General features: G+C 41.6%; 2 long non-coding RNA genes across 2 annotated transcripts; both read left to right on the top strand.

Annotated features, from left to right (window-relative positions):
- Positions 1 to 24,318: 24,318 nt before the first annotated feature.
- On the top strand, positions 24,319 to 31,920 carry LOC311262367. The gene is made up of 2 exons (XR_014623238.1): positions 24,319 to 24,507; positions 31,745 to 31,920. It is a non-coding gene; the product is annotated as an uncharacterized lncRNA (long non-coding RNA).
- A 30,294-nt stretch (positions 31,921 to 62,214) lies between these two features.
- On the top strand, positions 62,215 to 63,711 carry LOC311262744. The gene is made up of 3 exons (XR_014623298.1): positions 62,215 to 62,292; positions 62,419 to 62,695; positions 63,636 to 63,711. It is a non-coding gene; the product is annotated as an uncharacterized lncRNA (long non-coding RNA).
- The last annotated feature ends 8,378 nt before the right edge of the window (positions 63,712 to 72,089 follow it).

Here is a 72,089-nt window from a genome sequence, read left to right on the forward strand (position 1 = left end):
CTGTGAATCACTGAGGGTAACATAAAAAAGATTTAGCAGGCCCACCACTAATCTTGATGTTTTAGCCTTGCCATATCTAACGTTACCATAGCCAGCTGCTGCTAGCTAACCAACAATGAGTTACAACATCAAAATACACTTTCAAAACAATGTCTGAATGCTAACAAAGCTAGCTTGACAGCTATCAGTGCTAGCAATGGCTATGTTGGTTGTTTACGTTCAATATGATAATATTAGGTGTTTACTTACAGGTGAATGAGACATGAGGTAGCTACTTGTAGTTAGATGTTGTGATGAAAACGATGCACCAATACACTCTCCTCCCCACTGCTCATGAGGACTCGGGCTTCGTCTGCAGTTGTCGGATAGTCCGCGTTCATGGTTTGGGGGGAGTGGCTTTGGAGAGATGCCTGAGTGCAGGGGGCGGGGTTTACTGGCTGGATACTTTCGAAATCTAGCCTGGGCTTGATGGTTTTTCCATCTTACCAACCCCAGCTTCAATTACATCTAAACTGAAGTACTCTTTTATAAGGACATTTTCAATTATATTTTAAATGAAGCACAAAGAAGTGTGTGCTTTTGTATACTGAAATTATATTTTGAATACAATTTAGTATACTAGTTTTTTTTACGTATGGACCACAGTTCTCACAAGACCAGCCGTGCTCCAACTATGAACTGCGCCTGGGCTTGAAAGCGAACAATATAAGCAGTGATTAGGGCCAAAAAGCTGCGATCAAGTCGGACAGTTTCCCAGAAGCTTTCAGTCTGTACAGTAAATCACAGAAACACTCGCATCCTGTTAGATCTGATTCCAATTAATTTAAATTTTATCAGACACATTTATCAGTTTGTACACAGCCTTCACTTGTTTAATTATGACAGGGTGGCCTATTGATACTCTACACAGGAGAGCTTTTATTTCTGTTCATGGTTCAACCTTCATTTTACATAAATTCTCACTTAAATCAGCTTCATATGATCTGAGCAGACCTGTCCCTCTCAGACTACATAATAAATGGAATACAATAATAGTCAAACACAAAAGAAAGAGATACGAGACAATAGTTTTCATTATTATAACTTTCACTTTAGTTACTGCTTTTGTGGGACAAAAAAGTTTTTAGTGAATATCAGAAACACACAAACAGACACACACTTTTGACAGCTTTTTTGGCTATCCATGGTTATTCTTGTCTGCTCTCCTGTACAGACAAACTGCTGTTGGACCATCCGTGGGCATGTATGGTATGCTTGTGCGTGTCTGTGTGTATTGGTGTATGTGTTATCTCCTTGCTGTTTGTTATGCTGCTTAATTAACTGGGATGGGAGGGTTGACGGACATCTGCTCTCAGCCTGTCGTTAAGGGTAGCCTGACCCCAAGTAAGTGTGTGTATGTGCATGCACATGTGTCCGATGTGTCTGCATGCATGTGTGTGTGTGTGTGTGTAACAAGCAGGTATGGACATTAGCCAAGACTGTGCCAGATGAATGTCGGATCTCATGACCAGATGGTGCCAGCTAGCGTCCCCTCTGCAGACTACGCTCCCTCAGATGTGACCCCAGTGCCCTGCATCAAACTGTCAGAGAGAACAGCTAGCAAGTCTGGTAAAGGGACACCAGAGGGACTTTAAGAAACAAGCACAACAAAATGATGTGGATAAAGCTCAGTGAAGAGGCCCTTGTTCTTAAAGTGCGCAAGTAGTTTGACTGTGTTCATTTAACGTGAACAGGATGGGGCTTGTTGATGAGAAAATTGGTGTTAAAGATGCTAACAGTATAATATATCTTCTGCTTGTAGGTTACTGATACAGCAAATAAATAAAAAACCTTTGAATTTGATTAGCTTTTAAGCCCCAATTGTGCACAACTGAATCTGCGTTAGTTTGGTTGAGAGCTCTCCTTAAGTCAACCTGAAACAACTGTCTTTTGACTAAGATTATGCCCACACTGTGTCAGTTTCCCAAAACTCCCTGCAGAGTGTGCAAATATTAAAGTGCTGGCTTGCTGTTTGAGTGTGTAGAGGCAAACAATGACCTAAGCCAGCTTCTGATAGTCTGGTGCTGTGTGCCACAGTGCCAGCAAAGTAAGGAGACGTTTAGTTGCCTCTGACTTACTCTGTGGTTGTTCATTTAAATGCCAAATGAGCCACATACACAGCAGAGATGTTGTTATCTTTATCAGATGTCACAATTAGATAATAAGGATTTTATTACTAGTGCAGCAGCTTGACAGCTTGGTTAGTATATAGTAGCCCTTTTTCACACAGTCGCCGCAAATTCTCTGCCATTGTTTGTTCACACAGAACCAAGCAGCTCCGGTATGAAGCCGCACCAGTGTGTCAATTCATACAGCACGCCGGCACTGCAGATCCAAAAGAGGTGTGACGGTACACGTCATGATGATGACGACGTGTGTGTTATTTTCAATGCTTTTCCCCCGGTGTCCTCCTGTTAATCTGAACATGTACCCGCTGACTGTTTATAATCATATGGATGCTGTTATAATGTGTTGTGATTGAGATCCTGACCCACCAAACATCCTGGAAAGTGACAAAGTTACGTTTTTCGCTCTAAATTACATAATAACATAATCGGTCTCGGTCGGGAGGGGCTCACTGTCACAGTGAAGAAACTAACTACAACAACACAATAGTGGAAAGGGACAAACACTTGGTGAGTTAAAGTGTTTTGCCGGGGACAGATGCTGTTTTTCGGGCAGAAATGTGACCAAGAGTCAGTAGGACAGACAGGATGACAGAGGTTTTTCCATGTATAACTGCAGCATTTTCTTCCTCATATAAGTTGCCAAAGACACTACCAGTTACTATGTTACTGTTGTTTGGTCCTGTAACATTGCTTTGTGGGACGTTTCTCTTTATTTTGTTGAGTGAAGGACCTGTTTACTGTGAACACCATCAGATCGACACGCGCCGCCGGCTTATTCATTCACACAGGTACGGTTGGCCTCTGCTGTGCCTCTGATACTACCTCTGATACTACCTCCGGAGGCGCATCAGAGCCACAGCAAAATTTCACCCTTCGCCGCATCTGAAACTTTCACACAGAGGAGGATTTCCATACTTTTTAAGTTGTCTGACACCAGAATCAAATATGTAAATGTAAACATCTATTGTAAGTTAAAATAATTCAAAACACAGCATACGTGACCACAGATAGCACTTGGAGAGTGAATGGAGGTGTTGAATATGTTGACACAGTAAAATAAACAGCTTTCCATAAATTGAAATTGAAATTGAAGAAGACAACTCTTTTTCTGTCATCACAAATTTTAAACATTACACAGTGAATACACAGTACAGCTGTTGTCATTAACTTGCACAGATTTTGTCCAGAAGTCACGCCGGACATGACATAATGATTTGGTCATTATTATTGTTGGCATTTTCAAATGTCCAATCATCCCCTAATGATGACAAAGCTGATGTTGCATAATTGTTTGTTTACATTCTGTGCTCTGCAATCACGGCTCACAAAGCAAAGCATTTAAATGTGTGGGCTCACTTTACTCAATTTAATGAAAATGCAATATATGTATGTGCATATGTAAGGGTACATGCATTTGATCCCAGTAATCTCATAAACACATACAAATACAACATAAATCTAAAAACATTGGAGTGTGTTTGACTGCTTTTGCAAAGTGGCTGCTCCATCTGACATTACGTCCTCAGTGCAACCTCTCAGGGCTAAAGTAAAAATGAGGCTGTTGCAACCTTGTAAAGACAAGGTAACACTCATTATCATTTTAAACATAAATTTGTAGTCATTAACTCAGGACACAGTTGGGATGGATTTTAGGCATTTTTTTTATTTATGCTAAAGTAATCCTGTAGACAACATCATTCAGCAGCACAGCTGCAGTGGATAGCAGAAGTCAGACATTCAAATGCAACCAATTTTCCACCACTAGGTGAGGTAAAATTACAGGAATAACCAACAGAATTTCACAAGGAGTCCAGTTGGTTTAGCTAAGCATGCTAAGTTTACGTCTTTCCTGACAACCAGAGATAACTTACCTTGCAGGGAGATGACCACAGCTCTTATAACTTCTTATTTTTGTTAAAAAAAAAGAAAAGAAAACAACAACAACAACAACAAAAAAGAGTAGCAACTTATTCTTTTTGCACCAATTCTGATATTCTGATGAATAGAACTGTATCAAGAGTATCAAGAGAAGTATCTGTGTTGATAAGCACTTTTAGTATTGGTATCAATAAAATCTTAATATATCCCTCCCTGTCTAATTGTTCTGTAAATTTTCAATTCCTTAAGTAACTTTGACTACAGTATAGTCTATTTCTTCCCTGCTTGAACCGAGAATCAGCTAGAAAAACAAGGCACAGTAAGAGTGTTGCTTTTATTCATAAAATATTAATGACTGCATAAAGAGCTGATGTGTTCTATAGCTCCATTCACACTGCCTTTTCAAGACGTGAATCTTGCGCCTGTATTCCACTTCACTGTCTGTGTGAAAGTTACAGAGGCGGAATGGAGGGAAAGCCGCAACAGAGATGAGACGACCTCTGTGTGAAAAGGTAAGCCGACGGCAGGGGTGTGTCGGACTGATGGTGTTCAGTCTGACAACAAATAAAAAAGAAATGTCCCACATTTCAACCCACAAAGCAAAGTTAAAGTGGTAGCTTAAATGAGGGGAAAAAATATGGAATTTATACATGGAAAAGTTGCTGTCATCCTGTCAGTCCTGCTGACTCTTCCTCACATTTCCACCTGAAAAACAGTGTCTGTACCCGGCAGCGAGAGCCAGGTAGCTCCTGCAGTTAAATGACATGATTATGTGACAAGATTGAGAGCAAAAAACTTATCTTTGTCACATTCCATGATGCATCGTGGGCCAGTCAGTCAGTTTTTGTGTGTGGGTTCTCAATCACAACATATCATAACATCATCCATATGATTATGAACAGTCAGTGGGGAACCGGGGGAAACACGTAAAAAAAAAAAAACATGCCGGCATGCCATATGAAACGACACACTGCAGCGGCTTTATGAGGGCACTGCATGGTTCATTTTGAACAAAGGTGAAACTTCGTTGTGGCGATATTGCAGAATCTCTGTGTGAAAAAGGCTTATGTTTCAACAACACTAAAGCCACAACCTGCTTGGAAGAAGGGAAGCAGTTAACCCATCAGACAGACAGTGTTATGCCTAAAACATGTTCAATCCTAGGATGTTTCTTCATACTATATCACATACTGTAGCAGGTTGTACTGTCTGGCTTCCAACTGTAAGGTTATCTAAAAATCCAAGCATTAGAAAATGGATAAAGACTAGTCAGGATCAGTACTCTCTGTATTTTGTTACCCTCTTCTCTCCTCTTTTCTCTTCACCATGCTCTGTTCCACTCTTCCCTACTTCATCTGTCTGCCTTAGTCGTCCTATCTCTCTGCAGTTGGCAGCGTGTCTGGACTTTGTTCTGGTGCTGTTTTTACTGCCTTGCTGTGAGAGTTCCCCCCCACACGCCCACAACCTCCACATCCCTGCCCCTTTGCTCCTTGATGCCCAAAGTGCCCTTTTGTCGGTGCTATTTATTTTATTTTTTTTTGCGTGTGTGTGTGTTTGTGTGAAGGCCTGTCAGTAGCCCTTAAAGAATAACATTTAACAAATAATAATAATAATTTATGCAGCCTAAATGAAATGACCTGGCTCCCCTTGGTAACACCATCCACCAAGACGTGCCCTGACGTGCCCCCGCCGCACGTTACAGCAACAATATTGCATTTATTGCAAATGGGAGTAGTGACGGTCTGGCCATAGGGGGATGTGGACAAATGCCACAACGACCAAGGTGACTGCGACCGCTGCGTGAAGATGCAGTCCTGCTGATACGATTAAGATAAAAGTCGGTTGGGGCCAGCTGTTTTACCGCCGGCAACTCTTAAAGACGGTAGACACTATGCATTATGGCTGATGTATAGCTCACCTGGTAGAGCAGCCCCCTCAGTAAGCAGAACCGTCCTATACTATGGGTTCGAATCTCAGCATAGGTAGTACCTTTAGTTAATGTGTTTTCTTTTCTTATCATCATTACTATCACTACTATATACGTATATACATTTATATATATATATATATACTATATACGTATATATATATACACATATATATACTAGGGCCGGGAAATTAATCTAATTAATTAGAGGCTTTGTAATTAATTAATCGAAATTAATCGCATTTTTAATCGCATATAAATATTTGACCTGAGAACAGTGAGAAGCAATTTTTTTCATATAGGTTTTAGTATACCATTGAATAATGACTGAATAAAAAAAAAAGAAAGAAAAAAAAAAGTTCCTTTGTAATATTTACATTTTTGGGGATACTGAATTTTAGGTCTTCATTGAATGTTAGCCATAATTATTACTATTAAAATAAACTGAATAAATAAAGACATGGGATGTTTCATTCGGTGTGTAATGGACATATATACAGTATATAATGTATTAGTTTCACTTTTTGAATTGAATTAGTGACATAGGCCTTAATAAACTCTCCCATGACATTCTCATGCACCTGTACATCAGAAACAATAGGAGTGATAGGTACAGTAGGATATGCAATAATTAACTACTGCATACATCTTGACAGCTCTACTTTACACTGTTGATTTGTATAATCCCAACAGACATGTCCAGTGATTTTCAGCTTTCTGTGTTTACATGTGTCTGTTTTGATGATACAAGTCAGCGGTCCTGAAATGTGTGTTTCTCTAATATAAAACACATTCTACATCGCGGAGGCAACGTCTCTCCACTTAGGGCTTCCTTCACCTTTGAAACGGGGCAGAGCTCCGTGGGAAACACCTGCCTGACACAGCAACGTAGGGAACCGTGCACGTCCGCGGCGCACAGCTCCACTGACATGCAGGGGGGAAAAAACGGCGTCGCCGTCGCACGCGGCTACGCGCCGCTTTGGGTTGTGAGCGCGCATGTCGCGCGTCTACATTGGAAGCTAATAGGTAGTCAGTCAGTATAATCAGAGGCAACCATGAATGAGTTCGCCTCAGTTTCATGTGATTGTCACTGTCAGCCTGTTAATTTTACTGACCCGAGCTGAGACGCACCCCAAGTGTCGGCGGCTTTTTAACTCGTTAAATAATTGTGCTCCAGTATAATCGGTACGCCTGAAACTCATCCAGTGAGAAACGTTCCGCGGTGCAAATATAAGTGCGATTAAAATGCGTTAATTTTTGTGTAATTAATTAATCTTAATTAACACGTTAAAGTCCCGGCCCTAATATATACTATATGTATATACTATGTATATATATATATGTGTGTATATATATATATATATATATATATATATATATATATATATATATATAGTTTTTATGCCTTTTTTTTTTCTTGAGCACCTGCCCCTCCAAAGGTCTCTGCACGGGCCTGTTCCTGTGTCTCTCTAACCGTTCTCCTCCTCCTACACAGTGTCTTGTGGGTTGGGTTGTGCGGAGCTGTCACTCCCTGGCTGGGCCTGCCAAGCTACACGTCCTGGTCAGAGGGGAGGCCGAGGCAAATGATCGGGGCGTCATTGTGGGTCGGGTCGACCTCCCACTACTGAGAAGCGGACCCCCTCAACAGATTGAGCCTCCAGCTGGCCCACCATAGCCCCATGCTGAGGGCACAAATGCCACAAAACACAAATTCCCACTTGCACACAAGCAAGCACACATACACTATCATGTGCATATATGGAGACACATGCTTGCCTGCACAAAGAAACAAACATACAGACACACCAACACTGATCTGCAGTGTACTCACTCATTCACTGAAGTTTAAAGAAAGCTTAAATTGTTACAAAAATCTCAATTATTAAATGTTAATTTACACAAACTAAAGAAAATTTCTTATTTATAAGAGAATTTTGGGGATGAATATCTAAAACATTGCATCAGTGGGATTTCTGACAGTTAACGAGACCCTCTGTCCATAGGCGCTTGATTCAAGCAAGAAACAATTTGCCCAGAAAAACCCTTGTAGCAGGGGAAAAAAGGGAAAAAATCACAGAGGAGGGATCCCTCTACCAGGACAGGCAGACATGCAATAAAAGTCTTGTGTACAGAACAGACCAATAAAATAGTATACAGATTGCAATGACAAAATATTTTATACAAGATCAAGATTAGATTTGATATAAAATATATGTGAAGAGTGTGGATCAAGGAGGATAACTGAGCAGGCCAAGGCATTGCCAAGTTGTGCCCAAGCTGCACACTCTCCTGTCCACTGTGGTGGAAGAGGACAGGCCACACAAGATAATTAACAAAAACAAATATCAGAACGTATACACTCAGCTTCATAATAAATGATGCCTTGAAACAAAGACATACATAACACAATATGATAATGTCATACAACTGTGAACGAATGGTTTTCTCGATCTAGAAGAATAAAAGAAGAAAAAATTACATGTGAAGAAGCGTGATTACAAAGAACAGACAGACCTAAGTTTGATCCAGGGGTTGAAAGTTAGCGCAAATATCGGTAAAATTTTACTTCTTCTTAGGCTGCAGGATTAAATATGAATTTACAATATAGAAAATAACAAACAATCTGAGGTCTTGGTTAGTTGTGGTAATAGAGTGATGAAATCATCAGCAGTGGGAGTTATTTCCTGTTTTTGCTGTGTTGCTGTCATATTGTGTCATTAACATTGTCATACCTTGTTAGGCAGTCACTGTATCTATCCTCCCTCTCATTAACAGTTAATTCAGTTTGCCTATGTTGAGTTCACTACCTCTCTCTCTGTCAGCCCGGTGAAATTCTCCTCCTGTCTTCATTAGCTACACTTGCAAAGGGAGGTTTCCTGCCTGCCAACGTCCTCTGGGCCCCCAGACACTGGTGCAGAGGCCTCCAGGGTCCAGAGGAGCCAGGCTGCGCACCGTTGGTCTGCAGTCTGTTCTCCAGTTGTGGCAGCGAACGCACCCTTATGATGACAATTAGTGGCTGTTAGAGAGCACAGATGAGCAGGGGAGGCACGAGAGAGCGAGAGGGAGAGGGAGAGAGAAAGGTGGGGGTGTGCGATGGGGGCAGGTGGTGAAAAAAGCAGGACACAATTAACAAACATGGGAAAATACCTGCTAATGAGGATGGGCAAACCTCTGGGGGCCCTAGTGAGATGGAGGGGTGAAGGACAAGAGGAGGGATTATGACTTTAACTCTACATCGGGGGGCTGACTCTGTGACTTTGTGGAGGATTGAAAGACTAAAGACGGACAGATATTCTCCTTCTATTTTACAGGTCCGTTCCCAGACCGGGTCCAAATTATAATCTGCATGATTGGGTTGGGTTTTATGTTTGTATCAAAATGTGTACATCTCAAGTGGATCAGAGCAGATTTTAATCAGCTGTAACATCAGCACAGGAGAAAAATTAGGGTTTAGTGTACTGAATAAACTGTAAAGTGACTGAAAAAAGTAGACCTTCCTTAAAGAAGAACAGGTCATTCTATCAAGGGTGGACATCTTATCTTGTTATTTGTTTACATTCAAAAGACACTGAAGCCATATATCTACGGTAATCATGACTGGAGCAAAGGAGTTAGTCAGGTGACTGTCATAATGCAACTCAACAAAACATTCAACTTTAGCACAGAAGACAGCTGTTTGTTTCCTGTTTCCAACCAGAGACTACACATTGTTCCGAAATCCTTTCAATGCGAAAATGTCCCATTGGATGAGAAGCCCATTTGTCCGACACCCCATAGAGTAGTGTAGCGATGATGTGTCTTTGTGAGCTAATCCAGAAGTTAGCATCGCCCTAGTTCCCTTGACAAAAGGCCTCTGGGATTTTTTATTGGATTTTTAAATTGGCACCAAAAATAAGCTCTGTGGCAAACAAAAGTTTATGATACTCAAACACTGTAAAATCTAACATGTTGTTTCAACTTAAAAATATGAGTGAAAGGGCTGCCTTAAAATTTTAAGTTAGGTGAAAAAGTACAATTTGTTCTTCAACATCACCTAATGTTATCTTGATTAAATATCCCTTGTTGAACTGCTTTGGTTAGTTGTTTGAACCTGCAAATCTATTCCAGCTAAATTAAATTAGTCAGATGTGTAAACCTTGATGTTAAGTTTGGTTAATTTAGGGTTTAGGGTAGTTATTTGAACGTGAAAATCGATAGTGTCTATAGAGTTAATGGTGATGATCAGGATGATGATGGTGATAATGAGGATGATGATGATAATGTGATGATGATATGATGATGTAATTAGTTTAGGATGATGATGTAATGCTGATAATGAAAATGCTGATGACGATATGATGATGCGACGATGATGATATGACGATGGGATGATGATGAGGATGATATAATGGTGGAATGTTTATGTGATGCTGATAATGATTTGTTGACCACATGATGACGCAATGAGTTGATGATGATGATGATGATGATGGTGATGTTGATGTTGATAATGATGATATGGTGCAAAATCTATCTATCAAAGACCAAAGAGCTGGTGGTGGATCTGAGGAGAACCAGGACACCAGTGACCCCATTTTCCATCTTGGGGCATAACGTAGACATCGTTGAACACTACAAATATCTGGGGGTGTTCATCGACAATAAACTGGACTGGATTAATAACACTGAAGTCCTCTACAAGAAGGGACAGAGCCGCCTCTATTTTCTGAGGAGGCTCCGCTCCTTTAACATCTGCTGGACTATGCTGAGGATGTTTAATGAGTCTGTGGTGGCCAGTGCTATTCTGTTTGCTGTTGTGTGCTGGGGCAGCAGACTGAGAGTAGCAGACGCCAACAGACTCAACAAGCTGATCAGGAAGGCCAGTGACGTTGTGGGGGTGGAGCTGGACACTTTGACAGCAGTGTCTGACAGGAGGATGCTGTCGAAGTTGTGGGCGATACTGCAGTATGACTTTCACCCTCGCCACAACGCTCTGGTCAAACAGAGGAGCACCTTCAGCGAGAGACTAATTGCTCCCAAATGCATCACTGAGCGCCACAGGAAGTCATTCCTACCTGTGGCCATTAAACTTTACAACTCCTCCCTCTGATGATCGGACACAAATGCCTATATATATTTATATATTTATATATGTATATATATGTTTATCTATGTATATTTCCCATATAACATTTTTATTGCACTGTATATATGTACATACTTGGAGTGGTCATTGTACACTGGAGATTGTCTACTTTATTATTTTATTTTGTTGTCTACTTTTTATTTATATCTTTATCTTTATCTCTTGTTTCCATTCATGCTACATTTCTATCTCTACTTTGCACGGAGCATCTGGAACAAAAACAATTTCCCCCCGGGGATTAATAAAGTATTCTGATTCTGATTCTGATTCTGATCTGACCCATCAGCCTTATCTGCCCACAGACATGGAGAGGCTCAGCTAGAGCACACTGCTTCTGCTATGCCATGTTCTTCCCTATGGGCAGCTGATAGGAACATTGTTTAACCGGTTGAGCATCCCCCACATTTATGTCATGCTCAATCAGATTGGTGTGTGAAGGTGTATCTGTAAAGAGAGACAAATGAGAATGGAGCAACTTCACTAGATCCGCCAGATGAGTGTCTGGCAGATAACCCAACTGACTGCCTAGTTTGCTCAGGTACTCAGAATTGTTGAGTCTCCCAGTATTAATAGGCTCAGATGGAACATCAAAATCCACTGAAGGCCTGACTCCCACTGTGGCTATTGACCTTACAGACTCCACTGTGAGACTGTCTGTGGAAAGCGAGTCACCTTTTACTTCCATATTAGAGTGAACAATAAGTTTACATGATGCCACTGCACTTTCTTCCTTCTCTCTGGTGTGTATACTAAATAGTTGCTCTCTGACATACGGCTTTTTACGGTGTAAGGCCCATTTAACTTTGCTTGGAATGGTGAACCTATCATAGGCAAAAAAGCCAAAACTTGATCCCCTGGCTCATATAGACTGATTTTGGCTTTGCAATCAAAAAACTCCTTAATTTTTTCCTGGTACATCTAAGGTTTTTGTGAGCAGTGGCACAGGCAATATGCAGTCGTCTGCAAAAACCATTTACATAGTTCAAAACATTATCAAGCAGCTCACGGTCTTCAACTCGTCGACCAACATGGCTAGTGGACCCTAACCTTTAGCTGTTTTGCCAGTTGGGAAAACGTGTGAGACATAGAATTACTCCCCTGGTCAGTCTGTACCACCTTTGGGACACCAAAGGTAGTCAAAAAGGTCAATGCTTTCATTACCAGCATGGTTTTAATGGAGCGCAAGGGAAAAGCAGGGAAAAGCAGGATAGCAAGTACTTTAACACAATACTGTCAACAAGTACTTACTCCCAGCCTTACTTTTTGAAAGTGGACCCACACAATCAAGCAGCAGATATTCAAATGACTTTTCAACCACTGGAATCAGATACAATGGAGCTGGCTTAATCTGTTGGTTGGACTTTCCAGTTAACTGACAGGTGTTGCAAGTTTTACAATACATTGCAACATCCCTTTTCAGACGAGGCAAGAAGAAATGGCAGAGCACTCTGTCATAAGTCTTCTTCATCCCAAGATGACCTGCAACTCCATCATGTGATGTGCTCAACACAAGTTCTCTAAATTTTGAGGGCACCACAACCTGAACAACACTGTCTACCTGCACACCCATCACTACATCAGCCCACTTTCTTAACAGCAATCCATCATTAAGAAAGTAGAGCCACTAGGAACACACTTGAGCTCCCTTTCTGGACAGACCAACTCAAACAAGGGTTTCACCATGGGATCTGTAGCTTGCTCTCACTGTTGCCATCTCCTCAGTAAGGAAAGTCGCTATTGGCTGTCCTAAAAGTCGCTAAAAGTTGCTAAATGATGTCATCACCTAATTTGCATTTGCATTTGCACGTAAGCAAACTTGGAAAACAACAACTACACATTGATGGTTACTATGAGGCTACTAATAAAATTCACGATAAACGTAAAAGGGAATGAGCAGCATGTAGTAGTCCTTAGTAGTCCTTAACTGGCCGTCGTAAAAATCACTTCGTGGCGAGTTTAAGGCCGCTATAAAAGTTGTAGGTAGACGAAAGTGAGCTATTTATATTTTCTTATGATAACATTAAACATTTACACAGCTAACAGTGACGAAAATGATTAAAATACTGTAATTAGCGCGGGCATTCACAAACGTTTGTTTGACGTTGCCAAGGAGATCTATGTCAAATCTCACGAGAGTGTGTTGTTGAGACAGAGACAAAGTTCATTTTCTTCTGAATTGTCCGTCTGAAAATTGCCATTTTCGTGTCAAACTGTTCAGAAGAGATGTGTCTTGTGACAAATAAGTCCAATATTTACTATGGGGCGAAGTGACTAACTTCGCTAGCATCCGCTGTAGCACCCTAGCCACGTAAATGTAATGCATTACGCCACCACGACCAATCACGATGTGCCACGTCATCACAAATTGCCGCCAAATCGCCGCCCCGGACAAATTTGGCAGCCTGGACACATTTGGTACCTACAGCGGCCTTAAACTCGCCACGAAGTGATTTTTACGACGGCCAGTTAAGGACTACTAAGGACTACTACATGCTGCTCATTCACTTTTACGTTTATCGTGAATTTTATAAGTAGTAGCCTATGTGTAGTTGTTTTCCAAGTTTGCTTACCTTAGGCCTCCATCAGCCGGCGGTCGTCCAGCACCTGGTGTGACTGCCTGCCCCTGGGCATCTCCAACATTAACACGGTGCTCAATGTTGTGCAAAATGTTCATAATATCCCCATCCACCTCTATATCATGAAGAGCACTTATCCTCCCAAGAATCTCCGCATAGTCAGCAACATTAGCTAAAATATTATCTGCTGATACTATATTTTGTTCTATGCTGTCACTCAAGGAGAGCATAGCACCCCAGAGCTCATCTATGTCCTCCACCGTGAGCACCGGCTCCCGGTCTCCAAATCTGACAGTTGTTTTATTCTGAAAGGGTACAGATAACCCCGCCCCCTCGTTTGAATATTGCAGCATGAAATAAAAGAGCAGTGAAATAAATGTGACGTTATGAAATAAATTCCCCAGAAATAAATAAATGTGATGTTATAAAATAAATTCCCCGGAAATAAATAAATGTGACGCTATGAAATAAAAGTCCCCATAAATAAATAAATGTGATGTTAGGAAATAAAAGTATCAGGAAATAAATAAATGAGACGTTAGGAAATAAAAAATGTGTTTTAAAAATAAAAATATAAATTAATCTATGAATTTATATTTAATTTATGTCTATTTATCAACCTATTTATTTAATTTGGGACTCATTTCATGGCATTATTTATTTATTTATTAATTTATTAATTTATTTCATTATGACTAAAACGGCTTTCCATAGTCTACACCTTGAACTGGCAGCCGGGGACAGACACCCCTTTCAACCTCTCCACATACCAGATCAGAGAAGAGATGAAAATGATGCAAGAGAACCCACAGAGGAACCAACCGAATGCCAAGTACAGGCGATTTTCCACCAGTAGCAGTACCGGTCGAAAAAAGGCAAAACGCTCTCCACGATGAGGCTTCCTGTAGCCCCATTGTATAGCAAAATCTTAACCAGTATATTGTCCTTTCCATCCAAAGACACAAAACCATCGGAGACAAAATGTGCATAAATCTCATTAATACCTTTAGATGGGGCAGTCTTCAAGGGAACATCAGACTCAGATATATCATTACTTAGTGCAGAGGACACTAGGCCAGCCGACTGGAATCAGCTGATTTTTGGCTTTAGAGATTGGACATTCCCCTTTCCAGTGTTCCTCGTTTTTACATGAATGACAAATCCTAGTGGGATCCAACCTTCCATTTGTCCCTGGAACATGCCTCACTGCAAGATGAGCGCGTTCCTGGGCGACCCCTAGAGACCTCCTAGGCCTAAACCTGATATTCTCCATCTGCTGACTATCTCTGTGGACTTGACCAAACACTGAGCCACTAGCATGTGTTTGAACATATTCATCCGCAAGAACTGTAGTCGCAGACGCTGTCTTCACCTTTCTCTCATTGATGTAAGTAGCCAGGTGGGCAGGCAATGAACCCTTAAACTGTTCCAACACAGTTAAGTCACACAAGTCCTCATAATTGTCGCCCTCCAAAGCAGGGCACCAGTGAGTGAAATTAGCCAAAATATCTTGCACAAATTCTAGCTGCATGTACTGTTCAAATGATAAGGTCCCACCAAAATGCTCTGAACCTCTTTGAGCCACTGGAGTCTGAACTACCTCCAAAAGCTTGGCAGAAATAGCTAGCCCCTCCACAATGCCCCTTAGCTCAGCCTTCTTTGGCACCTTTTCCATTTTTGACCATCCCAAATGTGTTGCCAAATCAACGAAATCTGCCTTTATAAACCGAGTCAAAGTACTACGACACAGTAGCTTTAGAAATTGGAGACCAAATACATTAAGCACATCCAAAGGAACTAATAAGGCAGTCTGAGTCACCCAATACTCAACCACAGGGAGATTGAGTGATTATGGAGCGCCCCCTCCTAACTGCCGAGCCCAAACTGACTAACTGCACCTTAGTCTTCATGTGAGTGCTGGCAGTGGGTATTTATGCACCCACCGTCTGTATTGGGGGAGACAAACTGCCCCAGCCAATACTTCGGGGTGCTCCCAAGCCAAATGCTACTAGCTGCACGGACAACACACAAAAATAACAGCCCTAACAACAACAAAAAAAAAAGCAACTGCTCCTTGTGAGATGACTGTTGCTACAATGGGGCTACCGTTCTCCTTGGATACACAGCTTATATGCAACTAAACACCATAGAGAACTACACTCTCCATCCTTAACTGCTCAAGTTAACACCGGAATAACTGTCACTGTGGGCCTCCCAACACAATTACACCACTCAATCTCACACAAAAGATTGAGATCTTTCTGGTTCAAAATTGGATGAGCCCCCACTTGTTATGCCAGTCAGGAGCACAACAAAGAAGGGAGGTCCACACAGTAACCATTTGAGTAAATGTGGCGGCGCGAGGAGTGTGCTTTGGGCAGCACTTGATTAAGAATGAATTTCACGCCAAACAACGCCACCCTGGGGGTTTCACCCAGGGACCCCCTTTTTTTAAAGGAATATTTCTCAACCAAGGAAGGCGCTCAGGTCCGTTTTACAGGTGAGGCAGAAACAGCATTTCTGGTTACAAAAATATTATTTATTAGTTACATTTAAGAATTTTTAAAACTCCAACATTAAGGGGTCACTCACTGGGGCAAAAAGGGGAGCCAATCAGGGCTGGGACTTACTGGGGCAGATGGGTCCAAATCAAAGGGGATCCCAGGAACACCACATGTGATGTAAATGAAAGTGAAACAAAATCAACCCAAAAACAAGTGCTAACACAAGAGGGACACCGCCACCGGGACACCAATCCGCCACCCTAGACTCAGCACCTGAATGGAGGAGTCAGAGGACAGCAGGTGAGAAACAAAAGAAAAAAATTAGATGTACCTAATCAGAAACACACATAAGAAATCAAGGAATTATATACAGTATACAAAATCTCTAATAATTAAACACAATAGCAAATCAAAATAAATTAAACAAAATCTACATAATCACCAATGAAATTTACCTGCAACCCGCATGGACCAAAATAACTGTAAAGCCAACATAACAGTCAAAATTACAGGTTGCAGTGAAAACGATAGTTGCAAAATAAAAATAAAAAGAATGCCATAAAGAGCAACTAATCACGAATAAAAGAAAATAAGAAACTTTCCCACTGTTCACACACACACACACAAACACACACACACACACACACACACAGGTTAAGATGTGACAGGTCCGACAATAAACAGCAATACGGCATCGATGAGCAACAATTCGGCCACAGCAACGCCGAAACAAGACCTGGACGAAGGAGCAGAAGCTAGTGCTTAGCCAGCTGTAGTGAGCAGCTGGGAGCCAGGCAGACAGCGTTGGAGCACCGCAATAGCGTGTGCAAATAAAAGTCTGAAGGCAAAGCAGTGTGAAGCAAAGCAATAGCAATGAGACAAATCAGCAGTACCCTACAATAAAAGAACAGATACGAGCAACTTACAAATGGCTGGAGGAGGAAGCTAAGGCCACTGTGCTACATAGCGGTCAGGCAATCCCGGTCGGCACGGCGTGGCGCGTAGTCAACGGCTACATGAGGGCGACCTGTAAACAAAATGCACAGGTTGCCGCACATGCAACACCCAAGCGAGCCTCTGAGATAAAATTAATAGAATGAACAACTGGATGGACAGCGTGAGACCAGACTGCAGTCGCCGGCGCCAGCCTACCTGCCACCAAACGAAAGAGGAAGTGGAGGGTGCGAGGAAGTGACGTGACCCAGGCTCCGTCAAGCAAGAAGACAAACAGGTGCCTTCTGCCCGCCTTTATAAGGCGCTCTCACACAGCGATTGGCTGGGAAGAGCCACACAGCTGAAATCCACATTAAACAACTTCATACTGCTACATAAACAAATAATTTATTAAATCTAACTCAACAGACACAAACTATGAGGTGTAAAGTCAGTAGTGAATGGCGGGTGTTGGGTGCAATGAAACTGTGGGTGCTATCCTAGACTATGTAACATGAACCAAGTGTCACATTCTGTCACTTTCTGTGGCAGATACTTGTGTTTTGGTGTTTTTGTTTTTCTGTTGTGCTCGCAGAGGTGCATTGAGAAGCTGGGTCGAGCCAGCCATTCACCGGAGCAGCTGAAACTCACACACACCTGCAGCAGGTTGGAAAATCAGCGCCTGCTGATAAGCCCTGGCTCGGTTTTACCTGCTGCCAGATGATTTTGTTTCTTGACGTGGTACATGGCTCCGTCTAGATCAATGAGTGTTAAATCAACTAGTGTGTTTATATGTCTCATGTGGAAATTTAACTTGTCTCTTTGTGTTTTCAGTATTTACCGGCACCGCTGCTACCAGTGATCCTGCTCCAGCCGCCCAGCTCTCTGCACCTCTGCGGCCAACTGCACTACCCTGTGCCTTTTGGAGGACTCAGCCTTGCCACGCCTTACCAGCGCCACCGTGATCTCCCTCGCCTTTACCTACACAGTTCCCCGACGGAGATTCAGCCTTGGACCCTTCGTATCATCACCTGCAACTGCCCTTATTTCTTCAATAAAGTACCCTGAACTCTACTCCCTGCCTCTGAGACGGAGGCACCAGTAACACAAAGGCTAACTAAACATAAATCACAACCCAAACAAAACCAAAATGGAGTGCCCAAAAAGGCACCAGCCTTCCAGGAGGGAGAGAGAGGGGCATCTTGGAATCACCCAGCTTTTCAAGGCTCTAAACAGGTGACACCAATGCCTCCAGCAGTGGCTCAGTCAGTAGAGACTTGGCTTGGGGACCGGAGGGTGGACTGGTAGCTGAAGAGGTGCCAGTTCACTTCCTGGGTTACTGCCGAGGTGCCCTTGAGCAAGGCACCGAAACCTCCATGTGCTCCCCGGGCGCCTGACACGGCAGCCCACTGCTCCTAGTCTGCAGTGTGTGCACTTAAGAATCAGAAAAGGGGAGCACAGGCAGGGAGAGGGAAATGGGACAACACAGATACTGGCCTAAGGCCTAGGGCCGTCACACTGCAGGGGAAGGGAGGATGAAGAGGGAGGATGCGTTGTGGTGATTCTCCAGTCAGCCGTTGCTGGTGTGTGGTCCTGCATCTCTTGCTGGCAGTCTTTAGTTTCCTCATTCCTGACTTTGTAGAGTCAGGAATCAGAGGTGCAGCAGGCCTCTCCCATTCATAGGGAGCAAGTAGCTGTTACTGTAGATGTTTTACTGCTTCAGGGTCAGAGAGGATCACAGGAATTGTATCAGGTTCCTATGGTTCCAGAATAATGACATCAGCAAGGAAGTCACAGAGTTCCGCATGAAGGTGCACGTTTTTGGAAACAGCCCTTCCTCAGCCATGGCCATTTATGGTCTTAGATGGGCAGCTGAACTGGGTGAAGAGGAACATGGCCCAGACGCAAAGCAGTTTGTCCCTCAAAACTTCTATGTAGATGATGGACTTACCTCTGTGTCTAGTGAAAGTGAAGTCATTGACCTGCTGAAACGTGCAAGAAACACGTTGACAGAGTCAAACATGAAGCTTCACAAAATAGCCTCCAATCGAAACCAGGTAATGGATGCATTCCCACCTGAGGAAAGCAAAGGACCTCAAAAACTTGAATTTGAGTGTTGACCCTCTACTGTTCCAGCAAAGCCTGGAGCAGGGGCTAAGTTGAAACTTACAGACTTAAAGTTTCACATTTCAAGTGGTACAGGATGTCAAGCCCTTCACAAGGAGAGGAATCCTGTTTGTTGTGAATAGCCTGATGACCCTCTTGGATTTCTTGCCCTCATTACAATGCAGGGGAGAGCACTGTGCAGGGAACTTGCCTTGGAGCAGCAAGAATGGAACGAAACTCTACCGGCAGAGAAAGAAGCACAGTGGAGGATGTGGACCAACTCACTCACCGATCTTGAACATCTACAACTCAGATCCTTTGTACCAGTGTCAATGTCCTGCACTCAGAAAAGGGAGATATGCATCTTTTCAGGTGTATCTACGATGACCAAAGCAGCTGTATAGCATACTCCAAGGTTGTAGAAACTAATGGCCAGTACCACAAGGGCTTCATCATGGGCAAAGACAAGCTGGTCATCCTCAGCTCACACAGTCCCACGCTTGGAGCTATGCTGTTTTAGCAGTTGAACTGGCTGAACTGGTTATAAATGAGTGTGACATCGAACTGCATAGTGTCAAGGTCTACACTGTTGGGAATGGATGGTAGGGCAGGTGTGGTTATCAGGAATTAATAATTATTGAAAATAATTATTAAAATTAATAAAATAAAAATTAATAAAATTAATCTTCAAATCGTTAAAAACGGGGCACCACCCTGAAATCAGGGACCAATAACCAGACCAAAATTAGTCTCAAAGAAGGGTTCACTTTAAATGTAAATATTTGTAAAATATTTACAATTAAAGGAACAGTGAAGGAAATCCGAGCACTGACCATCACAACCAATAAATGCTACAAAACATATGCACAAAATAATCACAGAAAACTGCTATGTACAATATAATAGACTTTATTATTGTTAGCAAATTGATTAAATCAATAATACTTTCAATAAACACAAATCAATTACTCAACCAAAGCAGCTAAACTAGGAAACTAAACTAAGACAAACTCAATCACAAATAACAAACAAGTGTGTGTGTGTGTGTGTGTGTGTTTGTGTGTCAGCGACGAAGAAAGAGGAGCCAAGATGGCGGTTGTAGTCAAAGAAACAAAATGGCGGAGAGCCAAAATGGCGGTCACGCTCCCTTGGAGGGTGACGTCACGGAGTGTTCCGTTGAAAGGACTACAAAAATGGCCGAACAGGAAATGGGAACTCACGTTCGTTCGACTACAAAAATGGCCGACACGTGACTTGGAGAAGTCACGCGTGGATACGAATTCAAAAGGGACTAGATTAGACTAGATTTTGCTGAATCATATGTCTGAAATTCCAAAAATGGTGCACGTGAATACGTCACCTAAAGCTAGTCAATTGAACGAACGCGCGAGATTTGAACAACGGCAATGGTTACACCACCGTTGGACTCGTGTGCACTTTGATTGCACAGGAGATGAATTTGTAGGGAAAGTGACCTACGGTTCCACAAAAGGTGGACGTGCTACCACAAGGCTTCTGTCTCTTAAGTCATAAAAGGGAGATATCACAAGACACACATATCTTATGTTATAGCGAGGTCATCAACCATAAGTCTCCAACAGGTCGCTCATAAGATTACGTGTGTGCATGCGTAACCCCTAATGTGTGTACATGTGGGTTAGTTAAAGAGAGGGAGAGAGAGAGACAAAGACAAAGGGCCAACGCCCTTAGCTGCGGCTAAGCTAACACTCCCGCTCCACGGCGTGGAGGGGCTCAAATCAGCTCGTAATGAGCGAAAAGTGAAAGCAAACAGCATGTTTTACCACGTAAAACAAACAGCAATAAAAAAGAGGGACACAGCGGTCCACAAACTCACAAACAATAATGTAGCTCACAAGCATACAATACACGCTAACTTATAGTATCTGCCCAGACACTAATTAAGCCTCACTTGGAGTCGTGTCTTCCTTAATCCAGCTCGCTTCCTCGGCGTGGATTAACGGCGGGCAGCCAACGGCAGTTTCTGCGTTGGCTGTTGAGATAGCGTGGTCGACGGGCAATAAGAAAACGGGCAAGAGCGGCCGTTTTCTGAGGAAAAATTAAAGTATCCTCCTTCTGCAGGCAGGTAAAGAGAGGCTGGTTACACAGCATCTTTTCAGGATCCCCAGCGTGTTCGGTGAACACGGCGCAGTTTTGGCTCATCCGGCGAGATGAAAGACTGCGGCCTAGAAGGGAAAAATTAGTCCAGACATCTGTAGGCCCCCTCCTGAGTAGTAGTTGCATATGGAAGCCGATGCTTCCCGCAACTCGTAACTCTGGGACTGCTTAGTCTGTAAAACGACGTAAAAAAACCCTGCGTAAAAACTCCTGCGTAAAAACTGAGTTGAAAAGGGTCTGCCGCTGTATTTATCTCCTCCGGTGTCGGCGGATGTGACGCGTTCAGGTGCGCACGCAGACAATGGGAGATGGGAGTTTCCAACCTGGGGGCTGTGACGAGCAGGCGCCACCTACTGGACCTAAGAGTCGTTGCACTTTCCTTTGTTTATCAGGCTTTTATAGTGCAAGGAAGCCGCATCAAAGCATTGAGCTGCACGCGGGCCGATCCGACATCAGAACCATGTGGCTGGTCCCAACAACACTGATAGTAGAATTGTCCTGGGGTACATTGGTAATACCTGTCAGCAATTCTATGTGTATGTTGCAAGAAGAAGGTGACGTCATCTTGCTTAAGGACAGCCAAGTAAAGCGTAATCAGTGGCCTGTTAGTGGCTTATAGTCAAAGCAATACCTAGTGGTGATAACAAACATACCAGAGAACAGGAGGGACTGCCAAAACATACCTCAGGCCTGTTACAGAGGTGATTGTACACTGTCTAAGAATGGACAGAAGGACTAATTAAAATAAATCTAAATCAATAATTAAATCATTTAAATGGGGCACCATCCTAGAATCAAGGATGAATAACCAGACCAAAAATAGTGTCAGTGAAGGAAATGAATCCGTGCATCACAACCAGCAATTACAACAATACATATACACAAAATAATCACAAAAAACTGCTCTGTACAACATAATAGAATTTATTAATGATAGCAAATTGATCAAATCAATAATACTTCAATAAAATAAGAATCCATAATTCAACTACAGCAGCTAAACTATGAAACTAAAACAGACAAACTCAAGCAACAAATAACAAACAAGCATGCGGTGTGTGCGTGTGTGTGTGTGTGTGCGTGTGTGTGTGTGTGTGTGTGTGTGTGTGTGTGTGTGTGTGTCAGAGAGACAAGGACAGAGAGCCAAGATGCCGGTCGTGGAGAAAGAGAGCCAAGATGGCGGAGAGCCAAGATGGCCAACGTGATCTTTTGAAAGATGACATCACCGAGTGTTCAAGCGTGTGCAAGGCTTGAACAAACTGTAGCGGCCATTTGTCGGAAAATCAAATTAACTAAAAATCAAAATCAAAGAGGGCCACTTCGGCACCATGGGGGTTGATCGTACGCAGGCAAAGAAGTCATGTCCATTCAAAGTTCGTATATTCTTCCGTTGATTTATTTACTCCAAAAAACAAGCAAGCAATACAAAGAAACAAATAAATCCTATTTCTTTCATGCCTCTCTCGCGCTGGTAAAAAACCATTTGCCCACCCAGGTGCATTCTGGTCCTCCACCTGCGTTCCTACCTATATAACCTCCAGTGCCCAGTGTTACCCAATTTACAAAGAAAACAAAACTAAATAAGCAAAACAAAAGGATAATATTTACCTTAAATTATTAATAATAGAAAATAGTGTCATGAATTGAATCAAAATAAAACTATACTAATCAAACATTATCAATAACAAATAAACAATTAAATAGCTCCAACACAAACCATGACAGAACACCGTTTTCTCACATGAATACACACAAGACACTGTTCCAAAAAGGTGACGATGCTACCTCAGGACAACCGTATCTAATGTTATGGCGGTAATACCTCGGGACACACGTATCTAATGTTAGAGCGACAACAAGTCGCTCATAAGATTACGTGTATGTGTCACTCCGAAAATATCTGTGTACCTGTACGTGTGGGTTAGTAGGAAGAGAGAGAGACAAAGAGAGCTAGCACTCAGAGCATGGCAAAGAGGGAGAAACAGCTGTGGAGACACAATACTCGCCTTCCTATCACTCAGTGGCCAGTGAACAAACTCAGGCTTGAATCACCTTTGGTTGTTCCTTGACAGGAACGGGCTTATTGTACGCTCACGAAGCTCGAATCAGTTCGTGATGAGCGAAAAGAAAAACAGTGTTTTACAGTGTAAAACTCACAGCAAAATAAGGAATCGGCGATCCACAAATTCACAAACAAGGTAGCTACAAAGCATGAAATACAAGCTAATTTCTAGTATCTGCCCAGACACTAATTAAGCCTCAATTGTAGTGCAGATATTTTTTTTATCCAACCTCCTTGGTGTGGATTAAAGGCGTTGTCCTGCGGTGGCTGTTCAAACAGCCGAGTCGACATGGGCAAAGAAAACAGGTCAAAGCAAGCGTTTTCTGAGGGGAAACCTCCTTCTGCAGGGATGACAGACTGGGCTACGCAGCTTTTCTCTGAATCCTGAACATGTTTGGTAAACACAGGGCAGTTTTGGCTCATCCAGCGAGATGAAAGACTGTGGCCTAGGTGAGTAAAATCCAAATGTTTGTTTGCTCCCTTTAAGTTACAGCTGCGAAGAGGAAAGCTGACGCTTCCAGCAACATGTTATGATGGGACCACTTTGAAACGGGTGTGCAGCTCTATTTATCTTCTCCATGTAACCGGTCGCTGCAGAACTGTGGATGTGTTCAGGTGCGCTCTCAGACAATGGGAGATGGGACATCAGTGGACACTGGACATTAGGGTCGGTGCACTTTCCTTTGCTTACCAGGCTTTGTTGGTGCAACATCTAAGAAGTGTTCCTTTCTGCTTTTAAGTAGTCCTCTATCAAAACTTTCAAGTATGCTACTTGTTATGTCCAAGACCTGTTGTGCCATGTTTTACAGTGTACCTGGAGTTTCTCCTTTCCTCGTTACCTGGCACCTGCTGCTGGGCTTAAAAGCCCTGTGTGCCTCCACCCAGTCTCTCCCTGCAGCCAGGACCAGCAGCATTGTCTCCAGACACCATTTTGTTTTTCCTTTGTTATTTTTGGTTACAATAAACTCATAACATATTGGGGGCTCGTCTGGGATCAAAACAATGTTTTTCCCTTTCTCCCCTAGACTGTGTAACCCTGTAGTTTTGGTGGTGTTTGGCAGTGTGGCTGTGAGCAGCTGTGGTCTTCTCATGGTGAGTATGGTGAGTATAGTATCCGAGTGTTTCTGATTTCAGGTTGTGAGTGATCTCCCTGGTTAGTTAGGGAGTGTGCCAGCTGGGCAGAGCAATCTGTCCTGCCATCGGTGTACTATTTGTTATTTTGCCTTTTTTATTTTCGAGGCAATCCTGGGTGGAGACATGTTTCTCTGGTGGGGGCGAGCATTTCAGGGCCTTGGTCATATGGCTGAGGTTTACTGAGGTTTTGCTTTAAAGAAGCCTCGAGCCAGGCACGTCTCAGAAGTTAGTTAGGTTTCGTTTGGAGTTAGGCAGGTACCAGGGGGCTTGCTTGGATGATCATTTGCACTCGGAGATTTGCTCACTGTGCTCAGTGATTGATTTATAAAGTTAGGTGAGGTAGTTATTGCTTTATGGGGGACAATTGTGGTAACGTGTCTAGGATCCTAACTTTGTATTTTGGTGCAGCTTTTTCGATTTGTCAAGTGGTGGTGTGTAACTTGACTTTATAGGCTAGTTCTCCCTGAGTTTGTTTTGCTTTAGTTCTCGATTACCAGCAGGTTCCATTTTGGTAATGGTTTTTGTATGGGTAATATTTTGTGCTACCTTAGTAGCTTGATGGGGGGTTTTTCTAGGCCTATTTCTGTGATCATGGTTTCTAGAACCATTTAGTAGAGACTACATTTGTGACTAGCTGCTTGTGGTATTGGACACTTTGTGTCGTGTGCACTGTGCATGCTGGTTTAATTTGAAACCTTGTGTAAAGGCAATTGGTCTATAGTTTTGATTGTTGTTTGATTGTTGTTTTTTTCCCACTTTTGATTTAGGAAAGTTATCTAGTATGGCGGCACTCAATGACTTTATTAGTGCACCATCAGAGGAGTTGCTTTGCCATCTTACTAAAGAACAGCTTCTTAGTCTTGCTAGTCATTATGACATTGAGATTACCAGTAGTGATAAGCGCCTTAAAGAGAGTATAAGAGATGCACTTAAAGCTGGAGTTTGTAGAATATGTGAAAAACCCCATGAGACTGGGATGGAAACAACTGCGCTCCCCCCTCCCCTCCCTGTTTCAACTCCGTAGCTCCACACTTTCACTTTCCATTCTCGTGGACGCGCGCTAGCGCTAGGAATATTCACGTCAATTACCCCAGCATGCACGGACTATCGGAGACAGCCACTTTATTCAGACACATCCATATCTACACGACACACGTCCTCTGTATGTCGTGAACATATAACGCTACTGACAATACATTTGACGTTGACTTTGGCTCTGACTTGCTTGTAGCTGTCGTGAGCCTTTGGCTGCGGTTAGCATAAAGCTAATCAACTTACAACATTACTCATCAATTGTGACCACAAACCGCCTGCTTTATTAGATTCACGGTAATTTCAACTACACAGCCAATTACTACCACACATTTAGATTATTAGCTATGTAAAACTTGTATTGGAGGCTCACCTGTCCAGGAGAAGAACAGCAAGCTCAGTATCCAACTTCAGCCCGATGCTGTCGCTCAGCTATCTCCACCTCAGATATGCTTGTCCAGTGTTTACACGCGATTTATTCCGTCTATTGTCACTCTCCCTCTTAGACTCTTGTTTCTCTACATCTGTCTTCATTTTTTTGGCTTGCTTAGCCGTGTATGCCTTTGTTGATAATGCCGTGATAGTGGCTTTTCCTGCCTGGACGTCCGCCATTGCATCTTACCACCGATGGAAGGCGAACGCGCATCGACTTTGGTCGAGCAACCAATAGGAACGCCCAAAACAGCTTGCTCTGTAAAATGAACTGTGATTAGCTGAACACTGCCGTCACGGCACTGATTTTTTAAAGCCTGAATACAGAGCCAAGAGGAGACACAGATGTGCAGTGTTCTGTCATAACACTATGAATTACAATATGCTGAAAGGTTATTATTGATTTTTGACCAAATGACGCCTAAAATAACTTACACACTCCAGCTTTAAGACTATTCTAACAGAAAAAAAGTCCTTAAGCCATCATCTTCACCAGCATATCAACAACTTGTACCTCCTCAAATATCAGAGGCTGAAATTGAGTTGAGGTTAAAAGAATTGGCTTTTCAAGAATTGCAACTAGAAGATAACCAAAAAGAGCATCTCCTCAAAGAAAAGCAAATGCATTTAGAACATGAGCGTTTCCTTAAAGAACTTGAACTTAAACATGCTGCTCTGAGCTCATCTAGTGCTGTGTCGTCTCAGTTTGACGTAGTGAGAAACATTAGATTAGTACCTCCATTTGCTGAGAAAAATGTTGAAAAGTATTTCCCTCATTTTGAATGTGTGGCTATCATTTCAAAGTGGCCAACACATGCCTAGACATTGCTTTTGCAAAGCGTTCTGGCGGGGAAAGCACAGGAAGCTTACTCTGCTTTAAGCATTGAGGATAGCAAGGACTATGAAAAGGTTAAAGGTGCCATATTAAGAACCTATGACCATAACCTCATTCCTGAGGCATACCGCCAGCGCTAACTGATTTTGTTACATGCAAAGATCAGGTTTATTTATTTATTTATTTATTTCGGCATGTTATTAGACAGTCATCATCACACATCATCTTAGTTAAAATCAGGTAGTACACATGGCCGAAAGGGAAAGCGGGAGAAGCAGATGCTTATCTAGTCCCGCCCCCGTTGCAGGTTACAGCTTTGTTGAAGAAAACCAACATAAGGAAGGCTGCTGGCCCAGATGCTGTCTGTGGGCGCACACTGAGGTACTGTGCCAACCAGCTCAGTGAAGTTTTCTCTACTCTCTTTCAGATGTGTGTCAATCACTGTCAGTTTCCTTCAATTTGGAAAAGCTCAACAATAATTCCAATCCCCACAATAAAAAATCCTGAGCAACTAACTGAGTTTAGGCCTGTCGCTCTTACATTACTTATTATGAAAATCTTTGAGAAAATCTTGAAAGATGAGATTGTCTCTTTAGTGCATGATAAATTAGACCCCTTGCAGTTTGCATATCAAACTGGAAAAGGGGTGGAGGATGCTAAACTCCTCATCCTTGACAAAATCTACAAGCACTTGGAGAAGCCAAAATCACGTGAGACTTTTATTTGCTGACTTCTCTTCAGCTTTTAACAAGATGCAACCACATATTTTAATTCAACGACTTTTCTCTTATTTTAATTTACCTGATCGGTTCTTATTGTTGCTTTTAAACTTTTTAACTGATAGGAAGCAGCAGGTTTTAGTTAACGGAGCTTTGTCAGATGTTGTGGTTTCAAATACAGGCTCCCCACAGGGTTGCGTTTTATCTCCCCTTCTTTTTATTTTGTATACAGACAGTTGCAGGTCTCACAAAGAGGGCAGCTACCTGGTAAAATTCTCAGACGACACAGCACTTCTGACTCTCCTCCAAGGGTCAGAGTCGGACCACGGTAGTGCCCTGCCAGACTTTGTTAGCTGGTGTGACGAAAATGTCCTTGATCTTAACGTGAACAAAACCAAAGAGCTTGTCATTGATTTCAGAAAAAATGGTGGAAAACCTAAGGCAAGTACAATTCATGGGAACGAGGTCGAAATTGTTGAAACTTACAAGTACTTAGGCACTGTTTTTGATTCACAGTTGAAGTTTGACAAAAACAGTCCATTGTCAAACGAGGCCTGCAGAGAATCCACTTACTAAGAAAGATGAACTCTTTTAAAGTCTGTAACAAAATCTTGTGTATGTTTTATCAGTCTTTTATCAAGAGCATTCTAACTTTTTCCTTCATCTGCTGGTTTGGTGGCCTGGCTGTAAGGGACAAAAACAGCCTTTGCAGCATCGTAAAGGTCTGTTCTAAAGTAATTGGCATCCTGCAGAGGGACTTGGGGTCCTTGTGGGAGAGGCAGGTGGTTCAGAAAGCTAAAGTAATAATTTCCCAGTATGGCCACATCCTGTCCTCTGAGTTCATGGCGATGCCTTCGGGCCGCCATTTTATAGCACCTATCAGGAGGACAAATAGGTATGCCAATTCCTTTATCCCATCTGCAGTTAAGCTCCCTAACATGGACAGTGGCAGCCACTCTTTGTAACATTGTTACTTTGTGTCCCTGTAACTTAATTATTTATTTATTAATTTCTTATTTATTATTACTTTATTCTTATTCTTGGTCTGATACTGATCTGCATATTGTACTCCTGTTTGTCGTCTGCTGCTCGTTGTTATGCCATGGTTGTTGTTTGTGTTTTGTCTTTTTTTTTACGCCAGAACTGCTTGAACTGAATTGCCCCCCGGGGACTAATAAAGTTGTCTGGACTGAACTGAAATGAACAGAACTGAACAGAAGCCTCAGTAACCTGGATGAACAGACTTATGTTGACTTTGCGAAAGAAAAGGAGACCAGTTTTAATAGTTGGTGCAAGGAAGATCTTAAACAATTAGATCTGCTTGAGGAATTTAAAAATTGTCAGCCTAAGGCCGTGTGTATTTATCTCAATGAGCAAAAAGTGACTACTCTTGATAAAGCCGCTGTTTTAGCAGATGAGTTTGTGTTGACACACAAGGTAAATTTTGATCGTGACCAAGATGAGCAAAAAGGAAGGGCTGTGTTTAATAGATCTCGGTTTTCAAAGCCTCTTCCCACTGTCTCTACAGCTTTTAATAAAAGGTCGGCTACTGCAAGTACTCCCTTAGAAAAGACTTGTTTCTATTGCAAGAACAGTGGTCACTTTATTGCTGATTACCCTGTCTTGAGTAAGAAACAAGTGTCTTGTAAGCTTGTTGCCTTACTAAAACCTGTGAAAATCTCTATCACTCAAAACATGGACCAACCAGTTCAGAAGTGTGAGCTGGCTGGCTCTTCGTCTTTCCTTATGGATGGTTTTGTTTCTCTTGCTCATTTTACAACCAAGCAACCTATTAAGATTTGGAGAGATACTGGAGCTTTTCAGTCTTTGATTCTACAGGACTTTTTTACAGCTCGATTTAGTGGCCCATATGTGGTTGAGGGTCAGGTTGGTGAGTGTGATTGAAAACCAGATTGTTATCCCCTTCCCCGTTTAGATGATTGTATTGACAGAGTAGGGTCTGCAGTTTTTGTCACCAAGTTAGACTTCCTTAAGGGCTACTGGCAGGTCCCTCTTACTCAGAGGGCTCGTGAAATCTCTGCCTCTGTGACTCCAGATACCATTATGGTTGGCTCTCGACCATTTTAATGTTATGTCTCTTCCAGTCAGGTCCTGGTGGTCAGACCATAACCCGCTTGTTTTCTTCAGCAGGATAAGAAACTCAAACCAACGCTTGATTCGATGGAGCTTGTGCCTGCAAGGATTTAACCTAGTCATCAAGCATATCCGGGGAAAGAACAATGTTCTCACCAATGCCCTCTCAGGGTCTTAAGTGTCCGTATCTTGTACAGCTATTCATTAACTTTGTCTGATGTTGCCTTAGAGCAACCATTTTAAGAGGGGGGGGGGGGGGGGGGGGTTATATCCAAATCAAATTTTATTTGTATAGCCCAAATTCACAAATCAGTTTGCCTCAGAGGGCTTTACAATCTGTACAGAGACGACACCCTCTGTCCTTCGACCCTCGATTCAAGTGAGGAAAAACTTGCCCCAAAAAAAGGCCCGTTTAACAGGGGAAAAAAATGCAGGTTCGTTTGAAGGAGTTAGAGCTGGAGATGCGTCGCTTGGCGACAAAGGAAAAGGAGCTTGACTTTGAATTGCAAGCACGCAAGCTTGATATTGACAGACAGGTTCGTTTGAAGGAGCTGGAATTGAGGGAATCCTCCTCCTCGTCACCTGTGGGGTCTCAGTCAGATGATTTTGACATTAATAGGTGTATTCGTTTGGTTCCTCCCTTTCACGAGAGGGATGTCGATAAATTTTTCACTTTGTTTGAGCGTGTCGCAGAAACGTTAAAGTGGCCTAAGACTACTTGGCCGCTGCTTTTGCAGAGTGTGTTTCGTGGCAAGGCTCAAGACGCCTATACATCTTTGTCTCCCGAGTTCAGTTTGGATTATGACAAGGTCAAAACAGCTGTGCTGAGGGCTTATGAGTTGGTGCCCGAGGCATATCGTCAGAAGTTTCGCCGGTCCAGGAAAATTGACTGCCTCAATTATGTTGAATTTGGTCGCGACAAAGAAATTCTGTTTGATCGTTGGTGTCAGTCTAAAGATGTCACTGATTTTGATGGTCTGCGTAATCTAATGTTATTAGAAGAATTTAAGAACTGCTTACCAGACAGGATCGCCACTTATGTTAATGAGCAGAAGGCGTCAACAGTCTCTGACGCAGCTGTCTTGGCTGATGAGTACATCCTCACACACAGGGAAGCCTTTGACAGGCCTCGCCTGTCCTCTGAGCGTGGTGCACCTGTAGCCAAGTCTTCTTCTTTTCCTGTAAGACCAATCTTACGGTTACGCGGGGAGCGACGGCCCACTGCGCGGCTGGTCCACCGCCGACCCATTCTTTTGTTCATTTTTGCCGGGGCCTTCAGTCCTTTTGGTTTGTTTATTTCTTCTGTTGGCCGACTCAATAAAACTCATTTTTGATTGAAACTTAAATCCTGTGTGGTGTCCATTCTATGTTGCGCCTCCAAACCCCTGGCTTGAGCCTTAATTTAATCATTCCAGGTGGGGGGCGTAACATATTTGGGGGCTCGTCCGAACGTGGTTTGCCCGCTTTGAATGGTGTTTGTAGGCTTTAGTGTGGTGTGATGGAGCGCTGAAGGCTTTTGTCTGGTTTTTGCCTCAGCGTGTGACTACGATTTGTTGTCTTTAACGCAGTTACTTGTGTCGGTGGACTATGTCATGGTTGTTCCCCCCCGGTGTTAATTGAAGCGTGTTTTGACGAGGGGGAAGTGCCTTGATACTTTGTAGCCTATTGTTTGCCGTTATCACAGCCTACTTTTTGGTGTGTTTTTGTGCACACGTTTGTGGATGCCTTTGGTTTTAGTGCTGCTGCTGCTCGGTTGGTTTGTGTGTCCTGTGTCATATTTTCGGGCAGTGTTTTTGTCGGCCTGTTCTTCCTCCTGGCTTGGCAGGGGATTCTCTTCTTTTAGTGATCTGTTGGTCACAGAGGAGGGATCCCTCTCCCAGGACGGACAGACGTGCAATAGATGTCGCATGTACAGAGCAGATCAACGACATCACAATGTATTCAATTATAAGCGATGGTTGACAGGAGTGAAAGCACATAAAGATGTATTACAGCAATAATAATGAAATGCACATGGAAATGTGATTACTAGTGATAACAGTAGTAGTGATTAATCCAAGACCTGTTGTGCCATGTTTTACAGTGTACCTGGAGTTTCTCCTTTCTTCATTACCTGGCACCTGCTGCTGGACTTAAAAGCCCTGTGAGGCTCCACCCACAGTCTCTCTCTGCAGCCAGGACCAGCAGCATTGTCTCCAGACACCATTTTGTTTTTCCTGTTATTTTTGGTTACAATAAAGTTAGTTTTCTTGCATCTAACCTTTGTTTGAGTAATACATGTTGTTTCCCTTGAGCCGGGGTCATAACATATGTAGCAGGACGCAGTCATTGTTCCCATGACATCACTTGGGAGGCGGCCCCGGCCAATTGCGGCGGGTGAATGCCGCATAAAGGGGGGCGTGGAGTACCTGTCTTCCTCTTCCTTGCCGGAGGCCAGGCCACGTCATTTCCAGACGTCCGTCACTTCCGCCCCTCTGGTAGCAGAGGCTCGCTTGGGTGTTGCTGCTGGCCGCACGCTGCTCATGCTGCTCACCGCTTCTACCGCTCCGTACGTCGCTCACTGCTCGCTGCCGGTAAGTGAGCTTTATTCTCATGTGTCTTCCTCTTTGGCGTTGCACATGTGGCGACCTGTGTACAACGCCGACTCTCCTCTCCACGCCGTGTTGGCCAGGACTGCCTGACCGGTATGTTGTACAGTGACAGTAGCTCTCTCCTCCAGCCACTTGTAGCTTCTTACGTTTGTGGTTGTTTATTATTGTAGGGTAAAGATGTCCATGTAGCAGCTCAGCGCCGGCTAACCACTGCCAAACCACTGCTGCTTTGCCTTGCTGGAGCTACCGTGTCTCTCCGGAGCTCCTGGTGTTCAGACACCGCTTGCTGCTGATTGACTGCTTGCCTTACTGCCTTGCTTGAGCTCCCACTGCCGCCACGGCCGACTCGGCCCGTGCTCGCCCTGCCTGGCTTTGACTGTTTGGCTGGCTGGGTGTCTCTGGTGCTGCCCCTTGCTGCCTGGGCGTACCTGTGGCTTGGCAACGCTGTCGCTTTTGTTATTCAGCCACGTCTTAAAGTGTGTGTGTGTGTGTGTGTGTGTGTGTGTGTGTGTGTATGAGAGAGAACAGTGTGGGAATTTGCTTTATTGTTGTTCCTTTGTTATCTTGTGTGTTTGTTGGTTGTTGTATGTTCATTATTATTATTTTTCTTTTCTTTTGCAACCCATAGATTTGATTAGTTTGTGGCTTTGAGTTTATTCATGATCATTTCTTTTGGGGTATCGTGGGTTGTATTTAATTTGTGATTTTGTATATTTTTGAGTAAGCCATTTGATTTGCTATTATTTTGTTTTCTTTATCCCTAAAACTGTTTCTCTGGTCTCCCCCCTTTCAGGTGCTGAGCCTACAGTGGTGGATTGGTGTCCGGTGGTGGTGCCCTTCCCTTTTTGTGTTGTGTCTACACTGGTTTGAGTTTTCACTTTATTCCTATTTTTGCTGCACGTGTGGTGTTCCAGGTATCCCCTTTTTGTTGACCCATCCGCACTAGTAGCCCTGATTGGTTCCTTTTAATTTCCCCCAGTGAATGATTTCATTTAACCCTTTTAAAGCAAATAGATTGTGAACAATAAAATAGTAATATTTTTGGTACCTTTGAACTGCTGTCTCTGCCTCACTTTGTTACGGACATGAGTGCTTTCTCCTGATGAGTTAGTTCACTTAAATTTCCCTGGGTGAAACTCCCAGGGTGGCGTTGTCTGGCAACAATCATTTAATTTATACCATCCTAAAACATCACATTAACCAAAACCACCTCCTCGTGCCGCCACACATACTTGACCAGTCGTTATCTTTGGAGCACAAATCAACTCAACTATTTGTCTGAAATGCAGCACCAGTTGCCAGACATCATTATCCATTGGCTTGTGTATCTTGTCCCCCATCAAGACTGGCAGAAGTCTCAGTAGACACCAGTTCTGCACAGCATGTCCACTTAGTTCCTCACTTCCAGGATTCACATCACTTGGTTTGTTGTTACCATCGCTGCCAAGGTAACGAAAGTGATTCATATGGCTGTTGAACTAACTGAACTCTTTTTGCTATATGATAAGTTGGCTGATAGACAGGGCCAGATCAGAAGATACAGCACCTTCAAACAGATCATGACCTAAACAAGGAGGTAGGGCATACATGGAAAAAGGAAAGGTCATTGAATATTGCCTGGAGATGACTTCAAGCCTGCTGTAACCAACTGCTGCACATGGCCATGGTAGGATTCAGCTGTCCTAATCGACGCTTTCACCAAGGTAGAGGAGGTGAATGTTTCATGGTCAATATCACAGAATCTACTTAAGTGAGTACTTTTGCTAAAGTTCTCAATGAAACCACCAATACTGTGTGATCCCAAGTTGTCTCCAGCGATGGCACACAGGGTGCCTCTATACACCTGTCATTCAGACATGGCCAAACCACAATCTTCTAGCTCTTTCAGATCTTTGTCAGGGACAAAGTATTTATAATTCTGCTCCCGACATAATAGTCAGTTACATTTGATCCACGCTTCACCTACTGTGTGGTTCCATATCTACCAGTGAAAAGCTGGCTGGGTGCTGACACAGACGGTAAAGCGACTGTGTTGCTCCGCCATTTTCTCATTTATTCAACACACGTTCTTAACAACAACACTTCACTTCCTGCTTTCTCTACGAAAGATGCATGAGACATCAACGGCAACACAGATGGCTCAAAATTCAAAGCATACTCAAACTTATTCCTCGAACAACACATCAGTGCAAATAACAAAACAATAATAAATGGCGCTTACAGTAATGATGATGGCAATGATGTTGTTGTTGTTGATGATGATGATGATGATGATGATGATGATCACAATGATGATGATGTGATGCTTACGATGATATGTCGACGCGGTGAGTGATGATGAAGATGTTATGATGATGATGATGTGATGCTGATTATGATATGACAATATCATATACCTGCCACAACAGGTGTTTCCAGGACTACATTTTGCATGGATGACACACACACACACACACACACACACACACACACACACACACACACACACACACACACACACACACACACACACAATTTACAAAAGTTGTAAAATGTGTGACATCTGCAAATAGCTTTCGGCTGTACATAGCTACATAGGAACAAAACAAAATAAGGATTTGTGGTGGTCAAAATCAAGTAAATTGGGGAGATCACATGGGCTCTCGATGGAGATGGCAGCTTGAGGAAGTTGCTCCATAAACTCGGCACTAGATAATAGATTATCGATAGTAACTCTAACCTCTTTGGCCGCAGAACAGTGGTTAACAACAAAAACAACTGGTCATCTCCCAACAGCTCAAGTATCAATGCCTAATAAGAACCTCAGAAGCCTCAGCGTCCCAGAGATTTGCCTCCAATGCACCCAGCTAAAGCTAGGAGCTGAAAGAGGGAAATGACATGATTCAATTTCTACAACATGAGATCCTAGCCATGGTGGAGCACCAGTTCCCGACACCTATGGAGATAAAGACAGCACACAGAGTGCCTGCCGGCCCACCAAGACGAGTTCAACGAGAGGGAGACTGGCCCCAGCCCATCATGGTCAACATGCTTTGCTACCAGGCCAAAGAGGAGATACTTTGTGCAGCTCGGGAGAAAGGACATATCTCATGGCAAGGAGCCAAGATTATGTTCTTCCCTGATTACTCCAAGCAAGTCATGGCCCAGAGGATCTCCTTTAAACAGGTGAAGCTGGATATGAGAAACAGGTGAGTGGAGTATATACTTAATTTCCCCGCTACTTTGGAGATTAAATGCAACAGAGCATGCCATCAATTCAGCGCCCGAGGAAGCATTAGAGTTTATCAAATGACCAGTGCTTAAAAGTAGGACAAAAATATAACTCATAATGACCTCCCATAATGATACACTGTAATTGTACAAACCATTGTTGGGTTTCTGAAAGCTGGGTCTGAGTGGTTTTGGTATGTTGATGTTTTTGTTTATTTGTCTTTGCTTGTTTTATTTTTCAGACTGTGTATAGTTTGCTTTTTTGTGCCTTAAGCTTTTGTTTTTGTAAGATTTCCATAGTGTCATACTGGACCATCCCCTGGATATCACCTGCATAGCACTGACAAGATACATTTTATACCTTTTAATAATATGGCGGATATAGTTGATTTAAAATTAGCCAGCTGGAATCTCAAGGAAGTCAACCATGTTATTAAGAAAAATAACATTTTGACACATTTAAATTTGTTCAAGAACGACATTTAAACAAAAGAGAATCCTTAAAATTAAAATGCTCCTGGGTGGGAAAAGTGTTTATAAGCCCAGGGACAGGTAAAAGTGGAGAAGTTTCAATTTTGTAGGTTTCAACTCAACTCAACTCAAAATGTATTTATATAGCACATTTAAAAACAACTTTAGTTGCCCAAAGTGCTGCACAAAATACATAACATAACATACATCAAGTGCAAGCGATATAGATAAAAACAGCATAAATCATCACCATAGAGTAACAATAAGATAAATAATAAAATAAAACAAATAAAAGCTATACTAAAACAAATAAAAGCTATACTAAAACAAATAAAAGCTATACTAAAAGATGAAAATAACAAGTCAGGGTGTCAGGGTGAGTTGAAGGCCAGTGAGAAGAGGTGGGTCTTTAAAAGTGATTTAAAATGCTCCAGAGTTTCAGCTGCTCTAATATGGAGTAGTAGATTGTTCCATAAATTAGGGGCCACAACTGAAAATGCTCCGTCGCTCTTGCTTTTTAATTTTGATCTTTTGATCTTTTGAAAGTCGATACATTTCAATGAAAGAGATGTTTTAATTTATTCTGATGGTCGCTATGTAATAGTCCGGTGGCAATTATTAGATATGCCAGTGGTTCTCTGTAATATTTATGCACCAGTTACGTCATTCACAGTAAGTTCATTCACCACCTTTCCCGAATTCTTTTAGAACTGGAGAACACTTAAATAATAATAGGAGGTGACTTTAATCAAGTTTTAGACCAGGATGCAGAGAGTTGGTCTGCCTTTGCCCCCCTCATAATGTTTACACCAGAATTGACTTTTTTTTTAGTATCACAATCCATAGATGACTCAGTTAGTTCCTACATAGGTAACATATCTCAGATCATGCTCCAGATGGAACCATTTCTACTTTTTCTAAACACATAAATGACTGTTTTTAGATCATTTTACACCCCATTTACTCATCACAAGGTGGGTTAGACAAGCAAAAATTCAATGATTTTTTTTACTGCCCTCAACCTCCCACAACTTTCCAACAGTGACAGAGACTTTCTGGATGCTCCACTGAGAATAGAGGAGATCTCTCAGGCAATCAAAAATATGCCTCTCAATAAAACTCCTGGGACAGATGGCCTCCCCGCTGTTTCTTACAGAACCTTTGAAGATATTATCTGTCCTATTACTTGATGTTTAAAGTAGGCTCCTTACCAAATCCATGCACACTGCAGTGATATCTCTCATCCATAAAACAGGGAAAGACGTGTTAGACCCAGCGGCTACTCCCTCCTCAATTGTGACCAAAAAATTCCAGCAATAGCTCTTGTCAAACGTCATTGGCAGCATAATTCATGGACCAATCTGGCTTTATCCCAAATCACTACAGCTCTGACAACACCAGACAACTGGTTAACTTACAAAATGTAGCCATGGAAAAAACTATTACCTTATATGGCACCCCTTATGCTTGTATTCTAACAAATGGCCTCATATCTGACCTGTTTCAGATGCATAGATCTACAACACAAGGTTGCCCTTTAAGCCCGGGACTTTTTGTGAATGTTTTAGAGCCCTTGGCACAGAAATTGAATAATAATAATAATAATAACATTCATGGAATTACAGTGGACACAACTCACCATAAACTTTTACTTTACGCTGACGAGATGTTGGTACTTTTACCAACTCTATGAGACGGTATTGGAGAATTTACACTACTCTCTGGATATCTCATAAACTTGGACAAATCTGTGGCCATTCCAATGTCTGGTTACTGTCCATCTACCCTTCTTAATCAGTGGAATTTCCGATGGTCCCCAAAAGGTATTAAGTTCATCGGTGTTCATATTACACCTGATTATAAAGATATGGTTCAGGAATAATAAGCTCCTACTTAAAGGATAACTACAATTTTTTACAACCTGGACCTTATTTCTAGCATAAAATATGATCATTTACTCACCCAGATAACTTTGGTGTCATTTGGGGTCGTTCGGACGAAATTAGATCCAGTGGAGTGCCGCATATATCCATATAATGCGAGTGGTCCGGGCACCGAAGCGCAGCCTCTATGAGCATTATCTGCCACGAAACTAGTTCATTTCACCAATATTTTGTCATGATACGCCAGCGCTATTCCCCTCTGAGTCCAGGCTCGTCTGTTATCAACATCCGGGGTCTGTAGGTTGACCTACTACCTCTGACCTGGAAGATGTCATCTCTGAGCTGCGCGCGCACCCGCGACAGCCGGCTTGTTTACCTGTAGCTGCTACTGCTAGTTTGACCCCGGATGTTGATAACAGACGAGCCCGGACTCAGAGCACTATCATGACAAAATATTGGTGAAATGAACTAGTTCCGTGGCAGATAATATATTATATAGAGGCTGTGTTTCGGTGCCGCGTCACTCGCATTATATGGATATACCGGCGCTACACTGGATCCAATTTTGTCCGAACAACTTCAAATGACACCAAAGTTATCTGGGTGAGTAAATGATTATATATGTTGCTAGAAATAAGGTCCAGGTTGTAAAAAACGGTAGTTATCCTTTAACAAAATTAAAGTGTTGCGTAAAACTCACACAGTGTTCAAGTGTAGCTGTCCTGTGTTACTGTTGTGTAGAACTCTATTATTATACAGTGTGTTCAAGTATAATCCTGTGTGTTACATACTCTGTGTGAAGAGAAAAACATGTATCCTGAGTGCAGAGTGCACACAGTGTGTAGAATACCTATATATCGTTCACTAAGTTTAGAAAAGCTGTGGAGGACAGCTATGCAAATGATCACACTCACCACAAGTGCTTACAGTGCACTTCTTCGTGGGGGCCGAGACTTTAATCATATATGTTTTTAGAAAAGACACTATTGGCTAATGTACGAAGCTAATGGAGGCTGGTGTTGGTTGTGAGAGATAGGTCAACTAATGAGAAGGGCCATGGACAGAAAGATCATCCTATTTTGCTAATACTAATCTGATATAGAACAAATTGCACAGAGCTGGCCGTTGGGACTTTTTCAAATCCCCCCAAGCACCTCCATGGAACAATAGTCAAATCTTGATTGGGGATAAAGCAGTTAATTGGATCTTATGGCAAAAAGCTGGGGTTCCCTGTGTTTTGGATTAATTTAATAGCAGTACAATGCAACTGTTGTTTCAACCAAATTGTTGATAAATATAAATTACCAGATAATTAACTCTGGAGGTATGTCCAAATGCAAAGCACTTTGTCTGGAGGTTAGGAAGTCCCCTTATCTGCCCTATTGGCAGCCCAGTTGAGGATCTACTCACTAACTCATCATCATATAGGGTAAAATATATCATCTGCTACAGGAACAATTGGGTGACCCATTGACAGGGCCGGTTTTTGCTATGGGCAATGTGGGCGACTGCCCAGGGTGCAATCTATGTGAGGGCACACGAGCGCCCTCAAAAAAAAAAAAAAACTTGCCAGTTTTCTAGACTACCGCTCATTTCCATGTCAAGTTAATGGAGTGGGCGCTGGGGCGCCCTCATTGTCACGTCAACTTGCTGCTGAGAGTCATACAGGTTGTGTGTGTCAGAAGAGGCGAGGGGGAGGGGGGCGGGGGATAGACTGATGATCCCAGGCCACACAACACACACTGCTTCCAACGTGCATCTACGTGAATTTGTTTACATCACGTGACTCCGGTTGTTTGACGGGCGAACAGACGGTGTTGGCAAAAGGTAGTGATGTCGAGTCTTCATCTTCATCATGGATCAAAGTAAAAGACCAAAGAAGCCATCAGGTGCCCAGTTCAGAAAGAGAAGAAAAGAATAAGAGGAGAAAACGGGCAAAAGATAAAGGTATGCAGATTTCTATGAGTGACGTGAGTTACAGTAGCCTATAGGCTATTTATTAGCCTCTTGCTAATATGTTGCTACTTAGCCACAGAAGACGACTGTATTTAGTTTTTAGTTTTGCTGAACTAGCAACTATTAGAATTGAGGCATCATGTCATGCAACTAATTTCACCCATAGGCAACCTAGGCTAGTTTGTGTTTGCAACACAAGTGCAAATTCACACAGAGTCCTGACTGTGGAATTTTTAATGCTATACGCTATATGCTAACTTAAATAACTTCTAATATACATTGACATGGCATTTTGTAAGCTACATGTGATATAGCTTTTTGAATAATTTGTAGTGTGTTATGCTTAGTTAATAGGATGTTAACAAATGTTAATAAAATGTACATTATGGTCATTTTAATTGGGTAACTGATGCATGTGTGATGTAAGTGTGATTTAACTTACATATTGTATCTTAATTGTAAATTCAGAGGCACTTATGAAAAATTTTGAGCTGGAGCACCCACTGGCCAAAATGAGGAGTCAGATACTTCCACAGCAGGGGATTTTCGCCCAGGGCGTAAATCTAGCCAGGACCGCCCCTGCCCATTGGTCAAGGTGAAAACACAATGGGCGAGGGACATGGCTGTGGAAATATCCCCAGAAGACTGGAAATAATAACATTAACATGATGTACAAAGAAATAGGTAATAGATTTATTCAACTGAAAATAATACATAGATAGCACTGGACTCCACAACAATTATTTAGTTGGAACTTGATACCAGTGGACTCTTGTTGGAGATGTGGATGGAGTGGTGCTTCTATTGTACACATTCTATGGTCATGCTCAGCACTTAAAGACTGGTGAAACAATATACAACAGATTGTTTATGAAGTCCAGAATAAAAAGTTCCAAGTTTCTACCAAACAGTCTATTCTGGGCTCAGCCACTGAGCTTCAGGACTCTGACTTGTCCCCTTTTGAGAAAAGGTGGATTATCTTGGCATTTACAACCGCTAAACGGATACTACTGAGACATTGGAAGAGAAAACGCCCAGATCAATTGCACAATTGGCTGCATATGAGAGAGTGGCATACTCCCTATTGGACAAACTTGATCAATACAGGTTTACATGGGGCCCTTTTACTGGCGGGCTACACATGACATAAAGGTTGATATAGTATCTAAAAATCTGTGTATAATTCAGAGGAAGGAAGATTCCAGTGTGAAAGTGTCTGTGAGACTCTGAGTTATCTGTTTATGTATTTTTTATTTTTATTTTTACTTTTATTTTATATATACCCCCCCCCCCTCCCCAGTTTGTCATAGAGTACTCAAGTAGACGTATATTAATTATTATTTCTGTTGAATCTCCTGCCAACTTGAGTGTAAATAGCTTTTTGTTAGTTACATATTTATTGAAGTTGTTTAAACTTCAATAAATATGTACATTATGAAAACGAACAAACAAGTCAATTGAGAAATACCTGGAATACTGAAGGATGAAATTAATTTACCATAAAGATATAGAAAACTCCGCCGAGTTAGCTGGCTGTTAACGATAATATTTATAAAAGTGTTGATTTTATTCAGATTTTAACATTGTTGGCCATTCATTTGATTGTAACTGTCATTTGCCATAGCCCTTTTTTTTTTTTTTTTTTTTGTTTTCTCTATGTACCAGTCCAATGAGTGAAACTTATGCATTAGATTTATTAGTCCTTTAACTCTGTATAGCACACAAATGTTATGAACCCAAGTCATTATCGTTCTGCATTAATCACGTGAAGAATGGTCGCTCGTCTGTCGGGTATTTTCGGTTGCTTTGAGTTTAATTGTGAGTGACGTGGTGTCGAGAAAGGGCTTACGAAGTCGCAAGTCAGGTGAAATAAGTACAATGGGGGGTGACAACGCCACATGGTATGCTGTAAACAAATCCTGGTTTTGTACTGGAGTGCTTTTTCAGTTTTGTGTTGAACTCAGCCAGTTCATTTTTGACCCATGCTGCTATCAAATGGTTAAGTTATTTGAAGAACAACATAAGCTACTGGTCTTACAAGACCAAGTACAGATACAGCAGCTATCCCCTTGTGTGGATATGTTTAACTTTTAATCTGTTCTTTACATGGTCTCACTTTAAGTCCAACTCTAGTCTCCAGTTCTGGTTTTATGTGAACTTCATCTTATGGTACTGTGTCTGACTCTACTGGCCTGGTTTCTCATCCCTTTAACCTAAAGAACGGATTCTCTGCAATTCCAGGACCCATGACCCACATCTAGTCTGTGTATGACTGAACTGTATCTATTGTCTCCCAGCCAACAATGCAAGGGTTAATAACTGGCTAACTTAGAGTGACATGTAGCTAAAAAACAATGACAAAAACAACAACAACTCACGTAGGCCTCCCTCCAAAAAAAAACAAACAAACACAAAAACTGTGACAATGATGCCATCCAGGGAGCACAAGTCCTCCATTGTTGAGGGCTGACATTCCGTATTGTGCCTGGCAGACTACATTGCCTCATAGCAGCTGGGGTGTGCTGGCAGGGGAAACAGGCCTGGCTGTCATCAGCTGGGGAGATACAGTGTGATGCAAGCAGCATTACATCACATATGATCCTCCAGGCAATCACTTCTACTCTGCTCAGTTCTGTTTGACTGGCTGTGAGAGAGTCAGTGGGTTCATTTGAGGACTGAAAATACAAACCACTTGTTTGTAATCCTTTAAAACTTTTACTACAGATGAAGATCAATATTCACAAATCAGTCACTTCCAGGAGAATTTACTAAACGTTTAAATCACAATGTTTTACATACCCGGCATTATACACTAAATGCATGTTTGATGCTTTAATATTAAAGAGCAACACTATCACCAATGTTAGGTTGGAGACCTAATCTACCTTTTGAGCCACAAACTATACAAAATTACAGCACAAGTTTACCCAAACCTGGAAGTCAGTCACTCATTACCAACTGGCCGACCCACCCTACAATCCCAAAGCGTCAGTATTTGACAAGTTGGGAATGAGACTCAATAATCAAAAAATTGAGGCATTTCAATTGAGAGATTAAGCAATTCTGAGTTTATATCATGTACACTGAATCTGAGAAGATTTAATGCAATTTTTCTTTTACAAGCAATAATCATTTTGTATGGGTTCGTCCAGGAAATGCAGCAGAATGGGCAATTCTCTTCAGTCAGTATGAAAAAGAGTCTGTGGCGCTGTGCAGTACAGGTTGTGATGGTCACTGTGGCTAATCTCAACAATGTGTTGTACAAACCTGCAATTCAAGCAAGCTGATTTGTTGATCCAATTCCTGTCAGGAGGCAGGTTTGAAACAGTTTTGTAATTCTTTTAATATCTGGCTGCATGTTCAGGATGTTTCCCACCTTTCCAGCAAGGCTCCAGCAAAACACCTTTAAATGTCAGAATCTACATTTCTAAATTTTTTTATTACACCTAATATTTACTTAATATTATATATTACGTACTTCACATTCTGATCTGGTAGAACAAATGCTGTTTGTTAACTGTTGCAAGTCCCCGTGGTAAGGGGAAACCCATAACAACAGGGGAACTGACACTGGAGCACTATCCATCGAGTCAATGCCCGCCTGTTCACCCGTTTTCCTTTGGTTTCTATCACTGTCCTTGCCTCCTCCATCAACAGGGTTCTTTTTCTTTTTCAGAGTTATTCCAGTTTTCCCACCATTACCTGGGGATAGCGACTAAGGAAAACAATGTCTCTTCCTGTTTTGGTTGCTCAACGGCAGATGGGCTTCCTTTGTGACTATGTATATATGGAAAATGATTACAATTTTTAGTTTAATGTTATGAGCTAGAAGTCATTTATTAAAATTCTGATACTCAGATGTTCTGACCTTGAAGGACTAAATCATCTTTAAATAAAAAAACCTGTTACATATTACCATTGTAATGAAACACAGCCTTTATAACATGATTTAGAAAATAACAACTTGTTAAACTTATTAATTTATCAAATGATATTGATAAACATACACAAGTCAATTCCACTACATTAGGTCACATTTCCCAAAAATTGCATCCATAACACTTGTACTGGTTATAAGCCTTGTAAAATACACAGAATTTAATGTTTGCAAGTAATGATGCAATTAAAATAATGTCTCCCCATTATCTGTATGCAAACAAAATTAGATAAGGGCTGTTCTGTCAGTTTTGAACTGATAAAAATGTTGACCTAATCGTTGCACTTACCACACACACACACACACACACACACACAAACATGCATAAATGTACACAGACAAACACACAAACACTTTTCCCTGGCAGGTCCTAATTGCCTATAAATGTCAGTGTGAGTCAGTGTGCGATAGTCTTCTGGTAAATTAAATGATTGGACTGGCACCTCCTCATTAGACCAGAGATAAGCGACACAGTGAGAACACAACACACTGGTCAACACTCACTTTGCAGCTACTGGCTCCAACCCTGAACTCCCCTGGGATTTTATCAAAGACAAAAAGAGGTGGTGTGTGTCTGTGTGCATCTGTCTGTATGTGCATATACATTCTGTATTCATGCATTTGTGTTGTGTGTGCATCTGAGTCCTCCTGAGGGAAATTAGTCTTCTTTACCCTGCTCCGACTCCAGGTCCGTCCCTGATGTTTTCTTTCTCTGCCAGGACACACCCACTCCCATCGGGCCACACTGCGGCTAATTGCTAAATACAGTGGCTGTTGTTTCAGATCACTGTTGGCAACAGTCTCTGTCGAAGTGACTGCCATTGTGGCTAATTGGGAAAAAATATCCAGACATGGGTCTCCATAGTTTTATGTTGTCTTACAGAACAAGTACTGATCTTTTGATATGATCACATAAACCATGCTATCTCTTAGATAGCTACGTCCATGTTTTTGATCCCATTTATTTGTTTATTTTTACTGTTTGTTTGTTTAAAAGAATATCTTTGAAAAAAAATGTCATATGATTCTGACTGTATTTGGTGGAAAGCTCAGCCATGACCCAAGGAGCAATTGGCAAGTTTTGATGGTGGCACTAGTCAGCATCACCAGACGTATGATTCATCCTGAGGGGAATTTTATGGCACGATCCAGGAGTTGGGGAAAGATTTGATCAAAAACCAAAAATATCAACTTCATAGGCATGTATCATGAAACCATAAATGTCTGAACCTAGTGTCATGACAATCTATCACATAGCTGTTGAGATACCAAAGTAGACTGACCAACACATCAACAGTACCATCCTTTCACCCAGTAACATATCCTGTGTGGAGATGCTTTTCATTTTGGCACCCATGTAAACAGGTTGAACACATGACTGTGATCTGCAGCAGTACAGCAACACAGCCGTCACGCGCTGCTGAGGCAGGCAATGTGGCCCAGGAGTTAGAGCCATGCATGGCTAAATTTCTCTTTGCTCGTTATGGTACAGATCAGGCTCTAGAATACATTTATTTTGTGGAGAAAACACCTGAAGTGCATTTCATTGGTTGATGAGCCTGTAAAGGTATTTCATTTGGTAATGGATGTTCAGGTTATTTCTCATACTTGCTTTATGGTTGGAGGTTTTAAAAGGTAAAACTTGGTGAAAATTGTGGTAGGAATACCAGTATCGCCACAGAAAATTATGCCTACATGCAAATTTTGCTTGATTTCTTTTAACTCATTCACAAAACATTATTCATAACCGTTCACTTTATTTGAGCTCAAAAAGAGCACAGCACCATTCCTCACACCGCTCTGTGAACTTTAGTCTGATGTTTCTCTCTGTAAAGGAGTTAGATTTATTCATTCCTCAGCAGCAGTGAGCACCTGAGTGTCTACAGCTTCACAGCCCTGAATTGAAAGAGAGCGACAGAGAGAGAAAGACAGAGAGAGAGAGAGAGAGAGAGAGAGCGCAATAGATTGATAAAAATAAAAGGAGACAGAAGCCCTTTTCAGTCATGCAACTGAATGTTGTACGGTTCATGTAAACGCAGCACAAAAAGTAAGTTTGTGTTTGGTAGATTATTTCTTTGTTGTAACAATGCTTCTTGACAAGTAGAACAATGGGAGGTAAATCCAGCAAAAACCAGGAAGCTGGCGTAGGAAAGATTTCTTAACTTGTTTTAATGTTTTGTTTTAATGTATTTTAAATGCTTTTAATGTAATTTTTATGGGCCTGTAAAGCACTTTGAGTTGCCTTGTGTCTGAATTGTGCTATATATATAAACTTGCCTTGCCTTGCCTCTTGGCAATAAATCTTATACTGTTGGTGACCAGCATGAGGAGGAGGAGCCAGGCTGTTGTGGCTGTGTATGGTTCTTCCACACGCTACTGAGGCTCCTGTTTGTTAAATTAATAAATTGTTAAATTGCCAATATGTCTTGTTTCTTCAGACTTCAATCATCCAATCCACCAAACAAGAGTCAATAGCAGAATAAGCTGTTTGGCAGAGAAGATTTGGCAATTTTTTCATGGGCGCAGCCCACATACTCAGCTCTGCTGCTCATCCCACAAATGCATCTTCCTTACAAATGTGGCACCATTTAAAAGGGAAATAAACAGGCTTTCCAACAGTATAAGATTTATTGCCAAGAAGCATCGTTACAGCAAAGAAATAATCTACCAACCAAAAATTTCCTTCCTATGTTTATCTAAAATGATGTTTTTCTGACATTCAGACTGGAGGAACTTTGTACAGCTTTGATACAGCACACTTATGGAATGAGAGAAGAAAAGAGTTCCCTGTTAGTTCAGGCTGCGTTACTGATGGATTTTCACCTTTGAATTCAGAAATAATTACCATTGTGAGCATGAGGGGGGATACTCACTAATGTAACTTTTCACATAAATCTTCTAATTTCTTTGATAAATATGTTTATTGTATTTTCTGCGTTAACATGAAAAAACATAAAAATGAAAACATACATTTCACATTGAACACTGAAACACTTAAAGCACTAAAAAAAACACACCTAAACAGAACATATTACAAAAAGGCACAGAAATAATGCACATTCAGCACTTGTACTTGCTGTCACAGTACTCAAATCATATCTTGGTGGATAAAATAAATAAGCTGACACTTTATATTACCATAACCCGTCATTAGTGAAATGACCATTTACCTTTTACTATATATTTAAGCTTGCTTGTTTGGTCTATTGACAGATTTCTATGACAAAGATTTCTTTTGTTTAGGGAAACCGTGATTTGTTTTGTTTTGTTTTTGTTTTATAGACCGTAAAATGGAAAGTGGCGGTGCAAAAGATACATACCAGTAGGCTACACACCGCCCGTAGAAGTTTATACATTTGGAAACCTGTGTGGAAAGTGGTGTAAGTTAATTTTTCGTGTGTATGCATTTGGCCCCAGGTGTATTGGTGTTGATGCTATTGAGTAAAGCTGGAGTAAAGTATAGTCTCATTCATTTGTACGAAAGGAATTTATTTTGTTAATAGTTTGGACTTGAGATTGTAAAAAAATATCCTTTTATCGAGATTTGGCAACCTGCCTCAGGATGGCTTGGTATTTCTGTTCAGAAGCATTTTTTTATTATACCCAGGGCCGCCCCTGGCAAAATTGGGGCCCTAAGCAGAATTTTATTTTGAGCCCCCAGAATTTATATAGTTATTTTTACATTCTGTACTTAGGTTCTATATTCCTACACTGCTGTTTGCTGCTGCAACGCTTAAAATTTCTCCATTGTTGGTCAAATAAAGGATTATCTTAATTTATCTTATCTTATCTTATCTTATCTTATCTTATATGACTGTTATGAATTAAATTCACCAAGAGATGGCGACATTTTACCTCCATAAAAATAGCCCAAAACTTCTACTGATAGCATAGATTGATAGGCTATAAACCTGAGCCAACACACGACCACCAACTGGTCAATTAACCGCTCCTTTTTCAACAGAGGTGAATGTAGATGCAATTAACAAGACATTCAATACATGATAATCAGGGCCGCTGGAAAATTTAATCTCCAGTCCACATCTGGACAGAATTATCCCCTCTTCTGTCTCATGATTAGCATGCTAGCAGCTGGGGTGTTTATGCCACAACATACCCACCTTCAAGTGAAGCACGAGCATCCTCTTGTTTTGACTTTGTCTTTCTTTTGCTTGCTCCCGATTCATATTGCCGTTTGGAGGCCATCTCTCCACCTGCATCCAACTGCCTGTCGGCGCATCTTACCGCTGATTGGTCAGATGCTGCATGCTGTCAATCATTGCGGCAACGTGTGCGGTGTCAGATTACTCGTCTCTTTTTTTTTCTCTCCTGCCTCGGGCTGACTTGGTGCTCTGCGCGCGCCTCACAGCAGCGATGCGCGTCCCTTGCGCATTTGCAGAGAATGCGTCCCCTTGCGCAAAATGGGCCCCCCATGGATCGTGGGGCCCTACGCACAGCACGTGTTCTGCGTTTAGGGAGGGGTGGCGCTGATTATATCTGTATAAAATCTCTTAACATCCAGACAGCAATCAAAACATGAAATGCTTTGGGGAAAAAAAGGAAAAAAATAAGAGGTCTGTGGCAGGGACAAGGCTGCAAAAACTTCATCCAATCAATTTTAATCTGTGGCGGAGTGAGCTCGTTGTTTACGGACAAGAATGGCAGAGAAAGTACAGACACACTTTTCATTACCAGCTGTACCTACAGCAGCTAGCACTGTCAAACAGAGCAAGAACAGACAGACCAAACTGGAGAAGGCTACAAACAAAAAGAAGTTGGAGAGCTCAAGAGGTGAAAGGAGAGTTAACATTGGAGTGGCTGTTCAACGATGGAGACAACTGATGGAGTCGAAGGCCTGAAAACGGACGCCATGGTAGCTGTGTCTCTGTTGGACAGGTAATGAGCTGGTTTGTTTTGTTGGGGGAAATGTATTATTACTCTGCATTATGTAATCAACGTAGCTAACGTTAGGTCCCTATTTTGCTTTCATATTTATTAGCCCAACACTAACATTGTTAGCATCGGCAGCTTGTAGCTAGAGTTAGCTAGCTAGCTATGATAGACTACTGACATATGAAACATATTTACATGTAACGTTACCGTTTACACGCAGGCCAACGTTTACACATACTGTGGATCTAATCCATATAGCAGTGTTCACACATGCACTGCTACTCTGGGCTGTTTGGACATTTGCCAGACGAGCTGTATGTGAGAGGCGGATATTTCATACCAAGTTTGTTTTGCTCTGTGTGCATGAATGTGTTCCTTAGCAGGGATACAATACAAAAAGGAGTGGCATCATCTCATTAGCTGCACCAGGAAAATGCTTCAAGCACTGGTCCTAACATTCACGTTAGCCTACCGCTTGAGCTATTACTTACTAGTAAGAAATTTTTTAAGAAAGCGGTTCAACTCATGATCTGACTGTCAGCTGACCACAGCAGAATGTGGGAAACATTGACCACAATTGCTGCACACAATGCACCTACCAACGCCTTCTAATAATTGCTTGCCACCCATCACATAAGTTCCCAGGAGTCTAACCCCAGACTTCTATTTTTTACTTTTTTCACATAGTAACAGTCCTGTGTTGTCTTTCAGAGAATTAATAACATTTTTATGCCCCATAAAAACATTCAGATGTAACTTATGTCCTGTAAATACATTTTCAGTTTTCTGTAATTATTATATTTTTTGCAGAGATGATGACTTTTCAGTCACAGGAGTTGATGAGTTGGACAGATAAAGTAGTAAAGTAATCTGAAAGTTTCACTAAACTGGAACTCCTTTCTCTTATGCCAGGTACTCCAAGGTGTTCAACACAATGTGTAGTAAAAATAATAAAAATTTGATATTTCGCTAACCCCCCAATATGAAATGACTGTAAATGGTGCAATTCTGATGTGACAGAAGCTATTTCTGGTTGATGTCAGGAATATTTGTAACTGCATAAAATGCATCCAAAGTTGTGGTGTTATAATGAATTGAAAGTAATTTCAAGGTCCTTGAAAAGCTGTATTTCCTGTCAGATAAGTAATTGTGCTATTCTTTCTACAGGACAATCATGTGATCTGTGTTTGTCATCAGTCAATAAACCTCTGGATGTCCTTCCTGTATATAGTTGTTTATGCTAATTGTACTGTATGTTGTCTAAATGTTAAAAGGTATACTATTTTTGTTACTACGTGTGTTCCTGAAAATTCAATAAACAAGAGTCTTACCTAATTCAGTTGTTATTATTAGTGCATCATGTAAAGTGTAAGAACTGTAATGGGATGGCTGTTTATGCTGGAAGTGTAAAGAAATGCAATTATAATTTTCAAGACTTTATTCAAACAGTTTAGAGATAATGCAAAACAAGGAGTAAATACAGTACGACAAATAAAAATGTGTCAGGCAGAGTTCAGCACTTGATGTGATTGCTCCAAACGTAGTCCTTGAATTCTGGCCTGTAAATCAATAGATGAGCAACATGATAAGATATTTTTATGGAACAGAGCTCGACTGTCCTCAGCATACTGTGACCATATACACTTTCAATGGTCAATACTTTAGACATTCCTGGACAAAACTGTACAGATGTCCCAGTTTATATATATATATAAAAAAATCATTTTATCTATTCATGCTTTTGACTTGAAGTACCAGCCCTTTATCTTTCTTTACCTTTTTCTACTGACTGTGTTTATTGTTATGCACCAAAACACAAATCCAAATTGTGAAAAACTACTTGGCAAAAAAAGTGATTCTGATTAGGGCACATGTGTGTCCAAGTTACATGCCTGGTCAATATACTGTACAAACACAAGTAGTTTAGTTTACTTTAGATATCTACTAATGTGCGGTCCTTTGAGTGAAGTTCTTCTACTCGACGTATGTCATCTTTTCCAAGAACATCTGCTCCTTGACCTGTCGCCCTCCCACGTCCACAGCCTCTGCCTCCACTTCCTCGGACACTGCTGGTTGTCCCCCTGTCGTCCTCTCTGACCTTATTATATGCCTCACTCTGGTGTGTCCTCGTCATCAGAGTTTGGGACGAGTGGCTTTGGAGAGAGGCTACACACAAACACACACACACACACACACAGTTGCACACAGTGCAAGGGGCGGGGTTTACTGTCTTGATACTTTCAAAATCTAGCCTGGGCTTGACGGTTTTTCCATCTTACCAACCCCAGCTTCACAGCTGCCTTTTCTGTAGTATTACGATTTTTCTGACCTAGAGAATTTTGCATCTTTTTTTATCTCATCTGGAGATACTTATAAAAGTGTTTATAGCGCCACCCCTCCCTACACGCAGAACACGCTCTGTGCGTAGGGCCCCACGATCCGTGGGGGGCCCATTTTGCGCTAGGGGACGCATTCTCTGCAAATAAGCAAAGGATGCGCATCGCTGCCGTGAGGCGCGCGCAGAGCACCAAGTCAGCCCGAGGCAGGAGAGAAAAAAAAAGAGACGTAGTAATCTGACACCGCACACGTTGCCGCAATGATTGACAGCATGCAGCATCTGACCAATCAGCGGTCAGATGCGCCGACAGGCAGTTGGATGCAGGTGGAGAGATGGCCTCTAAACGGCAATATGAATCGGGAGCAAGCAAAAGAAAGACAAAGTCAAAACAAGAGGATGCTCGTGCTTCACTTGAAGGTGGGTATGTTGTTGAAATAAAAAAGAAAAACTTTGTGGCATAAACACCCCAGCTGCTAGCATGCAGAAGAGGGGATAATTCTGTCTAGATGTGGACTGGAGATTAAATTTTCCAGCGGCCCTGATTATCATGTATTGAATGTCTTGTTAACTGCATCTACATTCACCTCTGTTGAAAAAGGAGTGGTTAATTGACCAGTTGGTGGTCGTATGTTGGCTCAGGTTTATAGCCTATCAATCTATGCTATCAATAGAAGTTTTGGGCTGTTTTTATGGAGGTAAAATGTCACCATCTCTTGGTGAATTTAATTCATAACAGTATAAGATTAGATAAAATAAGATAAATTAAGATAATCCTCAAAATAAAATTCTGCTTAGGGCCCCAAGAGTGTTTAGGTTCAATTCCAAACACTTGTCTGATGTCTTATATTTTTTACTCATATCCTCACTATCTTCACTCAGTTGTCATGTACCTGGAGAATAAGAATGGCTACATCAGAATGCTGTTTGTTGATTTTAGCTCAGCATTTATCACAACCTCACCCATGAAGCTGATTGGAAAATTAAACAATCTGGGCTTGAGTAGAACACTCTGCAACTGGTCATCCTCAAAAGCAGACTGCAGAGAGTATGGATTGGTTGTCACACCTTCTTCAGGACTGTATGCTCAGCCCCCTCCTATTCAAACTGCAAAACCCATGACTGCAGTCCCAGACATAAAGAGAACTCTATTGTGAAATATGCGGAAGACACCACCATTATCGGCCGCATTACAAACAACGATGAGCATTCACATCGGGAGGAATTCAACAATTTTGCAGAGTGGTGTACAGAGAACAATCTACTGCTCAATGTCGGCAAAACCAAAGAGCTGAGAAAAAAGGAGGCAAAGACACACACCCCAGTCTATATCAGTGGAGCTCAGGTTACCATCACTGAGAACCTGTCTTGGTCATCACACATCACCACCCTGGATTAAAAAGCACAGAAAAGACCCTCCTTTCCACGAAAACTGAGAAAGGCTAAATTCCAGAGCCAGATTCTGGTCAACTTTTACAGAGGAGCAATAGAAAGCATCCTGACCGGAATATATCACGAACTGGCATGGTTCATGCATGGCCCAGGACAGGTGATTTTAACTGCCCAGAACATCACTGGTACCCATCTACAGAGCATCAGCGACATCAGTGAAGTGAGATGTCTGCGCAGAGACCAAAGAATACTAAAAGACAGGACCCATTCCAGCCTCAGTATGTTCACCCTGCTACCATCTTCCAAAAGATACAGAAGTATCTGCTTCCATACCAACAGACTGGAGCAGCTTCATTCCACAGGCTGGGAGACTCCCGAATTCATCATCAACACTCAAAGGACTCAAACATTGTTTCGTTTTTTAAACCCTTGTGATGAAAAAATCACAATAAACTAACCTTGTATACCTTTGTCCACCCGCATCTTAAACCGAAGTCATTAGAGAATTTGGATAGTGGGTAATTTTCTCCAAGATAATTAATCACATCATGCCACACTATCAGTGTAATCTTTTAAAAGGGGTTTCAAGTGTATTTTTTAAGCCTGGAAAATTTTGCTGAATAAAGATATAGATTCAAAGGTATTTTAGAGGTTGTGGCAATTTTTCTCTGTGACAAGGGTGACTTCAGCTTAAGCCAGAAAGAGGCTGCCCATAGGGAGGTTTAACCCACCTCCAAATTGCACAATTTCTACATACTGTTGCTTCACGTTGGGGCTTTGTTTTTAGTTTCTGAGAGTGTACTGTGCACGTTTGCTTGATAATCATTTGTCCATCCACACAGGATGAATGAAATTTGATAGTATGAGCAGGTCTGATGTGTGGACAGGTATGGACACTAGTTGGAAAATTGTAAGTGTAAAGAATTCAAAATTTTAAGGAAAACTTGCCAATTGTTTCCTAGAACTGAAGCGTTAGGACTTTGTCTGGACATACGGTCCCCGCCAGAAAAATCTGGGAAAAAATTGGCTGCATAAAATTTTACTGTGTAATTACCTTATGCTAGTTGCACCATGGTGGGTGGTTGGGTGTATAAAGCATGTGTCTTTAAAAGACAGTGATCTGTGTCACATATCTAACGCTTACCAAACAGATACTGAAGATGTACATTACTCAGCAATTTTCTTTAATAGCCTTGGTGCTGCAAAGGAAATGTATCAACATGATGTCATACTAAATAAATCAGGAATTCTAAAAAAGAAAAATATACATTTGATATGTAATATGTTTCTGTTTCTCAAAGGCTGCTATGGAGAAGATTTAATTTTTTTCAACTGAAAATGTGTTTTCCGTCATTATGTGTAAAACAAACAGCATTTAAACAGTTGCTGCTCCTTGAAACATCTGAGTGTGAGAATAGAAGCTAAGCAGCATGAATGAGCCATCTGTTAGACAGTGAATGTGTCTCTGCTTTCTTACTGTGACAGCTCTCACTGTGATTTACACTGTTTACTGCCAACTGTCTCTCATACTGAAAACAGTGATGCCTCTGTATACAGTATGCTGATGGTACACAGATTATAGTGGTCAGCCTGTCGTGTGCAAGAAAGAAAGAAAGAATGAAAGAAAGTAAAGAAATAAAAGAAAGAGGAAGAAAGAAATAAGTGACACTATTCAGACTGTCACATGAGTGTCTCCTCTGTGGCTTTGGATGCAGGTGTGTCTCCAAGGCTGTGTTGTCTGTCTTTGTAAAACACAATGAATAAAGACAAAACACACACACACACACACACACACACACACACACACACACACACACACACACACACACACACACACACACGGTGCAGGATTTCTTCCTCACCCAATGACTGGGGATCTTCACAGTATCACACTCAGTGCTGCCCCTTGTGATGAAACCCGCATTTCAGTCTGTGCTTGATCCTGTAACATTGAGAATTGATATTTAGGTCCTCCTCTACTAAGACCAAGCTGCATTGCTAACTCCAGCCTTCACTATTTGCCCTGAAGAACACTGAAATAATCTGCTCCTGGTTTGTTGGAGGTTGCCTGCAACAGCCAATACAAAATCTGCAATCCAGCCTTTGTCAATTATGCCCAAAGCTATGGAAACCACCTACAGATATTAAGAAAGTCAGCACACTTAATATTCTTCAAGAAGCTGAAAAGTTACCTCTTCAATTTAGCCTTCAATAACTTTTTTGACTGGTCTGATTGAAATGCATTTGCGCTTTGCCTCGCACCTAACCACTGGTACATTTCTTTTTAAATCTTGTATTTTTCTGGGTTTCTTGCATTCAATGTATGATATATTTCTGATTTTATTTTGTTTTTATAATTATTCAATGGTGTTTTGTTTTTTTTGCCACCAGCAACTGCACTGGACACAATGCTCCTGAGCAGCACTCTAATTGGCGAACTCTGATGCCATCTTTATTTTAACATGTATTGTGTTGACTTTTAGGTTAATCACATCCTTTTAATTGGAGTAGGGATTTACAGCCGGTACGAGGGTGTTAACAGGTGTCCTGCCATACATGCATACATTACAGGTTTTAATTTAGGGGAAGATTACACATGAATAGGCTGTATTGTACATATTGTACTTATTTACTTATTTACACACATACTTACAGAACTGAAATCACATCCAGGTCATTTATAACATTATTTTGCCATGTCTCATTACTGAGTATGAAATGACTCAGAAACTTGTAAAATAAAACGCAAGTTGTCCAATCACTGTTCTTCTGGTCCCCATTAGAGCACACATCACACCAATTCTAAAGTCTCTGCACTGGCTACCTGTCTGCTTCAGGATTGATTTTAAGATCCTTTTATTAGTTTTTAAAGCTCTTAATGGCCTTGGCCCAACTTATTTATCAGATTTGCTTTTATCGTGTGAACCCTCCAGGGCCCTCCGGTCCTCTGGTCACGGCCTTTTAACCATCCCAAAAGTGAGAACAAAAACTCACGGCGAGGCCGCCTTTCAATACCGCTGTCCACGTTTGTGGAACAGCCTACCAGAGGACCTGAGGGCACTGGAGAATGTTGATACTTTTTAGAGCAACCTTAAGACCTACCTTTTTAGGCTGGCTTTTAGCTGAATTCTATTTATTTATGGATTTTATCCTGCTTAAACCTGGTTTTATTCTATTTATCTATTCACTTTCTATTCATTTATTTTTATTTTAATAATCTTGTTTTATCTTGTTTTACTTTATTTATGATTATTTAATTATTTTATTATTATTAGACGTTTAAACCTCTTTTAGTTTTTTTTTTTTTTTCTTAGTTAGTTTTAGAGTTTTATTATTTTATCTTTATTTTATTTATTTTACTGCCTCTAGTGTCTCCTCAGTGAAATACATCGATGATAGCGTTTCCTCAGTTCCTCAGTTCTGCAATACCTGTTGTTAATGCCCTGTTTCATTTATCACTATTTAGTTATTTATTATTACTCACTTGTGTGTCACGTGTGTGTGTGTGCGTGTGTGTGCGTGGTGGGGTGGGATGGAGGGGGGGCTGTTGTTTTAATTGTTGCTGCTGCTACTTTTAATTTCTGTAAAGCACTTTGAGTTACATTAACATGTATGAAAAGCGCTCTACGAATAAAGTTTGATTGATTGATTGATTGATTAGGTATATCCATTGCCTTCCTAGCAACTATGGTGTGGCCTAGTTCATGACCCGAGAGACTGCACACAACCACAACAGGTACAGCATAACCCTGTAACAAAATGAATAAATCATATTTTTATGATTATATTATATTATATTATATTATATTATATTATATTTTAATTTGGACACATCTGCCATAAAAAGTAATTGTGCTTATTGGAAGAAAAGTGCTGAGTCTCATTCCCAAACTTTCCAATAACCACGCTTTGGGATGGCGGCCAACCCGTCCTACAACCCCAAAGCGTCATTATTTGACAAGTTGGGAATGAGACTCAACAATCAACTTTTCTTACAAATAGCATCTTTAAGAAATCCTCCCTTTAAGGGACTCAGGACTGACAACATGGTAATTGTTGACCCAAAACTTACATCACTGACTTTTAAGGGTATTCAAGAATATTTAAACAAAGAAAGATGGAAGAAAGCCACATGAGCGCCGAGAGACAGAAACACACAAGAACACACTATCCGAGGCCTCAGACAGAAAAGGAGGAGGTGTCTGAAGGCTACTGACTTTCTTTCCTTATTCTGTCTTTTCACACAGAGGCGTCTCTCTTCTGCAGCAGCCTTACAATACTTAACTGTTGCTGAGACTGTGTGGGGACCCGATCTTATTCTGCTGGTACACACATGCGTGCATACAGAAACACACACACCCTTTGTCCTTACTTCATATACATGTATAGTCTCTTTAGATTTGAAGCTCTGTGTGCGTGTGTGTGTGTGTTTGTGTGTGTGTGTGTGTGTGTGTGTGTGTTTGTGTTCATGTGTGTCAGCAGGAGCACAGGTATGCCCTCACATAGCTTGACATAGCTTGTTGAACTACGTCATGTCATAGTTAATATATGAAGTACTTTGTGTAAGGACCACTGTGGTGTTGTTGAGAGAGCTGCAACTAACTGTTATTTGATATTTGATTATTCTTTTATTTTTCCCAATTGTCTATTTACTTTTTTCTAGCTTGTCTGTCATGATTCTGCACCAGGAAATTTTTGATATTTTATGTCTTCTTTTTGTCTACAAAATTGTGAAAAATCCCTCTCACAATTGTACAGAATCCCAAGGTGGCATCTTCAAATGGTATGTTTGACCCACAGTCCAGAACCCAAAGATATTTAAATTACAATCACGTAAGCTGCAACTTTCACAGTTGAGAGGCTGAAACAAACAAATATTTGCCATTTTTGCACAAAAAAAATTATAATCTAATTTTGTCAGTTTTCTAAACATTAACTAAAATTGGCCATATAGTGCTAATTATAACATTTATTTTCTAATACAATTTCAGAACCAATTGGTTATCATCTGAGGATGATGTTGTCTCTGGGAACCACGGTCAATATATCAGGTCTTCCAGTGTAAACAGTGGATATACAGATTACAGATAACAAATATCCGGACCAAGACTTCCTTTACATGCAGCGGTCATTGTTTATAGTCTGATTAGCAACTTGTGATGGGAGAATGGAGTTTGGTTGAAAGAGGACTTTTAATTTATTTACATATGACTGCAGATAAGTTTTATAAAAGCTAATAAAAAGCTAAATTGTTGCAAGGTGATAGCTGATGGGTGCTGAGATTGCATTTTGGTTGTTTGTGTGTTGTTTGTTTACCTGCCCCGAACCAAAGCCCGCTCAATTTTGGTTGGTCTATACCCAGACTACAAACAGAAATCTTGTCCCTTGCCTCCAAATTCTACACATATGCAGATATCTGTTTATATAGATTCATCTGATTATAAAGACATCACTTTCAGCACTGTGTGAGTGAACACATGTATGATAGAGGGGAGGTTGTGTGTTTTGGGGGTGGCAGCAGTGTATGTGTGTGTGTGTGTGTGTGTGTGTGTATGTAGCACAATGTTTGTACTGTGGGGGTATGCAGACAGATGGCCAGGACACTTGTACGTCTGTGGTTGAACAGTCCCACCATTGTCTGTCTCACAGAGGGAGTGGATTGTTGCGGCGGCCCGTCACATTGTAGTGTCTGTAAATCTCACATGTTCACTCTGACTTCCATGATGTTGCTGCCTGCTGAACCATGATGTCAATGGAATACTGTGACAGATAATTTATTTCAAAACCCGATCTGAATGTTTCATTAAAGATCCCCTTTTTAAACCCAAGCCCATATTAACAACAAGGCTGAGTTTAACATAACCCACAATATCATTATACTACTACTTGCCATGTTTTCACAGTTAGTTGTTGCAAGTAGTCAGATAAGACAAGCAGTCAGTCAAAATCAGACATCAGTTTGTGACTATGTTAAATTCTAAAACCAATATATTTACAATTGTATATTGTATGACTACATGGCCAAACTGTGGATACCTAAACGTACAACAACACTGGAACATCATACCCATAACATATTATTACACATACGTAATTGTTAAAGATCTCATTCCAAAGCCAAGGGTTTACACTAAGTCTTCTAACAAAGGGTAATGTTAATGCCAGAGTATACAGGCATATTTTAGACAGAAGTGTGTTTCTAACCTTTTGGTAATAGTTTATGTTTTACCCCTTCATCACAATAAAGCCCTCTTTTGCAGTTTAGTATGAATGAACTCAATTGACCTGCACACAGTCTTGACCTTTACCCCACCCAACACCTTTAGCATGAACTGGAACACCGACTGCAAGCTATGCTTTATTGTGCCAGATTTCATGTGCATGTTTGCAATGTTTCCGGCCAAGTTGTATCTTTAGCAAGTAGTGCTCCTGCACAATGTTTCCTTTTGTTTTCAGTTGTTAATCCTTATAAATAGTCATTTTGCAGAATACCTTGTTACAAATACTTCCAAAAGGCCCCATACAATACAAAGCAGTACCTTGCGAGCTAGTTCAGGTAGTCAACTCGAGCTACATTGCTATAGTACATATGACATGGCTCATTCTCCACAATCATCTACCAAACACACCCTCCCAAGTTGGTGGTCTATATAAGTTGCATATATTTCAAATTTCTTACAATGCCACTGCTCCCCTGCATCAGTATTGCTGCCTGTCCTTTCAGCCCTACTACCACCCCAGCATCCACCTGCGGACACTGGCTAGTATGGAGTAAGATAGCTATCAAAACGATGTGTGCATGATTCTAACCATTCGTATTTGTAATGTTAAACATTTGTATGTCAATAAAATTGTTGTACACAAAATTCTGCTGTCATATACGCAAGTCTGAGAAATTGTTTGGGTTAGGATTGTTTTTATGTGAGTATGAATCTAAAAGCTGTAGTTACAAAGTCTAGTGAATACAACTCTAATTTCTATGACTACGAAGTCTTCACTGTGAACACGAATTCAAGTTTGTGGGTACGAGTAGAAAAGTGTTGAAATGACGTCACGTAGGTCACAGGCAGGTCACAGGGGAAAATAATCGAACCCCGATTCCTCCAAATGTGCATGCGCCAAAGGCAAAGATGGCTGACAGCAGTGGACCGTGTGGAGGTGCCAGCTCAGGTGAAGCATCGCAGGTAAAGTCAATAACGTGTATATCCAATATTTATTTCATGAAATTGTACTATTTAAAATAATATACAGTCCATGGACTTACAGACTTACTGCATTAGCTTGCAAGCTAACGACATGGCGGTGACGCAGTTAGTGCTAGTATTACTAGCATAAGAAGTTGGCTTGTGCTAGTTAATTAGCACTGACCTGCAAAATATGAAATAATTGATTTGTGACATAATGTTGATCAAAATACGACTTTTATCGATTTATAAATTGTGTCAATTGGCGTACAAATCTGTCCTTCGTATAAGTCCGGTTTCTTTTCCTCTTTGCTAACCCTCCTCTCGGTCATGTGCATTTGTTTACAACGAAGCCGGCGGAAAATCAATCAGTGGATCGATGGATTATCGTGCACTCATTATGACGTGTATATTTGTGTAGTCTTATCTGTCATAAACAAGAGGTTACGGGTTACGGGGTGCGTTTGTGTTGCGGTGCTGCAGAGACGAGAGCTGGGACACCGGGTCGGAGGCTCCATTCTCCATGTAACAAGTTACAAGTCGTTTATTTAACCAGCACTTTAACTCTGAAGCAGTTTAATTAAGGTAAAAATGAACCATAAGGCAAATATCCCGCATAGTTCCTTTTTAGCCTCTTTCCATCTGTGCTCCTCTGATCAGAGCGGCGTCCCTAGCAACGGTCTGTTATACAGAAATAACAGACCGTAAAATGCAGCGATTGACAACATTCAATAGAGCCCTATAATAATTAAGAGTTATTGTTTTAACCTGCAAGCTAATGATTGGCATATTCATTTTGCCTAAAAATACAAAAGTATTTTGAATGTCTGTCCAGCCTATGTGGAATTGATAGAGTACTGTATGTTGTTAAACGACTAAGTTAACAGTGGCATTTAATGCATCAAACTTGTATTTTGTCGTTTACAGGGACCAGTGGCTACTCAGTTATTGGAACGTCTGAAATCGAGGATTACAGATGTGTTAAATCAACCGCACTTGAATTTGGACTATTTGCAGTACATTGTAAATCAAGAAGCATTTATTCTGACGGCTGCCTCCAGTACTTTAAACATCCCAGGTGAAATTGTGGAGTGTCTTTTATCCCTGCAAAGTAAGATCCATGCAGCTGTTTCCCAAGAGAGTCCCTGTGCTTTTATTAGAGCTGGAGGACGAGGCCGACCAAAGTTCATTTTTTCTGAGGAGCTTCTGTCCCGGCTCATCAACTTCCCCTTACCAGTGTCTTGCATCGCAAATCTGTTGGGTGTCAGCCAAAGCACAATCTTCCGGCGTATGCGTGAACTTGGGTTGTCCACAAGGTCTACATACAGCAGCTTAACTGATAGTGAATTGGATGATGCTGTGCAGTCCATAAAAAGCAGGATCCCAAATGCAGGATATAGAATGGTTAAAGGCTGTCTGCAAGCAGATGGGCATAGAGTTCAATGGGATCGCATCAAGGAGTCCATGCACAGAGTTGATGCTCCAGGAGTTTTGGAAAGGATGACACGGCTGGGGTGCATAGTAAGGAGGACATACTTTGTGCAGGGGCCTTTGTCATTAGTCCATGTGGACACAAACCATAAGCTTATACGGTAAGACTTATTTAAGATTTATTTACGTATTTATTCATGGGGGGGGGGGGGTGACTGCTCATTGTCATTTCATATTTTGTTTTCAAGGTACAACATCGTCATATTTGGTGCAATAGATGGGTACTCGAGAAAGGTTTGTCACCTTTTATTACAGTGCTTTATTATCTCTGTACATGTTTGTGTTCATGTATTCACTGTTCATAAACTGCATGTTACCCACATGGTTCACACACATTATTAACAATGAATTTTCAAAACTTTTCATAATGTTTATCATATTTTACTCCATCACTTTAAGTAGATACACCCAGATGGCAATCATAGGGAGCAGTACTGACTGGCCAATCATATGGAGAAAAAATATGACGGGAGGAGGGAGGGGAGGAGGAGAAGATAATGAGAAGAAAGGGAGGAGTTTAAAGAGAGGTCAAGAGTAGCAGGAGGATGAAGAAGGCAGGTGGGAGGAGACAAAGGAGGAGGTACAGGAGGAGAAGAGCAGGGAATAAACATTTTAAAACATTGTATATTCAGAACTTTACTAAACATTTTTTTTAATTCCAATGAATTTCCATGTCTGTCATGACTGTAGAAACCCTGTACCCAGAGAATACATATGCCAATCCAGAAATTTAGGGACATAGTGCAGATGAAATGTGTCAGAAAGCTTATTTCAATTACTATCAATTTTTTTATTTTATGCTTATGCTTGCTTATGGTTCCTGACTTTTATCTATTGCTGTTCCTGCTTTTACTGCTGTTGCTATAATAACTCCTGAAATTTCCCCTGGGGATCAATGAAGATTATTTATTTTATGTGTTGTAGGCCTTAATATTTTGCTTCTGCAGATTCAAACACTGTCTTTCTATACAGATTTTCTATCTGGAACCTGCAACAAATAACCGCTCAAACACTGCTCATTCATTTTTTCTGAAGGCAGTGGAAAACTTTGGTTGGCCGTCCAGGTAAACAATGATATAAACTTGGGCTATTGTTTCCATGCCCTAATTACTCATTTCAATAATATTCAGTTTGTTGTAATGAATATGGCTGAACATTTCTTTCATGTATTTTCAAGGGTCAGGGGCGATGAAGGCGTTGAAAACGTCTCAATTGCTGAAACCATGTTCACTGTTAAAGGCGCTGGAAGAGGGAGCTTCATAGCTGGGCGGAGTGTACATAATCAGAGGTAACAATAAAAAATTCACATAATTTACAGTATATCAATAGTAAGATGTAAAATGGGAAATTATTGTTGTAAAGTAGTAATTTAAATTATTACTTTTCAGCTGAATAAGTCTTGTTTCTGATCTAGAATAGAGCGCCTGTGGCGAGACGTCTGGACCAGCGTGACACACCTTTACTATGAAGTTCTTCACAGTCTCGAGGAAGATGGCCTGTTGCATTTGGCAGATGTTGTTCATCTGTTTTGTGCCCACTATGTCTTCCTTCCACGTCTGGCAGAGGCCCTTCACACCTTCACAGAAGGCTGGGACAACCATCCTTTACGGTCTGAAGGTGGACTCTCCCCAAACCAGCTCTGGGTTTTGGGTCACATGAAGAACTCTTGTGACCCGAACGAAGATTTGCAGGTTTGTTGAAGCTTAAACTCGAGGCGCTGTTTACAAAGGCAAAGTGCAGTTGACAAGTTTTGAACCTGAATATGTGGAGGCTTAGGTTTAAATAAAAATTTTATTGTTATTTGAATGAGGTCAATATCTTCAACAGTGTAGAAGGAGTAGAAGGTTAAAATTCAGGAGTGATCACACAAATAAAGTAGGTCAGCAAAGCAAAATTTATGATAGATGTACTCCATGTTCTGATTGCTTGAACATTATACACATTTTATTCTCTGGTTAAATGTTTTCTGTTGTCACTGCACTATGCCTGTGTATGTCAGTGTGTGCTTTGGTATGTTTTTAAAATATTTATAAATCATTAACCTTATAACTTAAAGTTGTAGTTAGCGATGTGGGAGAAAACCAGTAGAGGTTGTTGATATTTCAAGTGTAAACGAATACAGACCCACCCCTCCCTTCATACTCCACCCCGGGCTCCACCCCCGAAGTTCATGGACGCGCATTGTCATGGAAACGGCTGTAGAAACAGCATAGCTGACCAACATGGTGGAGGCCGGACTGTCCAATGCTTGAGGGGGTGGACCCATGTTTTGCTGGCTCGGTCCGAGCCACATATTTATAAGATGAAATTCAGAGCCCAGGCTGTGTATTGAAACTGGATTTTTTTTTCAGCATGCTCTTAGAAGTGACAGCTTGCAGATAGTGAGGAGAAATATGGTGATTTTGACAAAAAGTGCATCGGATTATGATCGCTAACTATACCTTTAATTGCCTAAGTCATATTTTGGCTAAATTATGATATCTACCTAGTTCCCCTACCACTGCTGATTCACTGTGCATTATGGAGCTAAAATCTTAAAATATGACTCAGGCAGTTATTCTGTCAGGCTAACAAATGCTGTTTCGTACAAAATAATATTAAAAAGATTTTTTTTTTTTTTTTTTCCCCCAGAACATGGAGCTATTTGGAACTGACTGGGAGATGTTTGATGCTGTGCATGAGGAACCATATGGAGTTCAAGTCCAGGAAATTGAGTGCCCTCTGACTCTGTACATTATGGAAACTGTACAGTCCATGATAAATCCCTTGGCCTCATCAGAATCATTTGGCAGAGACATTTACATAACAGTGGTTCAGTGTGTTGAAAGTCTAATGGCAACAAGAAATACCTGAGATGTAACACGACCTTGCAAAAGATTTAATGGTATAAAGTTAAACATTTGCAGACAGTCTACTTGTTTCAAAAAAGGCTTGCTCTGACATCTGTTCAATTTAATGAGACAGGAGTCCCCAAAATTTTTATGAAAACTTTCCCATGAAATTTGCATTACAGTCATCAGAATTAAATTTGTGACTTTTCCAAAACTTGACTCCAAAACAAAAAATGACTGTGGGTATTCTGAAGAGTAACATGGAGGTAAAAACTAACTTTGGAGTAAACCATCATTAACAGAACAGCAATGGTTTTGTAACAGTGAAAACAGGAAGTTGTCACAGAAAAATGACAAAAGAATAAAACATGATCTGACATGTCGCAGTTACCTGGTTGTTTTCCTTTACACTGAGTGGTTACACCCTGTCAAAAGTTTGCCCGTGGCATATGGCTAGTGTCAAAATTTTTTTGAATTCACTGTATGTTTTCAGGTGAGCTGAAGGGAATGTGACTGTACGACTGCAGGCGCTTACAGTTGGAAAACAAACGGTGTGTTGTGTGTCACAGTCATGATGGAATTTCATATTTATGACAAAGTCCTTCTTTTCGCTTGGCAGAACAGGCTTGTGTCGTTGTCCAGTCATCCACTGCATGATGCGTCCTACAGTCAAGCCTTCTGGAGTAACGCTGTTGTTGCTGGGGCCCTCTTGTTCTTAATGAAGAGATTAACACAATGTTAGTCTGAATTGAAATAATACATTTTAGTTTTCAAGTTGATAAAATCCCTTACATATACACAAATCATATTGACCTTTTTGAGTATAAGAACATTTGATAAATCAAAGCAGAAACTACATAGATATTTTAACAAAAGCTGCATTTGTTGTGACTGGATGACAGACATTCTGTTGTGGCAATTGTTCAGACACCCTGTTATTGTCAATATAACTATGCAAGTCATCCATCTGTTAGCCCTCCATGTCTAGTTTAATGAAACTGTTATCCTAGAGGTCACAATATTACATTTAATCAATTACATTCATTTTAAATAGTGACATCAAGTTTCCAGAAACGCTTAGATTTAATGGGTTGTATAGTTTGAATCAATTAACCATTTACACTGCACTATATAAAATATACAGCAGGATAGCAGAAAAAGTTAATCTCTTTATTACCCTATCTTGGCTAAAACATACCAGAATCCTCAATTTCCTGAAGGTAGTCCTGGAGAAAGTTCATGATGTTTACTTCCTTTTGGTGCTTGGCAGAACCAATCTCACTGAAGACAGGACGGCTCCTCTCCAGAAGGAAGGCTGCATCTGCCTTTAAGAAGAAGGAAGTGCATTTCAGTCTGCATAAACATTGTAATTCTTGCAAAAGACATTTATGCTCAATTAAAAGCAGTCTAAAACGTAACAATATACCTCATCATCTTCCCCTGGAACAAACAGTGGTAGGCAGAGGTCTTGATGAGTCTTCATGATTTTTGGTAGGTCATACAGCTGCAGGCCTTTTCTGAGCTGGTCGAGCATTGGGATGACTCTCATGGTGGAGTGAAGTACGACAGTTCTAATGGACAAAATGTTTCATCAGGAGAATATACTTTAGTGGTAAACCTGTTGGGTGTAGGGGGGAAAAAAGCCAAAACTACTATTTAAAAAAAGAAAATATATATTATTATTATTTGGTGACATGTAAAGAAGTTTAACAACACAGCTTTGCATGAAACCAATGCCATGTTACTTGTAATCCATGTTTTAGACATGGCCAAACAAGTAGCCTAATTCAAGTCACAAATTCTTGTACAATACACCCTTGCCTAAATGAAACCCAAAAATGTCACCAACATACCTTATCATGATGTCTCTTTTTTCCATAGACACGATTCCAGTGTATCCGCAGGTCACAATATCGTCTACCAGGTCACTGATGTTGTCATTACTGGCGCTGTTTATCTGAAAACAGAGTAGGTGTCAAGTGAAATTAAGTTGCATTGTATCATTGTTCCCTAAAGGCAACAAACCAAAAAAGTAATTGTGCACGCCATATCATAATGCGGTTAATGCAATTACTAACTTTGTTAAAGTTGTATTTACCCTCTCAATAAGCTGTGACAGTTCGAAATCTGTTACATCACTGGCAGACACTTGTATGCTGTCAGAGTCACCGGAGCAGAGATATCTGAAGCACCACTCGCGCATTAAGTTAGGACAAGGTCCGCCTTGTGCCAGGCTAGCTGCCATGACCTCTCCTGCACTCCTAACCAAAACAAAACAACACAGCATATAAACTGCCTGAATATATTTACAATGATATAAAACAGGGTTAAGAAGTGTTGCAATTAATATGCTAAAAGAAAACACACAAGAGGAATTTAACTACACACCTGAAGTAGTTAGAGTCCAAACTGTTGAGACAATAAACAGGATTCTTCCCTTTCTTATCTGACCCTCCAACAAAGAGTCTGTTTTCGATCTCTGCCAGCATTTCTGCAAAACAGCAAATACAGGAAATTCAAAAGGTCTCTTCTGTCTCTCTCTCCCCCCCCCCCCCCCATTTAATTAGCATTTGAGCCCACTACACCACCAGAGGCCCCCTGTTGATGTTGACAGTGTGTCAAGTGTGTCTGATTTGACAAATATGGACAAACAGGAAAGAGAAGAAATTATACGCACATCAGTCCAATAAAAATTCTCGGAACTATATCCAGTGTGCGGATAATTCCTTTCCTTTTTGTTCTCGATTTATCTTTTATTCTGCACCTGGCCTTGTAAGAATTTGATGTGCACAAATTTTCTCTTATTGTGAAATGAAATATAGACAAACATTTGTACCTGTGAGGAATTCTCTGCTAAGGGCCCCAGTATCGATGCCTGCCTCGCCAAAGAATGTGACCTTAAGTCTACATTTGGGCGATGTCTTCTTCTGCCGTTGCCACTGTTGCATGCCTCTGCTGAAGAGGTCAGTTCGCGACACACAGATGGAAAATGTGTTTGTTTCATTAACTTGACAAGCGAGCCAATCCAAGATTTCCTCAGAACTGGAATTAAAAATAAAAGACAAAAATTAAACATTAAAATAGACACCAACATGTCTTTATTGCTTTATTTACTTATTTATTTCTTGCTCAACACTGAGCATTTGAATAAAAAATAAAATTAGACATGGTTATACTGTCTGTATAATTTTATAGCTGTTTGCTACTGTTGCAGGTCCCGAGTGGAGGGACAAGCAGGCAGATTACTGTTTGACTGTATAACAGAAGAAACGAAGAGCAGAAGTTGCTTTCACCATGGCAGCTCTCGTATGAGTGAGGAGGAGCTTCCGCTCCCCAGAAAAAGAGACGCTTCCCGGCCAGTCAACATGCTACTAGTGCCACCTATTGGCCCATTTGTGCCACAGCACGAGATTATCTAGTGCACAAGTACTGTTAATACTGCTCTGAAACAGAATTATATTACACATAAAAATACAATTTAAAACAAATGTGAACACATTCAGTGTGGGTCACACACTCCCCAACAAAGAAAATGACTCCCGGCATTAAAAATAAAATCTGAATTTCACTCTTTTCCTTAAATCACAACAAATATATACAGTCCAGAGGTTTTCCCTTTTGTGTAAGTGATCATGTATCTATGAGTGTGTGCATGTGTGCGTGTTAGTATGCAAAGGAAGGGACAGTGTATGGCATCATGACAGGGTAGGGCAGTGGTTGATATAGTGCATGATAGGGTGTGTAGTGTGCCACGGGGACAGAGGGCATTCCCCATGGTGGCAGTGTTTGTGTCCCACAAAGTCCAACAGTGTTCACAGACCCTTGAGGCTGGTAGGATGGCTGGCCAAAGGATTCATATGTCAATGTCTTTGGGGGTCTCCTGTCTCGTACTGGTCGCCTGGCTGATTCACACAGAGGGGTGGTAGGTCTGTCATTCTCAGTGTCACATCTGACTGGATCATTTTCATGTGGGTGTTCAGTGCCTTGTTCATGGTCATTTCCTGCTGTTTGTTCATATTCATGGTCACTTATCTGTTCAAGTTCCTGTTCACTGGATTGTTCTCGCTCCATCAATGCATGTTCCTCTGGTGTGATCCTCGGCTGCAGTTTTGCTCTTCCTGCCGGTGTGATCAACCGTGCTGGCTCATGTGAGGATGGAGAAGTCACAGTGCTTCTCTGGGGCACATAGGGAAATGTGGTATGTGGACTTTGTGGCGGAACTGGCCTGGACACTCTTAACCAATATTGTGCTCTGGGAACGTCATCATCAGGGTCAGATGAATCACTGCTTTGAACTGGTTCTCTCTGTCCATGCTTTCCTCTTTGACTCTCTTTCTTTTGTCTGTCTTTGGTTGGTGTTTTGTTCTTGGACTGTTCAGGCATACTCACAGGTAAGTCATTTACAAGGTGGAGAAGATTTCTGTGGAGTGTACGTGTTTTATTGCCACCTGTCTCGGGACACACTTTGTAAATGGGGTTCTCATTTACTTGTTCTTTAACCACATACACTGTTTGTTCCCAATATGACCTCAGCTTTCCCGGCCCTCCTCTCTCACTCATATTACGAACCAGGACTCTGTCGCCGGGCTGCAGGACCACTCCCCTCACATGACGGTCATACTGTCTCTTCCCTCGTTCACTGGACTGCTGGCTGTTCTGAGCTGCTATTCGGTAAGCCTCTTTCATCCTCACAGCCCATTTGTCTGCATACCCTTGTGCTGTTTCTGGCTCTTCTTCACTGGACAGGCCAAAGAGCAGATCTACTGGGAGGCGAGGATGGCGGCCAAACATGAGGTAGTGGGGTGAGAAACCTGTGGCCTCATGTCTGGTGCAATTGTATGCGTGCACAACCTGTGGTAAGTGTTCCTTCCAGTTACCTTTTTCTTCCTCTTGTAATGTTCTCAACATCTGGAGTAATGTTCTATTAAATCTCTCAGCAGGGTTTGCCTGCGGATGGTACGGGGTCGTTCTGGAGTGACTCACTCCAGCCAGCTTCTGCAGTGTCGTGAACAGGGCATTTTCGAATTCCCGGCCTTGATCGTGGTGCAGCCTGCCTGGGAACCCAAACCGAGGAATAAAGTCATTAAATATTTTCTCTGCAGCTGTTCTGCCTGATTTGTTCCGTGTTGCATACACTTGGGCAAACCTACTGAAGTGGTCTATACATACTAAGATGTAGTCATATCCCCCTTTGCTCTGTTCCAAGTGCATATAGTCTATAGATGCCATCTCCAGGGGTGCACTGGTCGTGATGCTTCCCATCGGTGCTCTGTCATGGGCCACAGGTTTCTTTTGTTTTATGCAGGGACATTGTTTTGTGACATAGGCTTCAATGTCCTTTTTCATGAAGGGCCAATAGAAACGATCTCTTGCTAACCCAATAACTCTCTCCGCCCCCAAATGACCCATGTCATTGTGTAGCTGCTTAAGTACAAGGGACCGATACTCAGCAGGTAGGACCAGCTGCTTCCGCTCTCCAGCCCTTCTGTACAGCAAACCAGACTCAATGTACAGCTTTCCCCATTCATGCATCAACCTTCTCACAGGGACACTTCCTTTCCTCCTGTCTTCATTTGTGAGCACTGCTTTTGACTGCTTAAGCTTGATGATCTCATTAATAGCCACATCTTGTCTCTGAGCTTTAATCAGTTCACTCTGGCTGATGGCAGGTAATGTCATTGTACTTTGTGAGTCTGAATTTTGGGTCAGGTCAAGAGAAGCAACATAGGCAACATCATGCTTTTTAGCAGCCTCACTTCCTTCCCACGCAGCACGGATGGCATCTCCATTGAGCTCCTCAATACACTCCTCAACATAACTGTCAATGTCAAGTGGGAGACGAGAGAGTGTGTCAGCATCCACATTGACTTTTCCTGGTCTGTACCTGATACCGAACCTGAAGTCGGCAAGCTCTCCAACCCATCTGTGGCCTGCTGCGTTCAGTTTTGCCGTGCTCATCACGTAAGTTAGCGGATTATTGTCTGTATACACTGTAAAATACGGGGCATAAAACAAATAATCCCTAAACTTTTCACATACTGACCACTTTAATGCCAGAAACTCCAATTTCCCAGAGTGGAGGTTGTAGTTCTTTTCAGCAGGAGTCAATGTTCTGGATCCATATGCAATGACTTTCAGCTTTCCACTCTGTCGCTGGTATAAGACTGCACCGAGTCCATGCTGACTAGCATCTGTGTGAAGGACAAAGGGCAGTTCGAAATCAGGATAGGACAGTACAGGTGGGTGTGACAGGATATCAATAAGCTGCTCAAGGACAGTCTGGTGGCCATCGGTCCACTGGATGGGAGTCTTTGAGGGCAGCTGTGCTCCTTTACTCTTTTGTCCCTTTCTCTGTACCCCATCTGGGTGTCCTTTCACCTGCAACAACTCATACAATGGCTTGGCAATACGAGAGAAGTCTTGAATATACATTCTATAGTAACTCAAGAACCCAAGTAACTGACGCACTTCCCCCACTGTGGTAGGTCTTTTCTCCCTCAGTGACATTACAGCCTGTATGTCCTTTGGGTCCACTCTCACACCATCAGCTGAGACCAGCCTCCCCACATACCTGACCTCTGACTTGAACAGCTCGCATTTTGTGGGTCGCAGTTTGACACCATGGCGTTGCAGGGATCTCAGTACACGACGTACTGCACCAACATGATCACTGAAGGACTTGGAATAACAGAGGATGTCATCAAGGTAAGGAATACAACATTCATCTCGCAAGCTGACGAGCATCTCCTCCATGCTGCGCTGAAATGCAGCAGGAGCATTGCAGAGACCAAATGGTATTCTTACCCACTCATGTAAACCCCAAGGCGATATGAAGGCTGTCATGTGGCGGGATCCCTCAGCCATGTAGCCTTGGTGGTAGGCTTTGCCCTGGTCGAGAATGCTGAACCAACTATGGCCTCCCAGAGTGTCTAAGAGGTCCTGAATACGAGGCAGTGGGTGGCGATCTGGTACTGTTTTCTGGTTCAACAGTCTGTAGTCAATGCACAATCTGAGGGTTCCATCTCGCTTCCTGACACAGACTACTGGTGCTGCAAAGGGCGACTTTGACTTCACAATCCAGCCTTTAACAAGCAGGTCTTGGATGTACTGTTTCACCTCTTGGTAGAGTGGTTTGGGAATGGAGGTATAGGATTTTTGGACTGGAATGTCATCTTTGAGGTTGATGGTCATTTGAAGACTGGGGATGTCCCCAATATCACCGTCATCTCGAGCAAAAGCCCCTGATTCCTCCAACAGCATTTGTTTCACCTCCTCCTGTTGTTCATTTGTAAGATGGCTGACGTCCACAGGTGGGTGCCACAGCGATGCAGTGGGTGTTGTCTGATCATGGCTGGATACTGGTGAAGAGTTGACAGTATTTACATGGACAAACTTTTCATCATTTTTGGGACAGTCTGTCTCTATGACCTTCACAATAGGTTCGATGCTGCCTAGAAGAGTTCGGCCTGGCAAGGTCACATCATGGTTGGAGTGATTTGACACTGGCACTTTAATGAAGGGTCTGTCTGTCTCGTGAATTTCCATTAATCCTGCCCCAATACTCAATCTCTCCAACTGTGCACTGTCAGGTGTGGGCTCAAACAGCACAAGTGTCTCTGGGGGGTTAATGTTTGCTGGGACCCTGCACTTAATGTGAGCTACATGACCTGCTGAAATGGTGACTTCTTTAAAGCCCACTTTCACTGCAGCATGTTCTTCTTTTGGAACTTTCTGGGTCTGTATTAAATTTACTATGGTCTCCACACTGGCATCATCAATCTCCATAGCACCAGCAAGGAGGGCAGACAGAATGGACATGAGCTTAGGCCGGCTCTCATTGTTCTTAATGAGTACCTGGATTACATTAACCCCAATTAATGGTCTATCCAATTCCAGGCGACTCACCAAAAAGGGTACACTGATGGATAAGTCTGGGTCATCATTGCCTTGCAGGTTTACCACCACCTCCACCCATCCATCATATGGTACGTCATCTCCAGTGACTGCAGACACATTCAGAGGATCATCCAGCAGTTCACTGAGAGGTCGAACATCTTGGCCAGGTAAGTATTTGTTCTTCCAGGCACGGTCAAGAAGGCTTACATTGGCTCCTGTGTCCAGTAGGACAGTGACAGCGTAGCCAGCTATACTGCATTTCAATAGAGATTTGCGGCCAATGAGTGGGGCTATTAACTTACATGGCGTGGTTGTTTTGTCAATCTTCGCTATGTTGGCTTCACTAGGTTTATCTGGT

This window comes from Pagrus pagrus (genome assembly GCF_965226575.1).
Source record: "Pagrus pagrus genome assembly, chromosome: 9".
Lineage (NCBI taxonomy): Eukaryota > Metazoa > Chordata > Actinopteri > Spariformes > Sparidae > Pagrus > Pagrus pagrus.